This window comes from Capricornis sumatraensis, chromosome 3 (assembly GCF_032405125.1).
Source record: "Capricornis sumatraensis isolate serow.1 chromosome 3, serow.2, whole genome shotgun sequence".
In the NCBI taxonomy this organism is placed as follows: domain Eukaryota; kingdom Metazoa; phylum Chordata; class Mammalia; order Artiodactyla; family Bovidae; genus Capricornis; species Capricornis sumatraensis.
Window position 1 is genome coordinate 68,905,569 of NC_091071.1, and position 72,089 is coordinate 68,977,657.

At 41.4% G+C, this 72,089-nt stretch overlaps 2 protein-coding genes across 3 annotated transcripts; both read right to left on the bottom strand.

Annotated features, from left to right (window-relative positions):
* Positions 1–2,039: 2,039 nt before the first annotated feature.
* DLX1 (distal-less homeobox 1) lies at positions 2,040–4,591 on the bottom strand. 2 transcript variants are annotated; one of them, XM_068969335.1, is made up of 3 exons: positions 4,279–4,591; positions 3,423–3,622; positions 2,040–2,294 (listed from the first exon to the last, which is right to left on the bottom strand). In XM_068969335.1, exons 1-3 carry the CDS (start codon positions 4,589–4,591, stop codon positions 2,040–2,042), a joined length of 768 nt encoding a protein of 255 aa, XP_068825436.1. The 2 variants fall into 2 exon arrangements, with proteins under 2 accessions (XP_068825436.1, XP_068825437.1); XM_068969336.1 differs by lacking the exon at positions 3,423–3,622 and having other exon boundaries at positions 2,218–2,294.
* Positions 4,592–9,482: 4,891 nt separating this feature from the next.
* On the bottom strand, positions 9,483–25,105 carry METAP1D (methionyl aminopeptidase type 1D, mitochondrial). Its single transcript, XM_068968253.1, has 8 exons — positions 24,984–25,105; positions 23,441–23,589; positions 22,847–22,889; positions 19,191–19,354; positions 12,307–12,404; positions 11,005–11,052; positions 10,020–10,098; positions 9,483–9,890 (listed from the first exon to the last, which is right to left on the bottom strand). Exons 2-8 carry the CDS (start codon positions 23,581–23,583, stop codon positions 9,812–9,814), a joined length of 654 nt encoding a protein of 217 aa, XP_068824354.1. The 5' UTR covers positions 23,584–23,589; positions 24,984–25,105; the 3' UTR covers positions 9,483–9,811.
* Positions 25,106–72,089: the final 46,984 nt, after the last annotated feature.

A 72,089-nucleotide genomic window follows, 5' to 3' on the forward strand; every position in this document is an offset into this window, starting at 1 on the left:
AGGGGCCTCTCGTTATGGATGGGCCTGGGTGGGTGGGAGTGGCTCTGGAGGGGCCCAGTGGCGCCTTGGGACTGTCCCCCGGAGCTCACTGATTGATTGGGGGGTAGCATGACAGACGTGTCCTTCCGGCCCCTTTCCGGTGTCTGGTCGAGATCCAGTGCCCTGCAGGCCTGAAAAAGCTGGGAGGTCAGATCCCGGCAGAGGCAAGGGGCAAAGTCGGGTGTCTCCACTTTCAGGTTTCCAGGCCTCACGGGGTGGCTGGGCACAGGGGACACACACGACTCACAGGGTGGCTACCTGTGAGCTCCGCTTCCATCTCACCTCAGACGGCCTTCACAGTCCCTTTGGTTTCTGAGCCCTGGCTCTGGGAGGCCGCACCTCTTCCTGATTCCCCTTCCCAGGGACCCTTGCCACTACCCTCTCACTCAGGCAGGGATCAGACCCTTGATGGGCAGGAGCTCAGCTTGAGGAACGGTCCTAGCAGGGGCTTCACAGGCCTCCACTCTTATCCTGCTATGTCTGGAGCCAGGAGGGGCTGCCCCTGTCTCCTTTCTCCCCAGAGGTGGGAGCCTGCTGGTGCAGCCCCAGCACCCCCTCACACAGCACACCAGACAGCCAACTCTTTCTTGAAACCATAATTTTACTGTCTCAAAGAAACTGTATAACTTATTTACAAAGTTCTTCCCCCCCCATACAAAGCAATAAGTTAACATTCTCAATATAAAACTAAACTTTGACATAGAGAACACAAAACACGGTTGATTTCAATTGATCACATTTTCCAAATTTCACAAGTAAAATGTCAAGATTCTCATTTCACAAAGCATTGGGTTTTACAGCCACACACAACAGAACGGAAAAAAGCTAAGTTTGTGCAACATGTTTACAGAACAATAATAATAACAATAATAATATGTACAGCAAATAGATCCTGCACCAGAGACTGTGCATTCAAGGTGGTGCTCTGTGGCCGAGCCTCTGGGGATTGTTGTAAAGCTGCTTTCGTCTTATTTACCCCTGGCATTGGGGCATTTTTGCCTAATTTTTTTCTCTCCCTGCCCCTCAGTTCGCTAGCTCTCTCCCCACAAGGAAAGAATTAGGATCTTTCTTCTTAACCAGGCAAAGTGATCAAGCGTTTTCCGGAGATAAGGAAACTTGGTTGGCTTCATTTCTCTATTTTCTTCTTTTTTTAAAATAATACGGGACATGTAAAAAATGCAAACCATTCGGCTCCAACCTCTCCATACCAGCGACGTACAAAAGTTACTGTATAAGTTAAAAATCACCAGGTCCTCCTTATTCGTTTTTCCGAGTGCGTTTAAAGGAATGAGTACGTTTGGACCCTGCTCTCCTCGCGCCCCGCAAAATCGCGAATGGGCCGAACCTTCCTTCAGCCTCAGGAGAAGTTCATTTCTCAATAAATAAAAACCCCCTCCCTCGTTTCCCCCAATCCCCGAACGAGCCACGTCGATGGTTAGGCAGGTCCAGGAAAAGGTCCGAAAAGACAAAACGATCCAGTATCCGGAACTGGGTGGCCCGATGGACCAAGCCTCCTCCGACCTGATGACTTTTTTCAGAGGCCGAAGAACTAGACAGCGGACGAACGAGAACCTCGACTTCGTCAGAGCACAGATACAGAGCGAAAGGAGACAAGAGACGGACAGGACAGAAAAGAGCTTTTGCTTTTTCTACATGGTTTTGTTTTCCTGATAGTCCCATACAGCTGAGGGTCGGCGGTCGGGTCCGGCGGGCTCTGGCTGCCTGGCCCGCTGGCTCGGACCGCTGTACCTGCGCTTCCAGGCCGCTTTCTGCTGTCACTGCGCGGCCGAGGTCGGGCGTGGGCACCGGGGAAGTCGCCGGGCCAGAGCGCGCGAGTCTCGGAGGAGGCGGCGGGCGTCCTGCCTTCATTGTTCCTTCTTCCCCACTGGGCCCTTCTTCTCCAGACCCAGGGCACGCGGACGGGGTGGATGGACCGGGAGGCGGGAGGGGCCCGGGCCGTGGGAGACGGGAAGGAGGCGGGCGGGTGCGGGCGCGCAACCTCACATGAGTTGGGGTTGCTGCAGAGCTTCTTGGTGCGCCGAGGGGTACCACGACGTGTAACTGGGGATGTAGGAGCCCGCGCTGCCGCCCGAGCCCTTGCCCGAAGAGGAGTTGGGGTTCCAGCCGGGCGGCACCGGCGGGGAACCGGCAGACAGCGCCCGGCCGTTGGCCAGCGCACTACCCTCCAGAGCCGCCCCGCCCTGCTTCATCAGCTTCTTGAACTTGGAGCGCTTGTTCTGGAACCAGATCTTGACCTGCAAGAGCGGACAACACGGTGACTCGGTCTAGGCCCACTGCGCCTACCTTGGTCCTGGGGAGATAAGGGAGCCCTGGGACAGCGTGAGAGGATACGCGGATACCACCCCCCACACTCACACACCGGCCCCCTGCTCTGCGGAACCCGGCGGCTCCCTGCTTGGAGAAGCATACACGTCGTCCTTCCCGCCTAAGAACCAAAGGCTGGGAGGCCTCATCGCCCGCCCCGGAGGCCGGCTGGAGCCGCTCTCTGAGAGCCAGGGGGCGTGGTGGTGAGCAGCGCCGGGATCCAGGCCTTCAGCCCGAGGCCGGCAATCGTCTGGGTAAGACACAGAGCCCATGAAACACCGAGCCTTCAATTCCAGTGTGAACATCAATAAAAGAGTGGAGAAAAGAAGTGGAGGAAATTTATTTGCAATGTTACCCGCCTTCTCTTTGCTCCATCATCTCTGCCCTTGAGTGAGCTGAGGAGACCACCGGGTTTTGTTAAACTTTTCGTTTGGGCTCAAATCAACCTTTCCTTAGCATCTCCCAGTTCTGCTCCTAAGCCCGGCCTCGACGTTGCAAACCCGCGGCAGTCGTGATCAGAACGTCGAAGGGGTCCCCAGAATCTTAGAGAAAACAGGGAAGGAAGGGTCCGTTTCTCCTCCAGGCTCTGGGATTTGGGAGGTGAGAGGACGGAGGAAAGGATATCCCCCCAACCCCAACCAAACTCAGTGAGAAGGAGGAGGGAGATAGAGGCTTGGGCCCAGGCCCCGAGTGATTAGTCATACACTTTAAAGGCAAAGAAGGGATTAACCCCCGAGTCTATTGTTCCAGTTGTTCGGGCACGTGTGACCTCAGAGTCCCCAAACAAAACGCCTAGGGAAATCCTTCTTGCGCCCCTAATCATATTGTCCAGGGACGGAGGGCCGCGCGGCTGGCAGCCCGGAGTACAGAGTGCAGCGACAGAGCCAGGGCAGAGGAAACTACGGAGGAAGGAGAGATGTTGTGAGAGCGAGGGATAGGACACACAAACACACACGCATACCGACCCCCGAGGCCCAGAGAGCAAGAAATGAAGCTCCTGGGGGCAAGTGGGCCGCGGGAAGCCTGCAGGGCGCCACGGTGGGGCAGCGGCGAGGTACCTGCGTCTGCGTGAGTCCCAAAGAGGCCGCGAGCTCCGCCCTCTCGGGCAGAGCTAGGTACTGAGTTTGCTGGAACCTCCGGTTCAAAGCCTGCAACTGCAAACTGGAATAAATCGTCCTGGGTTTGCGAATCTTTTTCCCCTTGCCATTGAAGCGCACTTCACCGCCTTCCACCACCGTGCTCTTCTCCGAGTCAGCCCCTGGAGGGACAGCAGAAGTGGGGGCCGTTGTTAAGGCGAAGGACTGCCTTGAGTGTAGGGAGCCGAGAGAAAGTAACCACAGAGGGGTGGCAGAGGAAGGAGCAGGAGCGAGGGAGATCACTCAAGAAACTCCGAAAGCCGGGAAGGATCCGGCCAAGTCCAAAGGGCCCGATCCCGGGAGCTGCAGGCGGACTGGGGCAGTTTGCAGGCGCGCGCTCCTGCCTTTGCAGGGAAAGTTTGCTATTTTTGCAGGCGGTAGTTGAGGTTTAATTACCCTTAATTGCATACATTGTTTATAGCGCTACGCAATAAATAATTACCGAGACTAATACGTGCACATGTGGGTTTCTGTTTTCCAGCAGGGCATTGTGTGCTTGGCGCACGGAGCCGCCCAGAGGCCCAGCCAATGCCAGGGGACGCTCTTGGATTTATCCTTTGCTGGATAGTTGCAAATTGGGTGGATATATATTTTTTTAATTTCTTTCCTATGACAGGGATGCAGAGATTGATACCCGAAACCTTTCACTGCTCCGGCGCCCTCCCCACCCCCATCCCACCTCTCTCTCCTCCTCTCGTCTCCCTCCTTTCTCTGTCTCTCTCCCCCTCCCTCTCTCCCTCCCTCCGTACCTCTTCCTTTCCCTGGCAGGCGCACGTACCTGGGTCCTCCAGGCGGCTCTGGGTGAGGCTGGCGCTGCCCGGGTAGGACTGCACCGAACTGATGTAGGGGCTGGACGCGTGGCTGCTGACCGAGTTGACGTAGGGGTAGCCCAGCGGTCGGGAGAAGGACGAGGCCGAGCTGTAAGCGCCGTCGGGCTGCGAATGGCCCGCCGAGTGTAAACAGTGCATGGAGTAGTGCCCGTGGGACATGGGAGAAGGAGACATTTGCTGGTTGGGCGGCCCAAACTCCATGAACACCGCCTTGCCCGACACGGGGCTGTTGAGACTTTCTGGCATGGTGGTCATGGTCATCTCTTCTCGCGGGGTCTGGGTGTGGGTCTCTCTCTCTCTCCTCTGCTTCCCTTTTAGGGGTCTCTGTTTCTCAGGACAAGAAGGAACCCAATTTAAGCGGAACAGGGGTTTTCACTTTCCATTCATAAGAAAATGGAGTTTGTCTCTTTGAAAAGTCTAAGCATGATGCTGCCGAGCTCCCCAAACTCGCTTCAAAGCTTTGACTCAGCCAAGGTCATAAATATTCATGAGCTGGCGGAGCTGATTGGTCCGCTGTCTTGCATAATCACCGGGGATTGGTCCGAGGCGCTCCGGCTCCGCTGGACTAGAGCGGGCGAGGCTGCCGGGCCTCCGGAGAGACGCATCCACGCTTCTAGGCCGTGTCTCCTCTGCAACAGAGCGCGCAGCGTGAGGCGCACAATGGGCTGCGGCGCCCGCGCCGGGCCCTCCGCGGCCCGCGGCTCTTCAGCCTCCCGTCTCTCCGGCGCGCTTTGCTTCCCAGAAACTAACTAGCGGGTTGGCACCGCCGCCCACCACCTCCTACAGTTCCCACCCTCCGCCCGCCCCCAACCCCGGGGCCCAGGGCACCTCTTCTAACCATCGCTACTCGTCCGGTGCAGAACTAGGGCGGCTCTGGAGCCCGGCCACGGCCTCCCGTACGCTGAGTCGCGCAATCCGGGCGCTGGAGGAGGGCAACCGAGCGCTATCCTCCAGAGAGTCTTGTGCCTAACGCAGCGCTCTCCTGGCCGCGCCTCCCTGGCCTGGGTCCCCTCTGCCACATCCCTGGGGGCGGGTTTGGGGCTCTCCGGGCGAACTCACTCACTCGGCCGCCGCGCCGCCGCCGCTCTCTGGGGCCCGGTCGCATTGCTCCAGGCCAAGCTGGCCACTCCAGCTCGAGGCTGCACCGGTCTGATTAAAACAGTGCGAGCAGAGAGCCAGAGAACCCGCGCTTCTCCTCCCAGGAAAGGCTGCCGCACCGCCCCCCTTCCCCCAACACCCACCTCCTCTTTCCCTCCCAACCTTCCTCCGCCTCCCCCTCCCCTCTCCATTCCCTCTGCGCGGAGCGCCCCGGCTCATTCGCCCCAAGGGCGCGGCACAGAGTGAAGCCTAGGAGCTGGCGGGCTCCGTTCGGCTTGAGCCGCGGATGCTAGGTGGTCATTTTCCGGCCTCCTGGGGTCTGGCGATAGTACCCGAGGTGCAGGAGTCCTGAGGGACACCAAAACCCGCGGCAAAACCAAGCCAGTCGCAGGCTCGCGTGTCTCTCTGTGGACACGTCTCTCATGTTCGCCCAGGATTCTCATCTCCAGGGTCAAAGCGGGCGCCACCGAGCCCAGGGCAGGGCTAGTGGGGGCAAAAGCTGCCAAGGCGCCTTCTATCTGCTGGAGCGCTAGGTACAGAAAAGCGCACAAAAGCTCCCCCCCACCCCCCTGGCAGCCACCACCCCCCGTGAGGCGTGGCGCGCACCACGCTGGCTGCGAAGGGGCTGTTGGTTTCCTACCCCGCCAACCCTACGGTGAATCCCAAATTACTTTGTTAGGTAATTAGAAAGTGTTGATAATTATTTCTTTCATAATTTAGCGGTGTGACGGGAACGGGGAAATGATCTTGTGAAAGTTCACACGTGCAGATGTATTAGTTACTGATTCATTTGATTAAATGGTAGTCTCAAGTGCTCGGATCCGCAGCTGAAGGCGCCCCATTAGCATAACACTGATGTTTAATTTTCATACGCATAATTAGCCATATATTTAACACTAATAGCAACATGCAGCCTTTCAGCGTTAAACAGCCCGGGATTTGATCTGGCCTGAGCTGAACCTTCGCCGATGCACCTTCCCCTGTCTAGAGTGCGCAATGATCACAGGACAAACCTCTGTAATCAAGCACATTTTGGCAGAGGGAACACCAATAAAAACGAACATTCAAAACAAATTACATCGGTGCTGTCGTTACAGATATTAGCGGAAGGGGCTTCTCTTTTTTAACTTCTGTAGCAGCAGCTGCTGCCCGCGGAATTCCTCCCCTTTGGTTTAAGTGTGCGATGTTGGGGGTAGAGATATTTCAGGCAGCGTGGTTGGAGCAAAAAGAAAAACAAAACTCAAGCAAAACAAAACAAGCAATCCTCCAAACCAATAAACGGGTTTGCCAGCGTTTAAAAAGATTTTTCTTTCTTTTTTTCTTTTTCTTTCTTACTTTCTCCACCCCCCCCCCTTTTTTTTTTCTCCCTTAATCATCGAAGCACACGGCGAGGCTTTGTAGCAACAACCAGCTAATGACTCCGCCACCAGACAACTCCCGGAGCCGTTACACTCCTCTTGATTTCCGTGTTGCACTTGTGATTTTAATTGCTCTTTCCTAGTGCCTGTTTTGGGGTGTGGAGTAAGGTACGCCCTGCACAGCAGCGGATCCCGCCCTGGCCCCTTGTCTCCTGCGCGCCTCGCGGGCCCTGCCCACGTAAGTGATCTCCGCGGCTGGCGCGAGGTGGGGATTGGGACGGAGGGAAGCAGGGCTTGCGATTCCGGGTACTCTGGGCAACGGGCGAGGAAACCCGACGGCTGGTCTGACTCGGGCCAGCTTCTTCCAGAGAACTGAAGGGTGGGGGAAGGGGAGAGAGGCGGCCGCAGGTTGCGACGGTCTCTAGGGCTCTCTGGTTCACATCTGGAGGAGAGATCCAAGTGTCGCAGCGCAGGGGACCGGGTTGGATCCGGGGAACATAGGACCCCCACGGGAAACGGCTTCAGAGCCTGGCTTATTTTAAAAAATCGATTATGTCTGGGCGAAGGAGTGTCTACACTCCGGAATTATTTCTTAGCCCCAGAGAAGCAGGTTCGGGGAAGGGTGGCTGAACTCGGGCCCTCGGGCTCCGAGACGTCCGGCCTTGACTAGCTTCTCAGTGTGTGATCTTACGCCTAAGAGCCCAGGGTGCCTCCCTTCCAACCCCCACCTCTAAGGCGACACCTGTTCTGAAACGCCGGTTTGCTTAGATCTTCGCCTGTCCCATGTCAGAGAGGAAACAAAACTCTCCCATTTATCCTGAGCGCCCCGGATTCCGAGTAGAACCTATTGGAGACTCCACGGACCGGGCGCCTGGTGGTGTTAGCAGTAGTCACGCATGGCTGGAAACCCTGCAACCAGGGGTGACGTTTGGGGCCAGTTCAGTTGTCCGAGTTGAGGTTGGGGGCTTGGACAAGATATTCTAAAATCTGTTTCTTAACTTCAACTTCAAAGCGTGTTTAATGGAATTCGATCTAATTCAAGTTTGTTTCCTACAGAGCTGCTGACTATTGGCTGGTGCTAGTATATATGCATATATATTTGAACTTTACTCTTTAATAAGTAGGATTATAGATCTGTCTCACAAATACCTCCACCTCGGAAAAATTACTGCATAAGCAGCGAGTTATCCCAGTGGCTGGTAAAATTCTGTATCCTTAATGAAATTATTCTTGGGGAATCTTGGGGTAAACGGACCTGTGGATAAGATATTGGCTACTCATTGCAATCTGCCTAATCTAGGAAAGAAGTGAAATCAATCTCTGGCAAAACTGCTAAGGTGATCTGGGCCTTGTTCCTCTCTAGAAAATTCCGGTTGTACTGGGGACAGCAGCCTCAGTCTCTAGGCCTTTACTTGGCCAAATCTTCAGCACCCCTAAAGTTTTTCCGTGGATCTTGTAAATCTGCAACCCCTCCCTCATCTTTTCCAGCTCTCAGATCAGCTAGAATTGGAATTACCTCTGTCCAAGTTCTGCCTGAATGAGAGGAAGAAAGCCCAAGAGAATTCCGAATTCAGGGAAAGGCTCAAACTAGTCACTTTTCCAAGTTCGCTCTTTGGCCTCAGTTTCCTATGACTTTCCCCACACTCTGAGGGTCACAAAGATGGACTGGCTCTCCAGGCCTATCACAGAGGCCACCTGTCATGGCAGCGGCAGGTGGCCACATTCCCTTGGTACTCTGGAGCTGAGCCCAATCTCTATTTAGTGGATGGCAGCTTTGTATAACCTGTTTCAGTAGAAACAAGAGTTGGCAACCACTGACTGGTGGAACACCCCGAAATCATGGCCAGGGGGTCACTACTTAGTACGTGGCTTGCTAGGAATCCAACCCTCTCCACCTCTGAGCCCAGGTGTGAAGAGGTCCCCAGGAGCTCAGGGAAGGGAAGACAGAGTACCAGGGTGGGGATGAGCCTTGGGAGACTCACAGTGTGGACCCTTGGATTTCCCGCTTCTAAAGCAGGAGGAGCTGCTGGCAGGCTGAATTAAACTCGTCACCTCCAATCCTGACTAATTAGGCCCTTGCCCTAAAAATTACCCGTGTCTCCTCTGTCAGGGATGTGCTGGGTCTCCAGTGCATTAGTGCCGATCTGAAGAAAGCCAGTGTTGGGAGAGATCGATTTAGGGAGGATACCCGCCTGACACTGCTCACATCTGGGCAGGTGGGACTGATCCTCCAACTCCCAGAGCAGAAAAATCCTTAGCTTGCATCTGTATGTTGGTGAGAGGGTCTCTCAGAAGTAACCTTTGGGATGGCCCCGCGGAGCAGTTTGAGGGCGGAGAGAAGGAACCACAGGGGACCAGAAAAGGCAAATTTTTGGACTGATAACCCCAGGCCCAGGGTCTAGAGGCAAGGAAATGTTTGTAACTAGCTCCTCCATTCGCCGGCTAATCTTTTCATCGCAAAGCAGCTATGAAGGGGAAAGAACCGGAAGGGCTGAGGGGCAGCTGGCCCGGCCAGCGCCCTCGGGGCCGGCCCATGTGGAACCCACAAAAGGGGTGGAAAAAGAGACAACAACAACAAAATCGTAATAGCTAGGCTCGGGTTTTCTTCCTGCGCGCGCGCGAGTGAAAAGTTCAGAGACTCAAAAATTAACCGCAAGACACTGTGGTTTTAAGGAGTGAAAGCTTTCTATTCGGGCAGAGTCAAGGCTAGGGAAAGAGAAAAGTATGCATTTCTAAGACTTCCTAGTCTTCCAAATGAGGGCGTCCCCGTTCCTTTCCAGATGCGTTTCCCGCGTTGGGAAACAGACGCGCCAGGATCCGTCTCTCCGAATGCGCACGGCCACTTCGGGGCTTCAGATTTGTGTTCGGAACGGCTCCCAAGCCCTACCGCATTTTCCCTAGCCGGCGCTGCTTGGTGCTAGGTAGGTTACTCTGGGACCTGCCGTTAGCCAATTTCTTCTAAAAGTTCTCCAGCTGGATTTCAGCAATTTAAGAAAAAGGTCTCTTGCGACCTTCGTATTGCTCCTCAGGCCTCGTGGGGCAGTTTGGTCAGGATCTGCGCGCCCCTGGACGTGATGAGAACTGTGTGCTCGAACTGGGCAGACCTAAAAAACACATGACAGGGATCAGCGAGCTCAAGCGCCGGCGGGGCAGGGATCAGCAGCTCGCCCGCGTCGTGGGACGAACCTGCCTTTTCAATACAATTTAAAAGCAACCGGGCAGAAAGCAAACACCTTTGATTGTCCAAGGAGACCACAGTCCACGAGTCCTCCAGCACTTTAAATTCAGGGGATCCCTCGGTTACAATTGGCTCTGTAAGAAGGAAAATATTTACTGCAGTGATCTAATCAAATTCTTGTCAAACATTGTTTCAACTGATTATTAAAAAAAAAAAAAATAAGAAGGTTCTCCCCCCTCCCTCCCAGTGCTTCCCCCCACGAGTTCATGTTGTCATCTCGCAAGCCCTAATTGATGCTGCTTACATAGTATGCTACAAACTAAACAGTAGGAAGAGGAAACGCTATGGCATTCAAAAATGTATGAAGTTGCCTACTTCGTAATTTTTTTAGAGAAAAAAGGGCATTTTAATCAAGACTTAATTAGGACCCTGTGGATAATAACCACCCAAACACCAGTCCCTCTTATAAATATCAGTCGGTTTTTTTAAATATTTGAATTTTTAAAACATGCTCAAAATGTTCATTAATCAGCAAATAACAATTTTCTTATTTCACTCTAATTGCTTCTCCATTAAGCCCCACAGTCAGAAATATGATGCCTTCGGGGCTTTAGGTGATTGGAATTTGGTGGTGACACCAATCACATGATCAGCCAGGAATGGGTCGACAGAGAGTATATGCCACTTGCTGACAGGGAGCAAGGGACTTAATCGCCTCTAGTTAATGAAAAGAAGAAGAAGGTGTTAATGAAAGAAGAAAAAAAAAACCCACAAAAAAGCAACACAAAAAAACAAACACCACATTATGTTGGTAACAGAATTAAAGGTTGGACGGCTGCCGTCTCCTAAATGTGTCGGTAAGTATCTGATTTAGGAAGATGGGGCTCGAGGATATTATTTAATCAGGTTTACTATGCATCTGAATTATTTCATTATACTGATTGGCTTTATTAGTCCTTCACCGGACTGCCTGGCCTAGGCCAGCGCTACTGCGCCAAGCCAGGGAGCCCCTGCTCTCTGAAGAGGAACTTAGCACTAACCTATGGTGAACGCCATGCCCTCCTCCATGAGTAGATCGCTGTCATTCGCTGTAAGACAAAAATACGAGTGTGGGGTGTGGGGATGGGATATGGCGAGAACAGAGAGAAATGGATTAGAAGGGTTAGGCTGCACAAAAAAAGTGGTCATTTTATTTTTCTTTTAGGAAGAGGTTGCTAGAATCTTGAGTGGTGGCTGCCTAGGGGTTAAGCACAGGGCTCCTGGGCCCTCAGCCTTTGCATTTTCTGAGCTTGAGGTCAGGGCTCCTAGGAAGGGTGCACCAAGGCTGAGCAGCCCAGGTACTTGAGACACTTTTAGGGCTCCCCTCTCTTTTGTCCCCTTGCTCTGGCCACTTGCTCTGAGGTTTGCTGGCTTCCACCTCCCAAGGGAAAGGGGAAGACATCTTGGGAACTGAGACAAAGGGAAGGCGGGTTGGTAGGAGGGAAGAACAGGGGTGACCTGAAATATTTCCAGGGTTTGGCACTGGGTGGGCACTCACCTGAGAGGCCCTTTCTGCACTCCAGCCTGGGCCTCTTACAGCTGCCTCAGATGAAGTTCTTTGGCCTAAAGGAAGTTCTGACCTGCTGAGTGTCTAGGATCTTTCAAGGGGTGGATTCCAGCTAGTAGTTCCTCTATGGGGCTGTCCCCACCCCCAAGCACACAGGTCAAAGCCCCAGGATCAACTTTCCTTTGGTGCTTGTCCAGGTATGCTGCTTCTTGGGGACATTCCACAGAACTACTTCATAGTCTAACCCAAATCCCCCAACCCCTTCTGGCCCACCCTTGCCTTCCCATCGTAGGGAGAACATCCAGGCAGTGAAAAACAGGAGACTCTGGGTATAATCTAGGAGTCACTGAAGAGTACATGCTGCTAAATACACTAGCTGTCAACGCTGTGTAAGACGTAATGAAGTTTAACCACAACAGTCAGCAGTTAGAGAAGGGAGTAGAAAAAGAAAAACAGAAAACAGTCCTATGTGCATGCTGCTGGGACATTGATGCAGTGGTGTTTTGTTTTCAGTAACTTTTTCTAGACAAATATCCCTTGTGCCTTCCAGCCATCACCCTTCAGGAGAAGACAAACAGCAAAACAAAGCTTATTTGGGGATTGAAATGGCCGGGCTCTAATTCAGTAACATAGTAACATGCTGGTAAGGATTAAATAGGATCCCCTCCCCACATACACACACACCCTCATAGGGAAGGATGACAATGTGAATTCCACATTGCAGCAAGAGATTCAGGAGCAAAACTGCTTTATCTTGATTCCTTTCAATAAGCAGCTCCCAAACTAACTTTCTTACCATGATGCCAAATTTCTGGATGTCCATGAAAGTAAGATCCTATACCATGTCCCACAAAGTGTGGACAGACTTGCAAACCATTCTGATGAGTTATCTGGCTTTAAAAGTGACCAAACAAAATACTGAATTAAATTGGATCATTTTAAGTGCATATATAGGTAAGACAAAGTCCCTTCAAAGTATTCTCTGAAAAAGAAAAAAAAAAATCAGTTCTATTTAGAGTCATATGGTAACAATTTGTTTTCATTATTCTGGAAAAATTTTATATTTTGTCACAGCTTGCAACAACTCCCTTTGGATACATGAAGAAAAAAGATATGTAGCTAACACAATAGTTTGCTTCAATTACTTTAGTACAGCATTCAAACAAGGTCACTTTTAGACCTGTCTATGCACATATATACAGTACAATATAACCAAGATATATGTTCAGGTAATGGAGGTCACACAAACCTGCCTGATTTGTATGGAGTTTCACTAAAAGACCATACAAATTATTACTGACTTGGGAACCGAACAACAAAAAATTACAATCTGAAATGTGACTTCAATAATTGCTTATTCTGGTCTATTTCAGAACATCAAACATTTTATAGACACATTTATACAAAAGGTCACATCTGCTTTGTCCATATTCTTGAAGCACTTCAAAACTTTGTGATTATTTGAGATTTCTACTCAAGACCTATACCATTAACAGAATTCATAAAATATGCTTTTTAATTGCTATGATGCTTAAGAGAAGCTAGTATTGTGATTCTTAATTCTTAATGCTACATTAGTTACTTCTACATGCAAATCTTTTGCATTCCATTTATTCCATAGAAGTGAAATCTTAGAATCCAACCCTAAAATCTTCACCTACAAGATTAAGGAGGTTTTGTTTTTTTTTTTTTTAGGAGTTGTTTTTGAAATCAGGTGGATACATACCATGAACAATTTATATTTTCATGCGGATGAAGAGCAAAGTGCCTTAACCCTAACCATAATAATGGATTGGGATTTATAGGACTATTTAAATTCTTAACCAAACCAAAGTTCTTGAATCCCAAGCTAGTTTTCAGCAGCCCTTTGGTTTGGTTTACCACCAACTCAAAGGCATTTAGCCAGCATCTTTATGAGCATTCCTGTCAAAATACTTTTCTCTAGACATTTTTAACCTTCATCTCCAGACCTGTAAAATGTCTTCACTTAGGCCAGGATGTCACCATAAATATCAGATGGGCAGTCTCTCATTCAGATTTAATTTCCATGTAACAGAAATAGGTGAGCTATACGTGTGTTGAGGAGAGGAACGGTAAGTGAATGCTTTTCTCTCTTAATTTGTTCTTTATGGTTATAGTTATTTCTGTGTGTCTTTTCACTCTGGACAGGAGGTATAACAACTTTTCCAAGTTGCTTCTATTTGTACTACACAATTCCTGAATAAAAACTCAGGATGGAGAGTAGATAGAGGCTGGAAGAGAGATTATTCAGTAAGATATGCTAATCTAGATTTTTTTTTAAAGTAAGAATAGGTCTTATCTACCCATCTACCCATTATGTTATCTATGTCCCAACAAACCTTAATAATTCTAAGAGGAATCGCTATAAACTGTTCTTCTATTTTCTTTTCTTAAAAAAAAAAAAAGACTCTAACTGATTGGCAAGCATCACAGCTACACTGTGAATGTGGCAATCTTCATTTTAATTTCTGATGAGAGGATAGGAAGAAAGCCCACTATGAAAAAACACTTGGGGTCCCTCCCCCCTCATATCTCTCATTCCTCTTCATAAAAGAAGCTGTGCAATTACTAGGTGGCTAAAGATATCTGAGTGCATTCTACAACAATTTACTGCCTGGATCCTGCTGAAACTTTTGGTTATAGGAAGATCATAGAATGTATATGTCACGGATGCAAAGGTCAGAGGATTTCACAGCCATGTGGAAAGAGGAAAAGATCAGGACAAATTTCCCTCAGTTCCTTGGTGGAGTACCTGTCTCAGTGGTTGATTCTCAGGAACTAAATAAAACCTCCTGTCTGCTTTTTAGGGTCTTTTCCTTTTGGATTGGTAGTTAGCTGTTTTAACACATACTTCCTGGGACTGAATGGAATAAAATCTCATTAATGTTTCTAACTACTGATGAAAAGCACGTCCCTTCTACTATTGTACTGTGTACTGTTCTTCTATTTTGGAATATAAGGGAAGCCCAAGATTAATTTACGTGATTCTAAGATTTACATCTAACTTCGTGGAGACAATCCAAGTGATCTGTAGGAGCAAATGTCTGCTCTAAAGTGAAATCAAGTACTAGAAACTCTAGTTGTGGCACAGGAAAGTGGAGCATGCCGGCTTCTCCTGACTAGTGTGCTGCGGAAAGTGGAAGTGTTGGGTGGGCAGGGGTGCCCACAAAGCATTCGGTTACTCCGTAACACCAGCCATCACGGGCTGTGACCTATTTCTGAGCATGAAGGTCTTCTTGCCTTGGATATTACACAGATGAAATCTGCCTTCTTTTTGTTGAAATCTGCTAAAAGGAACTCTCTGAGGATTAGCTCTTCTGGTCTGATTTTTTCTAACTAAAACCTCTCTAAGACAGCAGCTCACTTATTTAAGTCTGAGCACATTTGGGATTTGAAGCCCTTCATATGGAATATTTGGGGAGGAGGAGAGAGATGTATAAAAGTAGTTTGTGAACTTACTTGAAAATTATTCTGTGTTACAGTTCATGTTTCAGCTGTGGTTTAGAGTTAAGAGAGAGATCTCTCTTAAGGAATTTCATCCTGTGACTGTTCTCTTAATTGAATCCCCTTCCATGAGACAGTTTTCCCAACAAAAGTTTTGTCTAGATAAATTAAAATTCTTGATACATTTAAACTAGATTTCATAACTAAGAATACATTCCCCAAGAGGGCAGAGGAGTACTATTTTTAAGTACACACTCTTCTAAAGGAATAAAAATGCACATGGAAATAGTTTTATTACTATTTCTACATGAATTCTATCAACAGAACTGATTTCCAAATGGTCACATCTCTAATTAAAGGATCTCAAATGGCACCTGATTTTCTAAGTCATGGAATTTACTTAATTTTTTTCAGATTTTTATTTTAAGCAGTAGTCTTTGGATGCTGCTGCTGCTGCTGCTAAGTCGCTTCAGTCGTGTCCGACTCTGTGCGACCCCATAGATGGCAGCCCACCAGGCTCCCCCGTCCCTGGGATTCTCCAGGCAAGAACACTGGAGTGGGTTGCCATTTCCTTCTCCAAGTCTTTGGATGCAGGAATGCACAAATTCAAGGATTCCCTCTAATTGAAAAGGAATGTTTAAGTACAATTAGTAATATTTTTGAAAGCCAACAACTGTTTTCCAAAAGAAGAGTACATTTTTTTTTTGTTTCAAACTGGATTACAAATTACTGTATTTTTCTTACAATAGTGCTGAACTTTTATATGAGGTTTTCTGTTTCTGAAAAGCAGACATGATGGATTGAAATAAAAGATAATTTATTGCAATGCTTACTTTCATGTGCAGAGAGAAGCAGTGTAATTGTAATTTACAGTAGCTGTCAAGAAAAAATCCATCACAGATGACATTAAAATGACTTATTTTGCCTGAGCCACTTATTGTTTAAATGTGCATAATCTAATAGAAAGAGATTATTTTTAAAAATCTGCTTTATATTCTTCTAAATTAATATCAAAACATATACTTATGAATTAAACATTAAAAACCATTCATTGATACTTTCACCATGACATTTACAAGGATAAGTTTAAATTATTTTTGATTAAACTGTCACATATTTGTGATGCATGAATCTACACATTCACAGTATCCTCATATGTATAGCTCATATCATCGAAGGATAATTACAAAAATACAGATTTAGAAATATTTTAACGCAAATGGAGGTACAGTGAGCATAATAACGCTGTAACCTAAAGATCACTAGACATCCCTCATGAAAAAGAAGGGCACAGGGAGAACTCTTTCAGACAACACTTCTTCGGAGATATCATCCTATTCTTTAGGTTTCAGAGAATTTCAAAATTTCCTATAAAGATCACCAGGTTTTAACATGATCCTACTGAAAGATGCTTGAATGTTCTTTCAATGGTGTATCAGTAGAGAGAGGCTATGCAAACGATGGTGAATATCTTAATCGAGGCTGAGTCGAAAGATGTTTGTAAACCTTTGGTCTATAATGATTCCGAGTACTTCTGGCTTAAAGGTGGAGACTGTTTATTTACTCCCTTGAGGGTTTGCCTGAATAGGAAAAGGCGAAATAACAGATGTCCAGAAACACTGCCTTAACACATCAGAACAAATATTTGTTAGACTCGGGGCCAGTTTCCTCCTCAGAGGCAGACACAAACCATCTAAATAATGAAATGCATTAGAGTAACGGAAAAAGTTCATTGTCTATGTTATTTTTCACATAGTTTTGTAAGTGCAGTTGTCGGGACTGATCTGGTTTTCAAAGGAGCTTGTACATGCAAATTCATTCTCTATGAAAACTGACCTTTGCATCCAGATAGCTAAAATTCAATGTCACTTTCAATTTTACTCTTCTTCTTTTTTTTTTTATGTAGCTAGAATTAATGTAGTGAATATGTAATGAAGTGCATTATCCTGCATGGAGATTTATCAGATTTTCCGACTGAATGCTATGCTTCGCTAGTGCTAGCTGGAGTTCACCTGCATGTTGGTGGGGCGTGTGGCTCTTTTTTGTAAAGAGTTAAGTCGTACACAAAAAAAGGGAACAAAGGTCAGCACCCAGCCGCCACTTGAATGTGAGATTTTTCTTTTTATTCCCCTTGATGTATACTAGGCTCTGTGTTATTAGTCTTAATGATGGAAAATTGTAGTGTTGATACAAATCTTTTTTTCAAAGTAGTAGGCGGGAGCTCCATTTGTTAGTAAGTTTTTTTGTGACTAAAAGCCACGGACAGTACATTTATGTAGCAGTAAAAGGCCTAGATGCTCTTTCCATAGCAGAGCTAATTATTCCTACTGTGACCTTACTGATCTAGCCTGTTCCTAGTACGTCTCATCTGCACGCCTGTTCCTCTGTGTAGATGGTGTCAGAGAATATGAAAAACCCTATAATGAAACCATTTTCATGATGGAGAAAGGCTACTGGAGTTGCACTTGCTACAAAGAGGCTCAATTATATGAGTAATTGTGATAATTTTCTACATTCATAGCCTTCAATGGGGAAAAAAGAATGAGAGCCACAAAGGAAAATTACTTTAACAAGAAAGTACAGAGAGTAAAAATGGAAGAAGAGACAAAAAAAAGGGGGGAAAAAAACCAGAAAAAAAAAGTTTAAAAAATAGATCTGGAGGGAGGAATAGCGAGACAGAGAGAGCAACAGAAATGCTCAAAAGCCCATGTGCAGCTGTGTTGCACAATTAAATTGAATTTTTTTTTTCTGCAGTTGATGAATGTGACTACTGCAAATGTGCCTCTGTAGTTAGCTATCATTTGTTGTTCCGTGACAGGAAAAGGATAATTACCTCTCAGAGAGAATCAAAGGCTGACATGCCCTTTAGACACAGCCATGAATGCAGAGCGCGATAGAATGCTTGAATAAGAATCTAGTGTTCTCTGCCCCCTTCTACTGAAGAATAAATTTTGTTAAAATGCAAGAGCACCACCAGTAAATTTGTTGAACCCTAGGTGTTCAAAAATATGAGGTACATCTATCGACTCATCCCATTTGCAAAAATAAAACTGCATTTTGAATTCATTTCTATTATATTCATGGACAGTAAGATAGTGAGATATGCATTAAATTTCTTTTCCCAGTAGGGGTCTGATTCAACATTTCCTATGAAAGAACAGAGAGACACTATCCTTTTTTCCCAGGCTAGTTAGCCTATAATTTAAAACTGTCAAAAACACAATTTTGTTCAAAGTCTTCAATAAAAGCTTCTCCGATATAACCCAAAGAGATTTTACTAAAGTTTGATTCAGACACTGTTACAATATTTTTAAAGCCATAAATACATTTAACTGATATTTTACTGCCTTTTTTCTTAGAGTATTCGAAGGCTTACGAAGAAAAAAGGCAGTATCTTTTCAAGGTGACTAAGCCTTCCACCCTTCAGACAAATGGGAAGTAGTCAATGGTTCATATTAATGAGAGCAGTGCTGTAAAAGGTACTCATGTAACCATCTTTAAGAAAATATGTTACTTTTAAATGAAAACACATATTCTGCACATCTACTTCAAAACAGTTAGGGGAAAAAAAAGAGATCTAAAATAGGTAACAGATTACAAAGAAAAGTCTTGAATTCAGTAAATACACATACTCTCAAAAAGCAAGCAGAGAAGGCTGTGTGGAAAGTAAACAGTGGTTTACGGGAAAAATGAACCAGGCCAAAAAAAAAAAAAAAACAAGATCACCCTTTCAGGCTGTTTGCTAGCCCACTAATTTGAAAGGTAAGCCTTGCTTGAGCTAATGCTTTTTATCTTTCTGTCACAGGAATAATTTCACTTCGTGCCTTTATAAAATCTAGCTTTTCTCCTGTCTCCTATTCAAGATTTGAGATACTCACTGTTTCTTAGCTACTCTTCCATGTTTGGTATGAGTTTGAATACAGGAACACTACAGACCAACACATCAAGCTAAAACTAAAGCAGTCATATGAATATTGCTTCTATACTGCTGCTTCTATAAGTTTCTTTGTTGACCTGATATCATTCACTTTTTTGAAGTCGTTTACTTTTTTTTTAAACTCAGGGAACAGCACTGCACGCTGGCAGTTCACATACCGATATCAGACTGAAATGATGGTTCTGAATCATAAAACATGTCATCAACTTTACTCCAAGCCACCAATAACCTTTGTACCATCTGCCAACCCCCCCTTTATTTGTCACTGCAAGGCTTACCTGATTGTGTTTCCAATGACAGAGAAGGGAGCCCCCGCTCTGCAAGCTGCAATTGCTTCATCTCTACACCTCCTGGCAACCTCCACTAACTTTTTACCACATTCATCCACATTGCCCACCAAAAATGTTTCAGAGGTGTCTCCGTGGTAGCCATTGTAGTAAACCTAAACACAGGCAGAAATGTACAAATATGTCCTTGTTTAAAAATCTATTCTCCTACAGTCTACATTGCATTCCTTTATATATTTAGTAAATTCATGTGTTTCACCCTTCCAGAATTATTAAGTTCACCTACAAAAAAAGGAGAAATGATCCTACAGAAACATGAAAAAGACACACAATGATATTACAAAAGTTTAAATAAATACATGACTAGCACGGGTCTTTCAGCACTATGATTATCAACATTCTTTAACATTTTGAGTTCTCATTTTATTTTTGAGGCAAAATTATTTATGTGAAAATAGTGATCAAAGACACTGACCCATGATTACTACAAGAGGGTTAGAGAATTCAGAAGTATTTAACACAGTGAAGAGTTTCCTAAAGTGTCATAAAGATACTTATCTTTTGTTTACCAGTCCCACCCTTGGAAGTGATAGATAATGACAAGAAGAAATAAGATAGATATGTCAGTGTTATAACAGACAGAAGAAGAATTCAGTTCCAAGAACTGAAGTGGCTCAATATCGGAATGACGTAAGTTATAGAAAAATCCTGTCTGGAAGTGAAATCTTAATCAAATATTCCAGATAGCAGAATGTTAACAGAAAACACTATACATGGATTTTTAAAGAATCAGAATATAACAAAACAGGTTTAAGAATAAAATTACAGAAAATAGCATTTTATCTGTCTTCAATGACTCAGAAGGCCCTGCAGGATCTTGAAAGACACCATATTCACCATAAAAATCAATAATCAGCAAACACTGTAATAAATACAGAAGGTAGAGGAGACTGGTTGAATATTGATCCTTTGATATAGCATGGAATTTGCTATTTTGCATAAATTTGTCCTATATAATTATCTTTCACATTTCTCTTTCTCATGAAGTAGAATGCAGGAACTGTAATAAAAAAGATGTTTATCTGAGCTTTCTGTTTTAATATGGAATTAATCTGTATACTCATCTTCAATAAGGATACTCTTGTATGCTCTGTAAGGGAGGCAGGAGAAATCTTTATCTTCGCTTTTCAAGTCAGGAAACGGAAGCACAGACAAGTGACTTGTCTAAAGTTAGTGGCAGAAAACAAGAGGCAGATCCAGGTCAATATGATGGATTCTTGACTTCTAATCAAGTGTTTTTACTACTATATCAAGTCACCTTGCAATACAACAGTGTTTTATATATTTATTCCCATTTGTAACCCAAGAGAGTACAAATTTTTACTTTATACATGGGAATATAACATTTATTAATAAGAGTAATTATTAACACAAAATTGTAACTCTGTTTCTATAGTTGCTATTTAAGTAAAAATGTATTTAAAAAATCATTATTTGCCTTTTCATATTACTTTTCACTAGTCTGAAAATGACTACTTGAAAGATTCAATATATATGGAAATAATACTTTTGAAAGTCTGTGGCAGTTAGCTATAATTACTGGTTTTATCCATGAACTATTCTTGTTTTATACTTCATTTATTTAATTCTTCATTTATCATTTATTAATAATTTAATAACATTTAAAATGTTTATTGAGCAACTATTATGGGATATCACATCATCTTTTTTTTTAAACATTCAACTTTCAAGGGGACGTCTATTTTCTTGTGATATATACTAGATGTAAACAATTATAAAATGTAATGAGTATTTTCTGGTAAGTGATGAAGCCTTTCATTTAATAAAATATTTCATAAGAAATATAATTTCAGTTACTGACCTGTATGTTTCCTTGGTCCCTTTACATTGCTCTGTGCGTGTGTTTAGTTGTGTCCAGCTCTTTGCAACCCCATGGACTGTAGCCTGCCAGGCTCCTCTGTCCATGGAATTTCCCAGGCAAGAACACTGGAGTGGGCTGTCACTCCCTTCTCCAGGGGATCTTCCTGACCCGGGATTGAACCCACATCTCTTGTGTCTCATGCATTGGCAGGCAGATTCTTTACCACTGTGCCATGTGAAAAGTCCTCACATTTCGAGACACTCAAAAACATTTCACTTTGATCATTTGAATGTTAAAAATGAAATTGTTTACTGAAAGTCTTCAGGAAACTTAGGAAAGGCAGAGACTATTCTCTCTGGGCACATTGGAAACAGGTGGGAAGGGCATGCTGATTTCATTGAAAGCAGCAATATTTTATTAGGGATGATTAGGTGAGGTAATGAATGGACAGCCTCTAAGTCAGGTATAATCTAAAAGAAAAGTGCATAATGAAAAATACTTTATTTCATGTATACTTTATAAAATACCTCCTACATATTCTGAGCTGGAGAGAGAGCCACAATATATGTGGAGCAATTGTTGAAGTATTCTAAGCAACTAGGACAAAATGATATATAGAGTATCCACCATAAAAGAATTTTTGGCTATGTACTAAGACAAATTGATATGAAGAGAAAAGGTTGAATTAATTTAAACAACTAAAAATCAGACTGAACTAAACTACTGGATGCCAACGTCTACTACATTCCCACTCCCATCCAAGTTTCATGACCTGGATATGAAATCATATTATTAAGCATATTTTCTTACTAACAGAGAAAATACTCCTTGAATGCTGTCTATCTCAACTAGTTCTCAGCAGATGTTTACTTTATATTTATTTATTTAGAATATACTTATTAATCATCAGATGTATAGAATTTATTTACAATCTCCATTATCCTAAGGTATCATTACATAATTTTTTAGTAAAACGAACTGCCAAAGCACAAATAACCTAAGTCTGAGAACTGTGAAAGGCTAAGAAAATTAGAAAAGGTTAGAGCTTGTACAGTTTGAAGTTCCTGTGTTAAATTACCTGGGGCTGTTATTTGAAAGAAAGGCTGTTAACCATTTGGTGAAAACTTAAGTTCAAGAGAGAAAAGCACTCTGCGTGTATGCTTCGAGTTCAAGGCTGTCTATACCAGAAATGGAACACAACGTTACCTTCAGGGATTTTAATAAATCTAAGGAACACTGCTAGCAAAAGAGTTTCTGTCCAAATAGACTGACACACACAGGCCAATGTAGCCCCTAATGACAGAGTAAGATAATGACAGGCCCCACTCAAAATCAGCAGGAAGAGGAAGATCAATCTTGGCAGAGTGAAGGAAAAATGCTGGCTTTCTTCGCCTTAGCTCATCTCATATATATCTAGCTTCAGCAGCTGCCCAGTGCTGTAGGGCTCTGCATTAACTACACAGTGGATCAATAACAATTACACCTTCTCAAAAACATGACACATAGCAGGATTGGGTTGACATTTCACTTAGGCCAACATTGATCTCAGTGCATCTGATTCCAGCCCTAAATTCAAGTCAGGCCTGGGTTTACTTGGAATAAACACAGTGTTAAAGACAAAAAAGGAAACCAGCTGCTTGCGTCTGGGTCTAGAAGTAAACAGCGCTTCCATGGGCGCAGTTCACATTTTCAATCCAGTCTTCTTCCTGTTGCTACCAGCAATTCTGAAGTTGATCAAAGACTGTTTTTTATATGATTTACTCACCGTGACATCAATGTTGATAATATCTCCATCCTGAAGAGGTCGACTGAAACATAAACAGAAAAAAAAAAAAATGGTGATAGATCCCAATAAAAGGAATATAAAAATAAATACCTAATGACTGCAATCAGAAGCCCAATGAGTAGTGATGCTAATTCAGAGTGGAGGAGGATTGAGTGGAATACCTGTATCTAATCTTTCATTTATATTAGCCATATCATTTTTACTAGAAATACATAGTATAACATGCAGCATCACTGTTTAAAAATCTACTTATTCTCAACAAAATATACTTATCGTTACCTTAATTCTGCAAAGAGCCAAAACAATAGTAGATGGTTAAAAATTTGAGATGGTAAAAGAAATATTTAATGTACAACCACTTTTTCAGATTACATATTGCTTTAACAAACATTAAATGGTGGTATTATGTCCATTTAGAAACAAAATACTTAAAAATTGTTGCTTTACCATAATCGGTTTCAAAAGTTTGCAGGCAGGTTTCAATTAAACTATAGTGTCTTTCAACATATATTATAGATCTTAGTTTCACGTTTCAGTTTCCAAAGGAACAATATGTTATTAAGCAATGAATACCTGTCAGGGATACCATGACAAAGCACGTTGTTTACAGAGGTACAAACAGATTTTGGAAAACCTCCATAGCCTAGAGGTGAGGGGTAGGCATCATGACTGATTATTTCCTGATGAACAAGAGCATCTATCTCTTCAGTTGTCATGTCAACCTGAAATATTAAATAAAGAGACTGTGAAGTGACAGTTGGAGAGATCTCCTGTATTTATTGACTATGCCTATAGCTATAGCCCTTCCAGATGAGACTGTACAAATTTACTGTGATAAACCTGATACATTTTAATTATGATTAACACTAAAATCCTAAACTGTGCCTTTCTGACAATTGTTTGGGTATATGGTGGTGTAAGGGGCTATTAGGAAATGGCCATTTTAAACTCTAAGATCCTTTCAATCATTTGTGAATCATTAAATGACAGGATTCCTTTTTAGCTTGGAGATTTCAAAAACACGTTCTGAGGCAATTCCTTCCTCTTCCTCAATGGTTAGTGGCCTCGGCTGATCAAAGCGTTTGAATTCTCAAAAGGATCTTCAGTTCAGGTGACAAAGCTTGAAAAGTAGGTCAACCCATGCCTTTTTATCCCAGCAAAACATTACATGGGTTTTGCAGTGATGGCATGGAGGTTATGGATCATCATCTGAAAAGATTAGCTTGATACATTTTGTAGAGATTCTGGTTCACTAATCTTGATTTCTTTCATACCAAAACAAATCAGTGTGTTTTTAAAAATATTTTTCCCTTACTAGAAGATATCCAATTGCTCTCAAACTAAAAGAAAACTAAAATCAAGTTTTGTGGGCACAAAAAGACTGTCTCCATAAACTCAAATATCACAAGTAAAAGTCTAAAACAAGATCGTTTACTGAAAATTAACATTCCTTCAACTGTTTTCTTTATGTTATTTTATATTCACATTATGGTTCATTGATAACAAGTCTATCACACAGATGTTACACTAAGTGTTTCATATTTGCGTCTCATTTCCTAAATGCTGCCCACCTTTTGGAAACTATAGGCCGGTATTTCCTTTTATGATCCTTACATAGCAGGATTCAGATTCAGTTTCAGATTATTCTGAAAGACCTAAATCTTATAGTAAGATAGTTGCATACAATTACATTGCTGAATTACCTACAGCTTGGTTTGTCTGGTCTGATCTTTCTTTGCAGAACCAATGCAAGAAAATAGGAGACAAAGTATGAGGCAAAGCAACTCTTCAGGCACATGAAATAATGTGGGGAATAAAAGCAGAAATTACAGGCAGGAATAAGAGGGCAGACGTCAAAGCTGGCTGTCATGGAGCAACTTGGATAGGCTGCCTGAGCCCAAGCTATCTTCAGAATTCTGCTACTCAACACTGACTTTGGATTTTAAATTATCTTTTGAATAAACAGAAAATACACAATTCCTGTCCCCTATCCCAAGGTTTTACTTAATTTTTAACAAATTAGATGTGTACAAAAGAAGAGTTAGAGGAAATAGGGAAAAGCAGGGAAGGTCTGCTGCCCTTTATGCAAGTCTTGCGAGGCTTCATGAGACGCCACCTTTAAACTCTTCCCGGCCAAGAGGAGGACATGTCGGGCCAGCTGACAAGCCTGGCGAAGCCCTTGAATCTGATCTTCATTCTTAACTTCTATGCTGTCTCCCCAGTCGGGTACAATTCCTGTCGTCACATAGTCTGGCTTCTTTATGTGCTTGAGGAAAAAGGATTGAAAACGAAGATCAGAACCCAGCGCACGACAATGGGATCATTTTTCCGCACACAGCCTCCTGCTTCATGGAGCTCTGCCCTTCCTGCCGGAGCACCGACCTCCGAAGCCAGCACAACAGACCCTCCAGGCTGCCCCCGGTTCCTTCCCCTGCCCTTTTGAACTTAACGTGGCCTGTTAGTGCTGCCTCTGGATGGTCTGTTAACCTTACTGGTGCTTTGACTCACACTGGACTGAAGGAGACTTCTGGTCAAAACAAACAGGAGTTTTCTTTTCTTCCTCCTCCAACCCTGTTAGAATTGCTATTGATGACAAATAGCACCCAGTTCCCCAACCGCCAAATGGTTAATGAAGAGTGCTTTCATCTCCTCGACACAAAGATAAAATTTATGCAAAGGGTAGCCCACAACACCCTCTCCCAAGGAATGTATGTAAAAGGCAGACTGTCAAGTTCATGGATGCCTGTCAAATACACACTTCCCCTACATGTTGCCATTGTACCCAAACTAAGAAGGGACTAGAGGACAAAACAAAACAGCTCTTTTGCCTTTTCCGTTCTTTTCCCCCAAGTACATGAAAAATACTTTTGGACACTTTCATAATTTGTCAAAAACAAACTCCTCCCTCCTCTGAAACTCAAAATGTTCAACTCTGACCACCCTTGGAGAACCTTCTCCCCCACTAACTTAAATCCATGGGCAGCATTCAGCAAATAAATACTGTCTCACACATAGAGCTCCTTTCAGACCCAGGTTTTGCACAGCTCTTTACCAACTATTTATGGCAACTGCTACATGAGTTTTGCTGAACAGCACCCAGTAAGGCTACACAGACTTTGGGGACAGGAAGCTGAGGGAGATAACACTATTCAGTGAACATCACAGCAACTCTGGAAGGGCTAAGGTTAGGACACCGTGCTTTGTGAACTGCATCACACAGGCTTTAAGGACCGTCACTTATTCCTGTGTTCAGATGGGCCTTTCTGACACAGGTGACACCACCGCTTGGGCCGCCACAGCCAAGCGTGGAGTGAGCATCTTCCCTCCTACGGCTTTGGTGCCAGTGCCCACGAAGCATCCCGTCTCCACGGCCCCGCCTCCTCCCGGCTTTGCAATCTGGCCAGGTTACAACCACAGGCAGAAGGGCTGTTGGCTTGTCACTGAAATTCTAAAACAATACATTCACCTCTCTGGAGACTTCTTTTTTGTTTTCCACTAAGGAAATACGAGAAACATACTCTGGGCTCTGGTGGCCTGTCTTGTCAGCCCTTGTCACAAAAATGGGCCACTCGCCTTCAGGGAGTATGATATACTTAATGTGGATTTGCAACCCCGCAAAAAAAGTCATAGAAAGAGGGAAAGCAGGTGATTTTCGTGGCAAATCTTTGTTTCTTTCAGCTATTCTCGCTCTTCCTAAATGATCCCCACACTTCCTTTACATTGCATCTGGAAAAATGGATAGATTGTCTTTCACAGAATTATACTCTCTGAAAAAAATCAAGAATGCTTTGAGACAAGATGTTTTATTTAATTTACTCTAAAGGGCAATTGAAAGACAGCATTAATAGTAACACAGAAAATGTAACAGCAAGCTTTAGGGAAAAAACGCCTAGTGTATTGGTTTCAAGGAATCTTTCTTAAGTGATTCCAACTGTTGTCAAAAAAAATTTTTTTTAAGTTAAGAAACTACATACATAGAATCTTATCTTCATGGTAGAAATTTAATATGGAAAATTTCATGATAGAAATTTAAATTCTAAAGAATTAAGCAGTTAGAAGCTCAGTGCCTTATTTTAAAAAGTGAATATTATAGAACTGCAGGATGTTAACACTTCCCAAATCACAGTTTTATATCACAGACCAAGTTTAAAAATTATAATTCAGACGGCTCAGAAATCAAAGGTACAAAAACACTCCTTCGCTTCTGCAGTTAACCTTTATCTTGGCTGGAAAAAGCAACAGATAATAGGCAATGCAGTACCTTAGGGACTGGATGAGCTGAAGAAACTGCAGCCGGCAAAACTATACTGTGGGAAATCTCTCTTTGTCTCTGGAAAAAGAAATTTCTTCTTTGTTGACTGGTTGACTGCGTGTGTAAGTAGATATGATTGAGTGGTGACGAGAAAATCCTATGACAACCTGGGAGCAGAAATAGACGTATGTTAAGTCAAAAAAAAAAAAAAAAAACCTACTTAGTGCTACATTTTCAGTTGTTGCGTCGTTGTCTATTAAATCATTATAATAATCCTTTATTGGTTCAAAAACGGAAAAGCTCCAAACAGAAAGGAAAGCAGTGACATTCTGAGTTCTACTACAATAGTAGTACAGCATATTTATTAGCTAATGCTATGTTTACTTAAATGTTTGACAATGGAAAACTCTATCCTAGTGGGAAACAAACATATAGAAACATCTGCTAAACACAAGGTCTATAAAAAGAGCAATTTGTGCTGTGGTACCTTAAATGCAGCCATGTCCAGGATGACCCTAGATTCAGGGCACTGTTTGGGTGGCTTTATATTCTTTAAGGTCGTTTTCCTTTCACGAATCCTGGACAAATTGCCAGCTGTACTTTTTTGCCCTCAATAGGATTACTACTCTGTGTTAAGTTCATGTGCAGCGAGGCATTATACTGAAATTCATTGTAATGAATGCTCAAGTCAGATAAAGACTAAATAGTAAAAATGTAGGGTGCAACCCTGAAAGAAAATGAATGTAGGCTCCAAAAGTACCCACGATAGGAATTTAGAAACATCTATCAAAATTTCAAACGCACATATCCTCTGACACGTGTCTCCTCTCCTAGGACTCTGCCGTATGCAGTGATGGAAGTGTGGCGATGAACTGCAGCCCTGTTTGTGGTAGAAAAAAAATGAGCAATAATCCAGATGTCCATCCACAGGGGACTGGTTAAATATATTATGGTAAATCTACACAACAGAAGACAGAAAAGTAGAGAGGTATTAAAGAGAAAACGCTAACTCATCTCTGCATATTGATATGGGAAGAGGTCACAATATATTGCTCAGAAATGCTGAGCAGTACGTATGAAAAACTCATTCAGGTAAAAAGAGCTTATGCATTTATATAAGTTTGTATATGCCTATAAAATTTCTGAAGATTGATATTCATCAATAGTGGTTATTTCTGGGGCATCTGATTGGGGCTGGGGTGGGAAGGAAGACTTCCTGATTCATTCTATTTTCTCTAAACCAATAGACTTTCAGGAACATTCACTTGCATTATTTTTATAATTTAAACAGTTGTTTAAATCTCCCTTACATGCCATAATTGCATGTCAGGTGCTGGCAAACTACAACCCAAAGGGCGAATCCAGCCTGCTTCCTGTTTTCATAGAGCCAACAACTTGAAAATGATTTTTATGTTTATGAATGGTTGAAAAAAATCATAAGAAAAATCCCATTTTATAACATGAAGTTATGCAAAATTCAAACTTCAGTGTCCATAAATCCATAAATAAAGATTTATTGGAACATAGTTATACTCATTCGCTTATAATTAGTCATGACTGCTTTTGCACAACAGCAGCAGAGTTGAATAGCTGTGACACAGAACAAGTGGTTCACAAAGCCTAACATATTTACTACCTGCCCCTTAGAGAAGAAGTTTGTCAACTCCTGATCTAGAGAACTGGTTCTCAAAATGTGATACCCAGACCAGCATCTGAGTATCACATGGGGAAAAGATGCAAATTCTTGGGCCCCTCCTCAATTTACTGACCCAAACTGTGGGATGAATTCAGCAACCTGTGTTTAACAAACCCTCACCCAGGGTGATTCTGATGCACACTAAAGTTTCAGAATTACTGGCCTAGAGTAATGGAAACACAAATTGCAGGTGAGTATTGGCCCCAAAACTCAAGATCTCTAAGTGAATTGGAAAAAAAGGCACAGATGCAAACAGACTCCAATGGTCATTGATTCAGTATCAGAGTAGAAAGTTAGTCACTCAGTGATGTCTCACTCTTTTGTGACCCCTTGAACTGCAGCCCACCAGGCTCCTCTGTCCATGGAGTTCTCTAGGGAAGATTACTGGAATGGGTAGCCATTTCCTTCTCTAGGGGGTCTACCCCACCCAGGGATTGAACCCAGGTCTCCTGTATTGCAGGAAGATTCTCTACCATCATCTGAGCCACCAGGCAAGACTGTCAGTGTCGTAAGTTTCACTCAATTATGTTCTTCCAGAAAGCTGAATAAAATATTGTTGAATAAAACTTACAGAGCTGTTTCAGGTATTATATTTTAAACAATTCCAAATACCAGACAAAATACTGCCAGGAATATCACCTTTGTTTGATAGAGGCAGATACATATTCCCTGAAGTTTGTAAAGTACAATATTTCCCTCAAGACACCACATCATCCCCAGAGGTGTTAACTGGTCTAAGAGTGGGCAGGGCAGTTTCCTAGTAAAAGCAGATAGCTAGAAATCAGAAGCCTGGACTTGTCTCAGCTCTACTACTTCTCAGCTGTGTGGGCCTTGAGCAAGAATCTTGTTTTCAGTCTCAAGTGAGAATTAATTGGAATAAAGTATGTGAAAGTGCCTTTAGTAGATGCTCAAAAAACAACAGTTCCCCCAAGAATACTTAAAAAGCAAAATGAGAAAGAAACTATGGGCTTCACTATAGCTTCCGGTACTGAGAACTTAATGGTTGTTGTTCAGTTGCTAAGTGGTGTCTGAGATGAGTGTTTGCGACCCCACGAACCACAGCATGCCAGGCTGCCCTGTACTTCACTATTCCCAGAGTTGGCTCAAATTCATATCCATTGAGTCAGCGATGCCATCCAACTATCTCACCCTCTGCCACCCTCATATGCTTCCGCCCTCAATCATTCCCAGCATTGGGGTCCCCTCCAATGCTCTTCACATCAGGTGGCCAAAGTATTGGAGCTTCAGCTTCACTATCAGTCTTTCCAAAGAATATTCAGGGTTGATTTCCTTTAGGATGGACTGGTTTGATCTCTTTGCTGTAAGAGTCTTCTCCAACACCACAGTTCAAAAGTATCAATTCTTTGGTGCTCAGCTTTCTTTATGGTCCAACTCTTACATCCATACATGACTACTGGAAAAACCATAGCTTTGACTGGACGGACCTTTGAGAGCAAAGAGATGTCTGTGCTTTTTAACATGCCGTCTAGGTTTGTCATAGCTTTCTCACTGAGAACTTCTTATCCATCAACTACTGCACTAGGCCCTTTACATATGTCAGCTCATTAACCTTCATGAGAACCATGTAAGTTGTGACCTGTTATCACTGCGCTCCCCAGTTGAAGATGCGGAGGTACACAAAGGCAAATAACTCCCCCCAGAGTGCAAAGCTGAGGGGACCCAGGTCAATTTGCCTTCATAAAGTATATTCCTCTTCCACGCATAAGAAACATGAGCTAACAACACACAAGGAAACACTCTGAAAATGTAAAAGTCATCTGAAAACTATTAAAAGTTACTATTTTTTTTTCCAAAAGTGGCGATGGGTTGGTCTAATCCATTGTCTTTCTCAAGCCAAACTCCCTTTGTTGACCAGATACATGCTGCAGGGAGGTGACAGACAGAGGTTTGGCTGGACAGTCTGTGAATTGTTGTTGTTGTTCAATTGCTCAATCATGTCTGATTTTTGCAACCCCATGGACTGCAGCATCCCAGGCTTCCCTGTCCTTTGCCATCTCCCAGCACTTACTCAAACTCATGTGCATTGAGTCAGTGATGCCATCCAACCATCTCATCCTCTGTCATCCGCTTCTCCTCCTGCCTTCAATCTTTCCCAGCATCAAGGTCTTTTCCAGTGAGTCAGCTCTTCCCATCAGGTGGCCAAAGTATTGCAGCTTCAGCTTCAGCATCAGTCCTTCTAATCAATATTCAGGGTTGATTTCTTTTAGGATTGACTGGTTGGATCTCCTTGCAGTCCAATGGACTCTCAAGAGTCTTCTCCGACACCACAGTTCAAAAGCATCAGTTCTTCAGCACTCGGCCTTCTTTATGGTCCAACTCTCACATCAATACATGACTACTGAAAAAAACATAGTTTGACTACACTGATCTTTGCCAGCAAAGTAATGTCTCTGCTTTTTAATATGCTGTCTAGGTTGGTCATAGCTTTTCTTCCAAGGAGCAAGCGTCTTAATTTCATGGCTGCAGTCACCATCTGCAGTGATTCTGGAGCCCAAGAAAACAAAGTCTGTCACTATTTCTATTGTTTCCCCATCTATTTGCCATGAAGTGATGGGACCAGATGCCATGATCTTTGTTTTTTGATGTTGAGCTTTAAGCCATTTTTGTCACTCTCTTCTTTCACTTTCATCAAGAGGCTTTTTAGTCTGTGGATACAGAATGGAAAATCTGGATCCCAGCTATCACCAAGGAAAGGCTCAGGTGGAATCGATCCATGATTCTGGGCTCCCTAACTGCATCCCTAGGTAGGACCAAAGTTAAGCTCCCAAACGTTTCCCTTCTGAGAAAAGCATGTATTATGATGTCTATTAATGGTGGTAAGACTAATAAAAATAGTAACAGTGATAGTGGTTAACACTTCATAGCCAGTTTCTGTAATTAAGCAGAGTTCTGAGAAGGAAATGGCAACCCACTCCAGTGTTGTTGCCTGGAGAATCCCAGGGACAGGGGAGCCTGGTGGGCTGCCGTCTATGCGGTTGCACAGAGTCGGACACGACTGAAGTGACTTAGCTGGGTGCTCCACACACACTAGGTCTTGCCAATGCTGTTAGGGAGGGGGACAGCTGTTGATGTCACTACTTTATGGATGAGGAACCAAGACACACCTCTGGCACCCCCAGCTAGAGTCCTGGAAGTCCCAATCCAGGGCTGGCTCTGCTGCTCCAAGCTGCCTTTCAACAGTGTGCACAGGTTCTAGTAGCTGGCATGCTTGGCTAGAAAGTGTGTTTTTTCAGGGATTCAATTTCAAAGAAATATTTTTTTTAATCATGAAAAAAATAAACATCATGAGACCAGCCAACATTCAGAAAGAATGTATTTTTCATGAAAAGTCTTAGAATTAATCTAACCGGGAGGCACTGCAGGAGTGAGAATAATACGAGCTTTGAAGTCAGACAGATCTTGAGTTACCAAAACTTCTAAGCCTCACTTTCTTCACCACTAAATGGGAATAGTAGTGCTTTCCTCACCACAAGGCTGTTGTGAGAATTAGCATAAATAACATTATCCTCAAACCATCTTTAAAAAGTAGGTGCTCTGTGGGGGAATTCCCTGATGATCTAGTAGTTAGAATTCTAGGCTTTCACTGCTGTGGCCTGGGTTCAACCCCTGGTCAGGGAACTGAGATCCCACAAGCCATATAGTATGGCCAAAAAAAAAGAGGAGGTGCTCCATAAATGTTTATGTCTCTTCCTTTCCCCTCTCAACACTCAACATGTTTACCTCGGGCCTCAAAATGTGTTTATTCTTTTATTTGACAATTACTTATTGAGCTTCTCCTGAGCTTCCCTGGTGGCTCAGCTGGTAAAGAATCTGCCTATAGTGAAAGAGACTTGGCTTCCATCCCTGGGTTGGGAAGATCCCCTGGAGAAGGGAAAGGCTTCCCACTCCAGTATTCTGGCCTGGAGAATTCCATGGACTCTATAGTCCATGGGGGTCGCAAAGGGTCAGACACGACTAAGCGACTTTCACTACTGAGCTCCTCCTATATGTCATGCTTTAGACATGAGGTTAAACGAAGTGACAATGTCCCTCTCTGGGTGCTCACATTCCGTGGTGAGACACAGGCAAGACGTTCAATTGTATCAGATGGTGATATTCTTGATGAAAAATCGGCCCAAGTGACACAGCATTGGAGCTAGAGATTCTGCTCCTGGACCTGCCAGGAAGTAAGTGTGTGACCTTGAGCAGCAACCACAGGGGACACTGGCTGAGAGCTTACTCATGCCAAGCTCTGTGCTGAGCACTTCACAGACACTACCCACTGCTACAGAAGACTTGAGCTTCCCAGATAGCTCATCGGTAAAGAATCTGCCTGCCAATGCAGGAGATGTCAGAGACGCAGTTTGATCTCTGGGTGGACAAGATCCCCTGGAGAAAGAAATGGCAACCCACTCCAGTACTCTTGCTTGGGAAATCCCATGGATAGAGGAGCCTGGCGGGCTACAGTCCACGCAGTCGCAAAAAGGCGAACATGACTGAGCATTGAGCATGCATGCGCAGAAGACATTACAGGGAGGGAGCTGAACTTCATAATCTTTGCAGTTTCTTTCAGCTCTGACAGTCGTGCCTTCATTCGGCGGCTACTGACTTCTGTCATGCTACACCCCAGGCCGTGGGATGATGTGGAATCTGATCAATTTTGTGACTCATGAAGGTTTTTTTCAATGCAGGTGATAACACGAAAGAGAGAGCACCTTTATCAGTATTATCAAGTTCAAGTAGACAGTCATTATAGGGGGAATCTTTCCTGTGTCCTTAAACTGAAGGCATGAAGTCATCAGGCCTCTACTAGGATATCTGAATGAGGCTTTTGAGACATTCATTTCTAAAATGAACAGCGTTGCCAACATACCTGGTCTGCTAAATAATGAGCTCGCTGCCAAAAAGAGGCAGGTACCCCCCCACACACATACACAAATGACTTAAACATTGGGAACATAGCCTGAACATATCCAATCTGTTGACAATTATGGTTTTGCAAAGTACTCAGCAACTCTACTTTCATAAGATATTTTTTATTGGAAGCAAAATCTCTTCTTTCAATCTGATAAAAGATACCCTATAAATGTTGTCACAAAGTAACAGGATAATAAGGTACCATACTGTGTTTATTCCACTAACTACTCATTACAAACCAGAAAAAATACCAATTTAGTGTTTTTACAGGTGAAATGAAGAAATGGTCTTACATCAATATGTGCCTTTAGAAGATAATGGCTCTCCAATTAATGTGGCATAAAAATGAGGTGGGGGGGAGATCCTTAACTTTGCTTATTATAGTGTAATTAATAAATAGCAACTGGGCTTCCCTGGTGACTCAGCGGAAAAGAATCCACCTGCTAATGCAGGAGGCACAGGTTCAATCCCTGATCCGGGAAGATCCCACAGGCCGGGGAGCGACGAAGCCCTTGGGCCACAACTGCTGAAGCCTGCTTGCCCTCGAGTCTGTGCTCTGCTGCAGGGGAAGCCACCACAACGAAAAGCCCTGGCCGCCACAACTAGAGAGTAACCCCCACTCGCCGCATCTGGAGAAAACCCCGCACTGCAACAAAGATACAGTGCAGCCATAAATTTGAAAAAATACATAAACAGCAATTAGCCAGTTTTCTAAATGCAGAGTGACCAACATTAAAATCTCCTATCCAAATTACATTCAGGGTCACAAACTACACTATCTATTAGAGATTACTCTAGAAAAGGTTTGTCGAATTTCCTATATATTTCCTTCTTTCTTTGTAAAAGCACTGCTTCGTACATCCAAAATGAATACATATGAGACACGTCAGCTATATGTCAATTTTAAAAGATAATTAAATAGAAGAACAGCTAATACAGTTATAAGAAGAACAATGTAAGAATAATGCAATATTGGAAGAACAATACAATACAAGAAGAACAGATACAGTTATAAGAAGAACTTTTTATAACTATATCTAATTTCCAACTTGCTACTGTCAATGTTACAGTCAATTTGATGCATGGAGGTCCATCAACAGAGGCAGGGACACCAGGTAGGTTTCCATCAGCCGCAGCACTGGCCCCTTGGTCTTCTGGAAACCATCATTCACCCAAGACACACAGCAAATCCTCTTTTGTTAAAAGTTATTTTCAGGAAAGAAGAGGCACATTGACTAATCTGAAGTTTAGGACACGCTAGTAGGAAATCATCAGAAACCGCAGGAGAAGAGAGCCCTGATCAGCAAGGAGCTGCTTTGGACTAATTTGATCTTAAAACACATGATCATAGTGAGTGTTGTCACTATCAATTATGGAACAGAAACTCTATATAGTTTCCTCAGGCAGTAAATCTATACGTTATTTGTTATGAATACTAGAATATTTAGTTATCACAGGTAATAATAAGAATTTATTTTCAGTGTCATAAAAACTCTATTGGCTCCGAGTTTAAGCTGAACGTTGAAAACAACAGGCTTCTTTCCCTCCACAGAGGAGCATACAGTGTGGCCTGAATGTCTCCTGAAATTGCTGTATGTCCTTTGGATCCTGTGGCACATTTTTCATATCCTAAATTTGCATTTGCAATGTAAATCTACATTATGGTTTTAAATATTTTCATGTTCAGTAATAACATCAATTTCTAAAAGCTGCATTTTATTTCCCTTTACCAATTAAGTCTGAAAGGTGAGACCGCTGAATTCAAGTATGATGGGGGAGGAATGCATTCAAAATAACTAATATTGCTGCACACTACATGCCCTATATTCACTGGCCTCTTACTCAGGGTCTGTTTTAATTGTTATCTGCGCATGCATTCTGTACCACATAATGAAATGCTTCCATTTCACCCACTGAGCCCTGGGTTTTTATCTGCACCTCTACTAATGACCCTTAATTAAACCGATTTTACTCTTGGAAATGCAAGTTTTCTTTTGGTCAACAAGTATTTTAAGGGAGCATTCTGAATGAACTTTCAAAGAGACATTTAAAATGCTTATTATCTTAAGCGGTTATAAAACTTACATTGTACTCAAGTGTGGGCTACCAATACCTCTGTTTCATTGTACATTTCCAGGACAGCACTTTTACCCTGCATAGTGCCATCAATTCGAAGTTATGGGATATTTCAGAGGCTTCAAGTATCTGGGCAGAAAACAACACAATAAAGTGGCCTGTGTAACTTTACACTAGCCAACAATGTCAACCAGAGATAATATGCAATTTAAAAGACACCCTGTAAAATGTCTTGCTGAATGTATTTGTTCATAATGATGAGCAAATGCCAAAGTCTAGTAACAAAACTATTATTTATAGCGTATCAACATCTAATTGATTTTACAAATGGAGGCAATTATTTTGGATGGAGGGAGGAATGCCTGCCAGATTTAAATGATTTATGATTACTAAGAGAAAAAAACACCAATGTTTCACTAATTCATTTTCAAATATGGCTCTTACACTCACTGATGATTTTAATTTTAAATCAAATTATTTCCTAAAATAATATATTAATGTTAAAAAAAAAAGCAACTTTGTGACAGCAATCTGAGATATTTTGAACTGTTTAGAAATGTTGGTTACTACAGTAGGCTCAGGAGGGAATGTCCCACAGAAAGACATTTTCAAGGTGCTGATTTAGAACCACAGAAAGATCGCACTTCATGAACGCCAACCAATTACCCAGGGAAGAAGCGCAGGCTCTCATAGCACAGGGAACTCAGTCATGCATATTTCCTGACCTAAAACACTGATTGTCCACTTGATGGGTTTGATAACTTGCACAAAAATCGTGAAAGGAAAATTAAATAGTCTGTCTCACTCACTGTAGCTCCCATTGATTTTTATAATCCAGTACTAAGAGGTACATGTTTCAAAAGTAAATGAGAAAGATTGAAAGTTTCTTCCCATTTCAAGGAGACTACAGAGGAGAGAAGCTCACATTTCACAAGAAATAACCTGTGCATCTGTTGAAGAAGAAGAAGCTGGTGGCGGGGTGGAGGGGGGGAGCGGGAATCCAAACAGCTAGGGGAATGCCCCAGGCTGAAGCAGATACTGATTGGGCAAAGCTAAAGGACAAGGGCCCTTGGAACTAAACAAAAGCAAATTCATTCTGTTGACAGATGTTGATTACATCAAAGCAACAAGGAACTCCCCCCAACTCATAATTTTTTTTTAAAACAATTAATACCTCTCTACAATCTACACAATAAGGATAAAGTACAGTTTTAACCCAATCATAGCAAACATTATTAAACTTGTTTTTTAAAAGTTTCAGTTGAGTTCTAGTGTGTTTTTAGCCATGGGCTTCTCCAAACAGTGCTTTATTCATTCCCATGGACATGTCTGGAGAGCTAAGCTGGCCATACTATCAGCCCCTTCCTTCCAGGGGTTAACTGCTCTGGCTGCCAAATAAAATACAGAGCAAGCCATGTAATTATGGAGACAGTCAAAGGGCAGGCTCTATTTTGAAATCTATTTGCACAGACAAGGTCTTCCAATTGAGCTTACAGGAAACAAGCTGGTAAAGAGCCTCCTTTTCCCCAGATGCGTTCCACACTTTTCTTCAACTCAGGAAATCATGGATATGGACACCATACACCATTACTTCCTGGATTTCAACCTAAGATGCCATTACAAGAAGAGTGGATCTGTTTCACAAACCTGTAAAAAAAAACTTTTTTTTTTTGTTTTTGCTTAATTAACAGCATTTGGCAATAGCCTCTGGACGATAAAGCTCCAGTGTTTATTAAACAACATTTCTCAAGAGGATGCAGGCCAATTGTTATGCAGGTACTGGAAAACAGATCACTTTCTTTAATGCTCAAAATAAAGCACACAGTCTAGAGTATACTAGCATAAATACTTGTCTGAAATAAAGGTTCTACTTGACATCCAACAGTGTTGTCCTTGAAGTTATTTATAGCTAAGACTGCTAAAACAGCAACAAAGATTCCATGGAAATAAAAAAAGGAATATGCAAAGTATTTCAAGTGATGGAAAAAAAAGTCACAAGTCACTTTTATGCTAAAACATAAAAATTTGTCCTAGTTGCTTAAAGGTCTAAGTTGGCAAATTTTATGAGACTTTATCATTCTCATATTAAAATAGAATTGAGCCACTACAACAAATAAAACTAACTAGCCAGGGCTTCCCTGGTGGCTCAGTGGTAAAGAACCTGCCTGTCTATGCAGGAGACATAGGTTCGATCCCTGACTCAGGAAGACCCCACATGCTGGGGAGCAACTAAGCCCGTGTACCACAACTATTGAGTCTGTGCTCTAGAGCCCCGGAGCCACAACTACTGACCCCACGTGCTGCAACTGCTGAAGCCCTCACACCCGAGAGCCCAAACTGCACAACAAGAGAGGTGACTGCAATTAGAAGCCCACATGCTGCAATGAAGAGTAGCCCCCGCTGGCCACAACTAGAGCAAAGCCTGCGCAGCCACGAAGACTCAGAGCAGCTATACACAAATAAATATAATAGCAATAAAAAACCAATGAAATAGTCAAATGAAGGTGAGGTAGTAGTCCTCATCGCACATACGAGGCTATGGATGTCAGAACTCATCATCAAGCCCCCAAACCAAAGCCTGGGAATCCTGGTTCTAGAGAAGATGAGCTGGAAAGTCAGCCACAGAGCACTTCTGGGAAGAGGAACGGGCAGCGCCTAAGGGCCACCCTCCACCAATAACAAAAACATTCAGGAAAGATGCCTGGGTCAAGGCAAAACGTGACCTTCCCGACGGCTCCATCAGGAAGTTGGCTTCGTGCTACACCCCTTTTCCTTTTAAAAAATGTATCAGTACTAACTGATAAGAGTATAATGTCAATGACAAGTTCAGAAATGCATAGAGGAAAAATATTTTTTGTTTCTTGACAAGAGCGAACTGGATAACATGTGATTATTCATTAATTTACACCACCAGCAACTAGGGATCTGTTATTTAAACAAAAAGCATTCCTCTCTTTTTGGGCCACAAAAACAACCCAACCTATTCTGGAAACACAGATCAATAAGTACACCTATTTAATAAAGTAGAGTCATATTTGTGAAACTAGAAAAAAGTTCCTTTAGGCCGGCCCAACTCTAGCCTGGGGAAGAATGTCAAAGATTATAGTAAAACACAAAATCTAAAACTAAAATCAGATCATTTAAGTGGATAAGTTGAAGTTACATAGAAATGATTGATCTGTAAAAGGAACTAAGGCTATTATATGAAATTTCTCCATTTAAGGTGAAAAACGTTTAGTTTAAAATTTGAATTTAAATTCATTTTTATAATCATAAAACATTGAGTCACACTGAAATAGTATATGCTTAGAAAATCCCATTGTGTCTCAGCTAAAGTTTAGAGAAAAGCAGCTTTTTAACACTTCAACAATACATATACTCAGGCAACTTCTTGGACAAAGAAATATTGTATCCTTTCATGGGAAATAAAGGAGCTGTTTATTAGGGCTGTGGTTAAAATGTAATAATTCATTCTAGTTGAGCCCTGTGAAAAATGTCATCAAAATATCATTTTCTTTGCCAGATTTTCTGCATGCCGTGGTATCATTTAAATACAGAATAAAAGACAAGCTCTGATCAGAGTAGAAGTACGACACCAAAATGACCCAAAAGCAAACATTCATTCTGTCAAAGTAACAGGAAAGAATTTCACACAGTCCTGAGACCCAGAAAATGCACACTTCTAGGTTAGCACAGAACATCTGGCAAGCTTCAACTTTCCAACGTCTCTCAAAAAAAAAAAATTCCTGTTACCTCACATACTTGGGTTAAAGCAGAGGAAAAAATAGAAAAAAATTATATTAGAGAACACAAGAAAGCATTAGAAAGAGCAATTTCACAGAAATGACACATGGAATTCAATTTTAGAGAAAGTCTATATAAAAATATAATCAGCTTAAGAATTCACATACTAAGCAAGTTCTTTAATTCTTTAAAAAAGACTGTTCTTAAGTACTACTGTCATGTAAAATACTGCTCAAAATATTAGCTATTTGGATAAAAATATCAAGTAACAGAAGACACTGGAACTTTTATGATCAAAAGTACAGCTTTAGTATGAATATTTTCAATTGTATTAAAGCATTGAAAAGTACAATTTTAGTCTCTCACAACAAGGTCAACTGAATTCTACATGCAACATGATATAGTTATATTGTTGGATGCATTTCTTTTCCTCTTTTCCTTTCTTTCTTCCTATGAGCCCTTTAAAGTTATTTATGCAAGCAACTGATATAAAATAGTTCAGAGCTTTCACCCAGACTTCAGTATCATTAGCTTCCCTGGTGGCACAGACAGTAAAGAATCTGCCTGCAATGCAGGAGACCTGGGTTTGAACCCTGGGTTGGGAAGATCCCCTGGAGGAGGGCATGGCAATCCACTCCAGTATTCTTGCCTGGAGAATCCCCATGGACAGAAGAACCCGGCAGGCTACAGTCCACAGGGTCACAAAGAGTTGGACACGACTGAGTGACTGAGCGTGTAGCATTTCCCCCCCCAAAACCCATAAAACTACATCTTAATATTTTCCTGAGAATGTTTTCAATGTACAACTACAAGTGAAAGGCATGAAATAAAAAGAAACCATTTGAATACAGATACTACAGCGGTATTTTGACAATTATGGGAGCTTTGTCTCTGCCCTGTAACCAGGCAATAGAAGTGGTAGGTAGTTAGGTAGGTAGGTCAATAATCACAACTGAAAATGAGAAAGCTAAACTCTAGGAAAACAATGTATTTCCAGCCTTCTGCAGTTGAGACTGCACAGATTCAAGACAATAGAGGCCAAGATCACTCATCAAGGAGTCCTTTTCACAAAAAAAAAAAAAAAAAGAGAGAGAGAGAGAGAGAAAATACACAGTCACCCTTTTAGCAAAAGAAAAGGTTCCAAATTATCTGAAGGCAGCTTTTTGAAGTTATATAGTTATGTTGCCACAAATAACTTTATATTCAATTCAACTGTGTAGCTTTAGTTGACCATATGACTAAATAACCACTCCATTGCTTTCAGAATTAATGCAAAAAGTACAATGTATTTAACTACAACACGTTTAAAAGACTGCTTATAAACTGTCTCATTTTTTTTTCTTTTTCAGATATAGATGCTCAGCTATAAAATCATTATTTTCTGTACAGAAAGATTAAAAATGAAAACCATCACCACTACGCAAATGTGTTCTCTTTATCTGTATAAAGCAGATTGCCTCTCATGTTTGAAAATATAATATTACTTAAAAACCTTAGCTGACAGAGGTCATTCACACTTGATAGAATGACAAACTCATCTCATTTTTAGATTAAAGTCTTCAATAGAGCCACAGTTCTGAAATATTTGATGGATACAATATTTGAAGCATGCTATTGTCTAATGTGAACATTTTTTGAACTATATTTCCATGAGAGTGTTACAAAAGAAAAAGATACCAACCCTCAAAATGCCTCAATAAAATATAGTCCAATTGGAGGTAAAAAGAAAGAAACAATGGAATTTCAAACACTTTACATTTTGTTTGTGAGTGCGACACAGATTTCCCCCCACAAAGGTGTGCCTTCCTAATTATACTTACTTGAGTCGCTGTTTAAGTTGGTTTCTCTTCTCCAAGCATTAGCTGGTTTACTTCGGCAAGTTCTCCTAAGCCTTAGTTTGCTCAAATGTTAACAGGAATAGTAACACCTTCCTCACAGGGTTGCTTTGACAACTGTATGCCCCAAGGTGTGGAAGGCGCACAAGATAAGCACATAAAAGGTCATCATGATCACTGGCTCCCTGGCTGAGGGAGAAGGCCACTCTATAATGAACTAATCAGTAGGCAGAAACCAGACTGAATGCTGAAATGTGTTTTGGATAACTATAAAGCAAGTGACTCACAAAACAGTCAGGAGATCCTAGGTTGGGTTCCAGAACTGCCACTTAAAAACCACTCTACCCAAAGCACTGGTCCTCTCCTGCCTTTATCACAGGAATACTCTGACCATCAAATGAGACTGCAGATGTATAAATACAAACTGGACAGCCTCTGATTGCAGCATATTAAGAGAACGCTTAAACTCAGGAGGATGAATTATGCACAGCCTAGTTTTCCTAATTTTGATGTTTTTCTGAGAGTTCTTGGTGGGGCCTTGCTAGAAAGCTGATAGTAAAGTCTAAGGAAAATATCTTCTTCCATTTAGAAGCATTAAAGATTCTAGCTTTTTCAAGAATCATATCCTTCCAAACACATGAGCATATTGAATAGACTTTATATTTGTGCAAGGGGTGGACTGAAAGATATTGTGTTCTAGAAATATTCTACTCAGTTATGAAGACATTTTCTGTAAAGTTGCCTATCACAAATAATTTTGAGATATCAGAATGTTGCTATTTTTAGTCTGTTACTAAATGATGTTTAGTCAATGTTTTGCTTACCCATAAACTGTTACGTTGTCCTTGGTAACTTTAGTACCTCAAAGTCTGTAAGAGCTTAAACACATTTTTTTTGGCGTGAGACTATTTAATAGAAATATTCTAGAGCTCACTGAACCTTATTGTTTAAATGTACTAAAAAAGTCTTCTTTGCATAAAAATTCCTGTTTATTAAACAGTAATACAAGAAGAACTTATTTACATTTCAAGCACTACCAACATACATCATTTACGACAAAAAAGGCAAGCACTCCATAAGAAATGCTCAATCACTGTCAATCACAAACACTAAAATATACATAAACCAAAGCAAGCTGTGTGAACTGTATTAAATTCAGCTAAACACAGAATTACCAACAGAACAAACAAAAAAACAAATAATTATCAGTGACTCACAGATCTATTTACACGAGATACACAAAATAACATGGAAAGGTGTAACCATGGTAACCTGATAGCCTAAATTGAGTGCCTTTAACATTTGCATTTATTTAAATACTATGCCAATGGATGTCTTTATAAAATTTAAATATTTCAAAAGTAGTCAAAGCTTATCCTTGTTAACTGATCACAGATCAAAATAGTTTCAACTATAAATCAGCTGTCTTTAAAGGTATTCAGGGACCAATTTAATGAAACCATGATAAAAATGTCTAACAATTTTTTCTAATTTTTCAGTGAACTGTTATTTTCACAACCACTGATTAACAACTGAAAAAAATTCAACTATATACAATAAATCCCATAATAGTCAAGTAATATTAAAACATGCTTTGACATAAAGATTTATCTAAAACTCACCCTGTTGCATGTAACCACCCCACTTCTTCTAATTAGCAACTAAAGCAGAAATGGCATTAGCTGTTTCAGTTTACAGGTGATTTTCACTGACAATTACCATTTGAATGGTTTAATATTTAATGCTACAGTTAGCCCTAATGTCTTTTATTTTATTTCATAAGCTACAGGAGTAAAACATTATTTTGTAGTTCACTGGTTCCCACACTTAAGATGTAATGTTCAGTGTGTATTTCATTATGTAGATGAGCAATAGATGTTGTTTGACATGATTTAAATGGGTCAACAGTATTTTCCTAGTCACATTAATCATCCAGACAGCTAGAATAAAAAAAGAAGGCCTTGAAAACTAAAACTAGAGAATCTATTCACACAAATGACACTTACCATGGCAGGTTATCTAGGATGTGGTTAAGGAGAAGGAAGAAGTACAGACTTTGAACACATGTTTCATTATTTGTTCAGAAACCATTTCAAGACCCTAGCTCTACTTTCAGAATACAAGTGAACACCCACAGGGACAGATTTCTGAGATACCAAACTGTAGTTTAAAAAAAAAAAAAGCATCAGATGGAAATCTATTAAAACTTTTCCATTAGAGAAGAAAGAAAAAAATTTGCGGAAGCCAGCTGCAAAGAGGCCGAGGCCCCAAGGACACAATCAGACCCATATTATACAGATATACAGCAGTATAGATGAGGACACAGGCTTCCCAGGTTGTGCTAGTGGTAAAAGAACCCGCCTGCCAATGCAGGACACAAAAGAGACGCGGGTTTGACCCTAGGTTGGGAAGATTCCGTAGAGGAGGGCATGGCAATCCACTCTAGTATTCTCACTTGGAGATTCCCGTGGACAGAGGAGCCTGGTGGGCTACAGTCCACAAGGCTGCCAAGAGTTAGACATGACTAAAACGACAGCACCCATCGATGAGGATACAGCATTATGTCCTCACACACTGAAGGCTCCTAAGAAGGGAAAGGAAGAACAAGGGAAAGCAGAACTGGCCTTTAGATACAGCTACGAATCACCTCACTCCAGCTCTGCGTAAAAAGATCTGGTAAGGAGCATGGAGATCGACAGATGTGACGCTCTGAACAGCAACTCCACCTTCCTCCTCCCTTCCTCGTCATGACTGACCTCCGCACCGAGCCTGACCAAGAAATGCAGCTCTGGCCTACACGGCTGGGCACCATGCTGGAAGACGATCCTGCAGAACCATCCCACCACTTTGTTCTACATGAATTAGGCCCTTTCTAATAAATGGATGGATGCCACACGCATCGCTTTCCGCCCACCGGAAACTCCTGAGCATTGGCAGCTGTGAAGAAGCCAGTGTCTGACATTAACTTTTTCTTTCTGAATCCACTTCTCAAGGGTCATTTTCCTGAGTAGATGCACTCTGTCCTCACCTGAAACTACATAGAACGAGCCAGAGTTCATAGGAAACTTAGTTTTTTTCCCCCTGATTATGAAATGGTATATGGATGATATTAAACACTTTAATGACAATACTGGGGCCTTCCCAATGGCTCAGCAGGTAATAATCTGCCTGCAATGCAGAAGATGAGAGTTTGATCCTTGGATCGGGAAGATCCCCTGGAGGAGGAAATGGCAACCCACTCCAGTAATATTGCAGGGAAAATCCCATGGACAGAGGAGCCTATTGGGCTACAGTCCATGGGATCGCAGAGTCAGACATGATTGAAGCGATTTAGCATGCACACACACATAACAACATTGAGAAAGCATAAACAGTATAAAGAAAAAACGGGTAAAGAGCTTCCTCAAATGACCACTGTTAACATTCAGCAGTGGCACCCCACTCCAGTACTCTTCCCTGGAAAATCCCATGGATGGAGGAGCCTGGTGGGCTGCAGTCCATGGGGTCGCTGAGAGTTGGACATGACTCAGTGACTTCACTTTCACTTTTCACTTTCATGCATTGGAGAAGGAAAGGGCAACCCACTCCAGTGTTCTTGCCTGGAGAATACCAGGGACGGGGGAGCCTGGTGGGCTGCCGTCTGTGGGGTCGCACAGAGTCAGACACGACTGAAGCGACTTAGCAGTAGCAGCAGCAACATTCAGCAAGCATACTTTAGACCATTTCTCTATGTGTGTGTCTGTTAAGTTGCTTCAGTCTACATGAAACTTTTTATCCTCCTGGGTTACTGGTTTCACAGTATTCCTTTATATGGATGAGTAAAATAGCCCTTTATTGAACCAGTGATGAGCATTTAGGTGAGCTCTTTTGTTTTTTGCCCTGCAAAATACACTTTATACAAATATATGTATCTGTAATTATTCTCTTTAGCTTAAATTCCCAGAAGTAGAATTCTTGAGCTAAAAAATATACAAAATTCTGACATATCTGCACAACTGCTCTCCACAAAAGAGAAATTTATATTCCCAAAGGTGTCAACTTCCCTACACCCTCACCAATATTATCAGTGATGAAATCTTTGTCAGTCTGATAAATGAAAAATGGCATATCGCTTTTACTTATTTTTTTCAGATACTCCTGAGATTGAAGATTTCTTTATGTACTGATATACTTTTATGAATTCCCCATTTAGGCCTCTTATAGGTTGATTTTTATTGGATTTACTTTTAAGTGTGCTCTGTAAAATAGGAACATTAAATGTTTGTGTAGTATATTGTTTCAATTTTTTTTTTCAGTTTTCCATTTGCATTTCAACCTTGTTTTAAAGTGTGTTCAGCCATACAACTAGGTTTATATTGAATTTATAGATTAATCTAGGGAGACTATGGATCTTCCCTGGTGGCTTAGATGGTAAAGCGTCTGCCTACAATGCAGGAGACCTGGGTTCAATCCCTGGGTCAGGAAGATCTCCTGGAGAAGGAAATGGCACCCCACTCCAGTATTCTTGCCTGGAAAATCCCACGAACAGAGGAAACTGGTTAGGCTACAGTCCATGGCGTCGCAAAGAGTCGGACATGCCTGAATGACTTTACTCGCTCACTCACTTCACTCACTCAGGGAGACTATGACTCTCTAAAATATTCAGTTGTTTTATTTAAGAGTTGTCCTTGTATTTATTGCATGCACGCGTGCTAAGTTGCTTCAGTGATGTCCGACTCTTTGCGACCCTATGGAATGTAGCCCACCAGGCTCCTCTGTCCATGGGATTCTCCGGGCAAAAATACTGGAGTAGGTTGCCATGTCCCTCTCCAGGGGATCTTCCCAACCCAGGGACTGAACCCACATCTCTTATATCTCCTACACTGGCAGGTGGGTTCTTTACTGCAGTCTTCTTTAATATATCTCGGTAGACATCTAATGTCTTCACACAGACCTGTGTATTCTTTATTATTTGTTTACTCCAGGATATTTGATACTTTGGGTTGCTATTATAAATGGAATTTTTCCATTATATCTTCTGCCTAAATAGTCGGTCATGACTGAGTGACTAAGCACAGCACAGTACACAGGACAATAACTTAAAAAAAAAAAAAAAAACCTTAAGTTTAAAAGTTGATTTAATACTCCAGTGTCATACATTTATGTGCCTTAATATCAGACTCGCATACTTTTTCCAATGGAAAGAAGTGTGTTGGGGCTAAGTGGGGTTCATTGGACTTTGCTTTCCATCACTGCCAACTTACCCCCTTACCTCGTCTTTCCCGTGTTATCCTCCTTCTTCTCATATATGAAGTGTTGAACCCAATAGATTTAACAGGTGCTAAAAGTGCCGGTAAATTAAAAGCACCAAAAAAGGACAGATTTTTTGGAAAGGTTTGATATTTAAAATATTTTCCCTTGGGACTTTCCTGGTGGCCCAGTGGCTAAGACTCTGTGGTCTCAATGCAGGGGGCCTGGGTTTGATCCCTGGTCAGAGAACTAGATCACACATCACAACTAAGAGTTTGCCTGCTGCAACTAGAAACTGATCAGACCACTAAGTAAATTAGAATATTTTTAAAAAATAAAAATACTTTAAAAGATTATTAGCCCTCAAAAGCAATGACCTAATAATGAGGGGTTGGGGGGGAACATTAAAACTTCTAAACACTTATTATTGTTCTACAGTTACCTACGCTGTGAAAGTGCTACACTCAATATGCCAGCAAATTTGGAAAACTCAGCAGTGGCCACAGGAATGGAAAAGGTCAGTTTTCATTCCAATCCCAAAGAAAGGCAATGCAAAAGAATGCTCAAACTATCGCACAACTGCACTCATCTCACATCCTAGTAAAGTAATGCTCAAAATTCTCCAAGCCAGGCTTCAGCAATACGTGAACCGTGAACTCCCTGATGTTCAAGCTGGTTTTAGAAAAGGCAGAGGAACCAGAGATCAAATTGCCAACATCCGCTGGATCGTGGAAAAAGCAAGAGAGTTCCAGAAAAACTTCTATTTCTGCTTTATTGACTATGCCAAAGCCTTTGACTGTGTGGATCACAATACACTGTGGAAAATTCTGAAAGAGATGGGAATACCAGACCATCTGACCTGCCTCTTGAGAAATCTGTACGCAGGTCAGGAAGCAACAGTTAGAATTGGACATGGAACAACAGACTGGTTCCAAATAGGAAAAGGAGTACGTCAAGGCTGTATATTGTCACCCTGCTTATTTAACTTCTATGCAGAGTACATCATGAGAAAGGCTGGGCTGGGATAAACACAAGCTGGAATCAAGATTGCCAGGAGAAATATCAATAACCTCAGATATGCAGATGACACCACCCTTATGGCAGAAAGTGAAGAGGAGCTAAAAAGCCTCTTGATGAAAGTGAAAGTGGAGAGTGAAAAAGTTGCCCTAAAGCTCAACATTCAGAAAACGAAGATCATGGCATCTGGTCCCATCACTTCATGGGAAATAGATGGGGAAACAGTGGAAACAGTGTCAGACTTTATTTTTGGGGGCTCCAAAATCACTGCAGATGGTGACTGCACCCATGAAATTAAAAGACGCTCACTCCTTGGAAGAAAGGTTATGACCAACCTAGATAGCATATTGAAAAGCAGAGACATTACTTTGCGGACTAAGGTCCGTCTAGTCAAGGCTATGGTTTTTCCTGTGGTCATGTATGGATGTGAGAGTTGGACTGTGAAGAAGGCTGAGCGCTGAAGAATTGATGCTTTTGAACTGTGCTGTTGGAGAAGACTCTTGAGAGTCCCTTGGACTGCAAGGAGATCCAACCAGTCCATTCTGAAGGAGATCAACTCTGGGATTTCTTTGGAGGGAATGATGCTAAAGCTGAAACTCCAGTACTTTGGCCACCTCATGTGAAGAGTTGACTCATTGGAAAAGACTCTGATGCTGGGAGGGATTGTGGGCTGGAGGAGAAGGGGACGACAGAGGATGAGATGGCTGCATGGCATCACGGACTCGATGGACATGAGTCTGAGTGAACTCCGGGAGATGGTGATGGACAGGGAGGCCCGGTGTGCTGCGATTCATGGGGTCTCAAAGCATCAGACACGACTGAGCGACTAAACTGAACTGAACCTAATTTTATACCTTAGTCTTGCTTTTGTGTTGAGTTATGTGTCTGGGGTAGGTTGGGACAACTCTAATCTTTTCAGTGGTTGGGTTCCTGTCTCTATTGAGCCCTTCTGCATTCTGCAGCTGTAACTACGGCTCACGGGATCTTTAGTTTTGGAATGCAAACTCTTAGCTGCGGTGGGATCTTGTTCCCCGACCAGGGACCTGGGCATTGGGAGCATGGAGTCTTAGCCACTGGAACACCAGGGAAGTTGCAGATCCAGAACTTTAATTAAAAATAAATTTAAAGTAATCTGCCAGATTTCTGAACAAGGTCGCTGCATAGCTTTAGTTTCCAGGAACCTTTTGTATTCAGTTTGACTTTCCCCTGGGAAGACAAATATGTCTTGAAGTTGTAAAAAAGGGAGCCAGGGTGTGTGGGGCCAAATCCTCTCTTTTGAGGAGAGCAAATGCCTTCCTGATGTATTCTCTTTCATGCATTTTAGAATTCTAATTCCAACTCCACCTGCAAGTATGTGAAATCCCTATGACATACTCTTGGCAGGAAAAAAAAAGACTAATTTCTTCCATTATAAATATCTTATCCACAGGTAATAGCATGGGGGCTTACACCCTTTTCTCTTTTACCTACATTTGAAATTTCCAATAATAAAACATTCAAAGAGCATTTGATTTAGCACTGAAAAGCATAATTTTTTTTATGAATTCAAAGAAGTATAGGAAATCAAAAGATTACTTTAAATCTAGGATGCTGTTTACACATGAGAAAACAAAGCATTTAAAATGAGCATCAACTTGCAGTTGCTCCTGTTAGGAACAGCCCCAGGGCTGATTGCTTCTTGATGGCAGAAAGTGTACAGTTATCCACACATTTTGAATCTTCAGTTCACAACGACATGTGCTTCTTGGGAGTCATCCTGGGGTTGAGTTTTAGCTGCTTACTTACATATACGATGAGTATATGAGTTACTTACATATACTATGTAAGTAACAGATTTGGACATCAAACTGTTTCTGAGCACAGGATGATATAAGGTGCTGGCTGGGCCTTGACCACTCTGATGATGTACAGAGAGGCAGGAAGTCTTCACAGAAGTTCAACACTGGAAGTGCTGCAGAAATAATACTGCAGCGAGGAAGGTTCTACTTCCACCTTTGTGTCATAAAACCTTAGGCAGCAAGCAGATTTTTTGCACAAACGTATGGGGCCCCTCAGGAAAGTATCTTGGGGATAATATATAAAATTGGAAGGCTATAAATCCTATGAAGGAGATAGCGGTGGACTGACATAGACAGAATTTATACTTAGAAGTAATGTTTCATCATTCCCAAATCTACTCAGCTCTGAACTACATTGCCATGACTAGATGATACTGACCTCACTGACCAATCTGAAAGCTGGCAATATTTGGGTTTGATGACTGCTAACTTCAGACCTCATAAATATTATGTAACTCTAGTCTTTTTGCCTCTAGCCAACCAGCCTGACTCCAATTTTCAACCACAAGTGGCAAACTGACACTGAAATTTTATGAGCTCTGCCATATTAGTAATGCACATTTCCTTTTGAATTATTCTAGCCTGAAGCAGATTATAATTATTGTTCCTTTTCCCACACAGATCTGAAGATCTATAAGTGCTTCAGGTGGCGACATCAATGTTTCAATATCCCACATAGACTGGTAAATAAAAGCCCGTATATGACAAATGAAAAGCAGATGGATTTTTGTATTGCTAAAATTTTAAATATCTTAGCTAATTAAAGCTCGGTCCCTGTCAGAGTGTGTCCACAGAAAATGATTCCCTATCTTATTAGAGATGTTTTTCATCTTACTATCAAATAAATGTATCCTGTACAGTTTGCTTGGAGCAGAATACTCAGGTAGTCAGTGATCCATACTATAGAAAAAGTTAGTTCTACACCAAGATAAATATGTGGTCTTAGCTGCTGGAAAACATTTTTTGACATAAACAATGTGGCTACGTTCTAGGCTAACCTATTTGCCCAAAATGTAACTAAAATACTACATGTTTGCAATGAAAACAAAAAGCTAGGAAACAATTCAGCTGCAAACACCTAATATTTCAGCTACATTATGGGTTTTCTGGGCTAGCCTGGGAATGTTGCTCCCATTTACAGTGTGATTTCTAGAGGAAAAGATGTTCTATCTGGACAGTGAGGGAAAGTGAAATGTCCACTCTATGGCCTCTTCCTCTCCAGCTCCCACTCGAAAGGGGATGCAGGCTGAGTGGTCCTGAAAACACTACAGAGGAGAGAAAGCCAAGTCTCATTCCTTTTCCTAAGAGCTGTACCAGCCCCAGAGGCAGGATCCTCATGTTGCTTCAGCTTATTCCAACTTGTAGAACAAGTGAAAAAGAAGCAAGTCCGCTTTGAAGTTCAAGCAATACCCCCTCCCCGACCCTTAGCACTGGAATGAACATTTCAAGCCCCAGTACAGCCACCCGGACAGGAAACATGGTGGTTCTCCCCGACTACTGTCACTCTGCCCAGAGTTCACCAATACAGGCCGGAGGTCCATTCATAACTTAGGTGGAGCCAGTGGGGCTGGAGCGTCTATCTTCAGTTCTGACTCTAAGATTTACTAGCTACCAACCTTCAGCAAGTTATATAAACATTTTGTGCCTCAGTTTCTTCATCTGTTAAAAAAGGGGAAATAAAAAAATTATGAGGATTAAAATAAGTTCATATGTATTAAGTACTTATCAGTATGGCACCTGGCACTCAGAGATCAAGAAGCTGAGCATGGCAGCTGGCACTCAGATACTGCTGGAGAGAGTGCTGATTGGTTCAACCACATTGCAAAATTGTCAGAATGAAGTCACTAGTTCACTCCTAGAAATACAGATAACAAACATGCATAGAGGTTACAGAGAAGCACCAAAAGCCATCTACAAGAATGTCTGTAATAGAAAACAGTGGACATAACCCAAATGCCGATCAACAATAGCATGGGTAAATTATGGTAAATTCATAAAATGGAAGACTGGTTTTTCCAGTAGTCATGTGTGGATGTGAGAGTTGGACTGTGAAGAAGGCTGAGCGCTGAAGAATTGATGCTTTTGAACTGTGCTGTTGGAGAAGACTCTTGAGAGTCCCTTGGACTGCAAGGAGATCCAACCAGTCCATTCTGAAGGAGATCAGCCCTGGGATTTCTTTGGAAGGAATGATGCTGAAGCTTAAACTCCAGTACTTTGGCCACCTCATGAGAAGAGTTGACTCATTGGAAAAGACCCTGATGCTGGGAGGGATTGGGGGCAGGAGGAGAAGGGGACGACAGAGGATGAGATGGCTGGATGGCATCACCGACTCAAAGGACCTGAGTTTGAGTGAACTCCGGGAGCTGGTGATGAACAGGGAGGCCTGGTGTGCTGCGATTCATGGGGTCGCAAAGAGTTGGACACGACTGAGCGTCTGAACTTAACTGACTGATACAGGAATAAAAACAAATGTAGCTACGGACAATAATATGGATGGATCTTCAAAATATAAAACATCAGTCAGAAACAGAAAAAGAGAATCTGTGATTTTATTTATAAAAAGAAAAAAAAAACAAGCAAAATTGCATCATACTCTTTAGGAATCTATACATGAGAATAAAACTATAGACAATAGCAAGAAAGTGAATACTATTAAAGTCAAGACTGATTAGCTGGAAGATGATAAAGAGATGTAGACTGGGAAAGACAATGAGCGCTCTTCTGAGGTGCAGGCAATGTTCTGATTTTTTTTTAAACTGGCACAGTAGCAATATACGTGTTTTATAATCACTCATTAAATTACTCATTTGAAAAAAATATAAATTACTCATTTATTTTGCATCTGGTTCTCTTTGTATATTATACATCACAATAAAGTGCTAGAGGGAAAGACAAGGCAGGAAAAGAAGAAAGGACAGAAGGAGGGAGGGAGGGATAAAGCCAGAACTAGAAAACAAAATAAGCCAAAACAATATGAGAAAGAGTCTAACAACTTGGTTTCTGTGTACTATAATGAGCAAATAATTCAAAATATTTCTTAATATGTTAAATTCAAGCAATTTTTAAAAATCAAGGAAAATAGGAAATCAAATAATTCACAATTCTTACTATACAGTGAAAATATTACTAGCATAGTTATCTATATTATGCTTCCCTGATGGTTCAGATGGTAAAGAATCTGCCTGCAATGAGGGATTCCTGGGTTCTATCCCTGGGCTGGGAAGATCCCCTGGAGAAGGGAACAGCTACCCACTCCAGTATTCTGGCCTGGAGAATTGCAAGGACAGAGGAGCCTGGCGGGCTACAGTCAATGGGGATGCAAAGAGTTGGACATGACTGAGGGACCTTCATACAGTCTATGTTATAATTAATCAACTAAGCTATGAGAAATTTGTATTAGAAAAAAATTAAAATGAATTCTCATAATTACTCTATTACTACAAACTAGTTAATAAATATATTTGATGGCCATGTAACTATTCTTATTCTAGGACTTTTTGGCTACTGTAATATACATAGAACAACAATATTGCTTGAGGAAGCAGAAAAAGCTACCAAACTTTCTTAGCGGGAAAACCGTATTCTTTCAGAAACTTTATAGTAACTATGGTAAAACAACTGACATGTTTGTAGAAATTTTAAAAACAGTTTCATACAGATTATTTAACTTGGTCCAACAACCTGTGTAAAGTAAACTGCAAAGATATTCCTGCATGTGTTTTACAAGCAAAAAACCCCTGAGACTCAAGGGGGTTAAGGGATTTCCACAAGATCACAAAAGTTACAAGTGACAGATCTGAGTTTCCAACCTAAACCTATTTTTTTTTTAACTTTTAAAAAATAGAAAATTAGAAACATATGCAAGGATAGACAGATTACTATAACAAACTCCCATGTACCCGTCATCTAGCTTTAACAATTATCCACTCATGCTGATCTTGTTTAACCTACAACCATCTTCCCTTCCCACTGAACTATTTGGAAACCAATCCTAGACACCATATCTGTAAATATTTCAGTATGTATATCTAAAAGATAAGGACACTTTATAAAGAATAAACAATCTAACCTTATTATATCTAAAAAATAGTAATTCCTTAACATATCAAATAGCTGTAGTCTTTAGGTACTCTCCTTTTGTTAAATATATATATGACAATTGTATATATAATTATATAAATTATTTATTAAACAAATGGTTTTTAAAAACAGGATCCAAAGAAGAGCTACACATTGCATTTGATTGACATGTCTCTTATGCCTATTTAATCAATGCTTCTCCTTTTTTCTTCCATGTAATTTATTTGTTAAAGAAATGCATTTCTTTGTCCTTAGCATCTCCCTTATACTGGAATTCACTAGTTATATCTAGTGGTGTCTCCTTTCCGTATATTTCCTATGGACTAATATTAAACCCAGTGACTTGTTCTGATTCAAGTTCTTTTTCTTTTATTTTATTGGCAAGAATATTTAAGGGGTGGTGGTGCTCTGACAGTTGTCTCTCTTATTGAGATACTAGCAGCCCCTGACAGTGCCTAGATCCATTGATTCCTTAGGGGTTTGCCAAGTGGTAATATTTCATTAGTCCTTCTTAATTGATGGCAGGAATATTTCTGTAAAGAAATTCTTTCTTTTCCCAGATTACTGTCTGGTCGGCCTGAAGTTCAGTTCACACAGAGAATCAAGCTAAAGCCTTGATCCTTTCTCCCTACTTCACCAGTTTTCAGGATACCTAGTTAAAAACGCAGAGCTTTGAACAATAAATTTAGTGTTCCTAATTAGAGAGTAGATAAAACTTGTATCTAAAAGATGCTAATCTAAAATATCATTTATTTCTATGTAAATGATTTCTATATGAAAGACTGAGTCAGTGAAATTTAATTGCACTTGGGAAGTAAAAATACTGGTCAGACTCAGAAACATTTCATTAATTTTTATCATAAAGTAAAAACATTAGTCACTTGGGCTTAATATATCATTTATCTTCTCCATCCTTTTCTTCTCACACTTTCACTTGTGGGGGAGGTGGGTGGGGCTAGAAGATTAGACGTAAAAAGACAAGACTGCAATTTAAAGGAGGGGGGAACCCAGCTCCAAATGGATTTTTCTTTAAGAAAGAAATCCAAAACCAAAAGAAAACAGGTAAAATTAGCTATTGGAAATTATGGCCATGTGAATCAACCCTTTCTCCCCACATCTGGCAGCACTTAGCTCCCCGAGGGCACACTTGGTGCCCTAGGGCACCGTTACATATGTTTGACCAGCCAGGCAACAACAAAGGACACGGAGGCTATAAAAAGAGGCAGCAGGTAACCATCAGGCTGGCCAAATGGCCCAGGCACTTTGACAAAACACACAATGAAGCAACTGGTTATTCCCATGGCTGAAAAGTCAACGAGGGAGGGCTGTATTTTAGGATTCAAATTCCACAGCGCGCCTCTCTAAGTCACTGGGTTACTTCCTTGTTTTAATCAGGTCCACAAATCCTCCCTTTTCTTTCAGACACTTGGGGAAAAACATCGGAGACAGGCTGTATAAAGCAACCTTGTGTGCTTGCCAAAAGCCCATCTAAGAATTCAACTAGACTGTTTTCTGGACTCTCCCCCAGATTCTCCCCCAACCAGTGTAGGTGCCAAGTTATTCTGCACACCCTGTGGCATTCTGCTCAAAAATGAGACAGAAGTGTTTGTGAGTGACACGGTCCATCTGCTTATACCCATTCTACAACTCAGATGAGTACAGTACAATCAGTTTTAAACACAGCTCCAGCATGAGCAGTCATTTCATAATTAGCAAGTAGAGGCTCTGCCTTTCCCACACCCTGAAGGCCTCTTTTGGAGCCCTTGGTACTGGAGTATCTCCCTTCTCTCCCTCCAAGAATGCCCATCCTCCTCTCTACCTCTTCGCTAAGACTATTAAAAACACACCAACTCATTTCTTCTAATCCAGTCTTAGCCAAACCCAGGAATGATAACACCTATTAAACAAAGGTTTTGTGTGGATATTCCCTTAACCCAAAGGAATGATTTTAACTGTTGGAAAGTTTTGGTTTTACAGGCTGTAGAGTGGAGATGTTTGGAAGCCAGCAGACCCTTCCAATGTTTTCAGTTAACAATTGTTAATAAGCTGTTTCATAAACATGAAGCTGTGAGGGGAAAAAAAAACTATAAATGTCTTTAGCCTCCCTTTACAGTGAAATATTTCTGAATTATGAGTTTTTAAAAAAGAGAAGCTCTTCCAATGAAATACTTCTAAATTATATTTAGTATTTACTACATAAAACAAATTCTTAAAACTAAGCAACAGAAATATTTCTTGATGTATCATTCATACATATATACATGCGTAGGAGTGTTAAATTATAGAATTAAGACATCTTTTAGAAAATGCATCACATTCAATTAAATATTTGGAGAAGTTAAATATATTTCCATTTTTAAGTAGAGAAGAAAATTACATGAAAGATTTTATTAAGAAACTAATTGATGTTGTTCCAGGGTCTCCAACTTGACATAAAAGGCAGAAAGGTAACAGATGATTGCATTACTATTGCTTGTGACTTTAGCATACCAAGACTTTGAATTTTAAAAGATACTTTCATATACTGAAGGTTGGGGCCAGGGTTCATGGGTTAAGAATGCAGACAGAGGTCTGTCCAGGATATCTCTCCTGTAATGTGACAGCAATATTGCATCACACATCCTCAGCCCCCTTATTTCTTGCCTGCTTCAGTTCATTTCCACCTCTGCAATATGGTTTGCTGTTTTTTGTTTTGTAATGTAGGCTTAAAAATGAGCTAAGTCAGGTTGCATGAGTTTGAGGCAGTTACTTTTGTAGACTATAATTGTTCATCCACCTGCTATTTTGGAAAATGTTTGCCATAAAGCTCATACTACCATGGACTCGAAGACCAGGAAACATAGTCCCTGTCTTTGCTTCACTGTAATATAGACAGTTTCCTCTATTCAAGCTTTTGCTTAGATTTTACAAATGGGCAAGAACTAAACAATGCTGGAGTTTCTACAGTTCAAGGAGTTTTAGGTCTATTTTTCACAAAAATGAGATATTCTAAAAGTGAATAAATAAGTACATTTATAATTATTGACAAAAGTAAACTGTACTTTGAAAGGTGACACATTCTCTGCAGAGTTTATTGACCATTTCTTCGTTTGTTATGGTTTTACCTCATACTTCTTGCTGAATTCTTATTCTTCTGTTTTCCTTCTTTATTCAAATTGTGTTGTATCAAGAAGACTAAAAACGGCCTATAAGCCTATAACATTTACATAGACTATAATGTAAGGTTGGGCTTCCCTTGTGGCTCAGCTGGTAAAGAATCCGCCTGCAATGTGGGAGACCTGGGTTCGATCCCTGGGTTGGAAAGATTCCCTGGAGAAGGGAAAGGCTACCCACTCCAGTATTCTGGCCTGGAGAATTCCATGAATTGTATAGTGCATGAGGTTGCAAAGAGTTGGACACGACTGAGTGACTTTCACTAGTATAAGGCTGCTTTAACAATAAATACATGGTTAAAGTAGCATACTAATCATGATAAGCTGATGAGAAAACCAAGGACCAAGTTAGAACATGTTTCTAATGTTCTTAAATTATTTAAGTGAATTTGTATCTATAATGGACACTAAAAACAAGCACTGTCCTTCATTTATTACCCCTAAGAAACTGATTTTTAGTCATAGCTTCAAGTTCTTACATATCTATATATATTTGTCATGTTGATCATAGCAAATTAAACTTATTTTTCCTTATAAATCTTCCTTTCATAATGCCAATGATGTTACTAGTAAACGAAAAACTAAGTTGAAGATCACGTACAGCATGCTACCAGTAGAAACACACATGCATAGAGGTTTGCACATGCATAGAAAAACAAAGCCTAGGTGAAGATAATGACTAAGTTTTCCTGCTTAAAATTCTTCAATGTTCATCAACTGCTTTTAGAACAGAATTCGTTTCTCAGAGTTGATGAGGCCCTGCGTGGTTTGGCCCTGCCTGCTTCTCTCCCTGTCACTCACAGCCAGCCAGCCACCAGGCCCCCTTTCCGCTTCTCAGACACACTAAGTCCTTTCTCGTCTCTGCATCTGCTCTTTCACCAGCTCCTCACGTCACTGGCTCATTCACATCCTTCAGGCCTCAGCTCAAATGTCGCTTCATCAGAGAGGCCTTCTGGGACCACTCTCTCTAAAGTGGTCTCCCCGGTTACTCACTCCCTCTTAACTTTGTTTATTTCCTTCCAAGCACTTTCCCATTGCAGAGTTATCGTGTCTAATTGTGTCTTCTCGCCTCCCCTCGCAGGATACCAGCTCCACCAGGCCTAACCCACAGCACCTACCCTCTCCTGCTGTGGGAAATCTTTAGTACTCGGCACTGGAATTTTCTTCTCAGAGTCTAATTTTCACAATTTGGATTTCACTTTTTTATCAAAAGAACTAGTCACATGAGCAAACTCTGCAGTGGGTATAAAGTAACTTGCTACCTGAAAAGCTAGAGATGAGAAAACTTCATGCAAATGTCAGTGCAAATGACATTCGTAGATAAATTAAAAGTGAGGAAAATTATTATTTTTTTTGCAACTTCAAGTGAGTTGGTTTAATTCCAGGTAGTACACAATTCAGGATAGAACAAAGACTTAAGAACACAATTTAGAAAGATTCTGGGCTGGATTATGTGGCTCTCATAGCTCAAGCAGAAATGGCTGAGAACTAAAGGCAAGTTGAGCTACCATATAATTTAAGAAAATGACTTTTGAAATTACAATGCAAATCAGAGGGGAAAATCAAATAACACCTCTATATGTGCTTATATGTGTATAAAATTATATACACACATATAAAAGTAAATACACACATATGTGCCTATACATATACATATAAAATTATACACACATGTATAAAATCGAATACACACACATAAATATATAAACATATACATTTGATTACCTATAAGATGACACAATGGCTAATTCAAGACAGAGAGGTCCACGGTTTGCTGTGTTAGGTTGGGAGTACTCTAGTATTTATCATCCTCCCCAGTGTGGACTCACTGTCCACATACATGTAACCAGCAGTATGTGGCTGTTGAATGAAGAAATGAACCCATTCATTCCTGGTAACTAGAGCGATCTTGGCATATCCAGCATCATTCTTCTAGACCCCTTCACACAGCACTGAAGGAGAAAACTGGGGTCTAGAGAACCAATGTGGTTATTGCTATAAGTAAGAATTGTCTGCCCCCGATTCAGAAACCGCCTATTTGCTTTTAGGAGAAAATAAATTAATACAGGTATTAAAAACTCATCATCTTCCCCTCAGGATGGGATGTTCTGACTCACTAGTACTTCTGCCAGGTCACTTTGCCTGCAACTGCGGTTTCATTATAGGGCCCCCGATTTCTGCCCAGTTGTGTGGTCATTCATTCATCTTAAGGTGTTTCAGAAATTGAAAAAAATGTTGAAGGCACTAGGAAAAATTTTACTATATTGTGAAAATGAGACTAAGCATAAAAGCAAGAAAGCTTTTCTGGTTTCTGTAGCAAACACAATGTCTAAGTAGGCAGCTATGGATTCACTGTGAAAGCTTTAAAAGCCTAACCTAGAAAAGGAAAAATCCATGATGAGAAGGAGAAAGTTCTTCCATGAACTACGTACTAAGTCAAAATACAGGGCTCTCCCTAGGTAAGAATAGCTCTCAGCTGCTAACATGACATAAAGAGAGATAAACAGACATGTGCCTTCTGATGGAAGGATATGACATTACCAATGGTGCATTTTAGTCCCCAAATTGAACTTTAATCTGATCAAACTTCAGGATGGAAGTGGTGGAATTTATAGGATATACAGGGGAAAGAAAAATGATAAATGACATCATGGGGATAAAATCAGAAAATCTAGACTGAGAAAACCTACGGAATAAATGACCTAGTTTCTTCAACAAATAAATCACAAGGGGGGAAAAAAAAGGAAGGGAAGGGAAACCTCTAGATTAAAAGATTAAAGGGATACATCAATCAAATGCAATGTGGAAACTGTGTTTAGTTCCTGATTCCAACAAATCAACCTTGGAAAATAGAGAGAGAGAATCAAAGAAATCTAGACACAAGATATATTTGATACTAGGGAATTATGCTCAAATTTTATAATGTTTAATATGGTATTTTGTTTACAGTACTTTCAACATTTAAAGTTGCATACTAAATATGTCCAAGATTTGTTTTGCAAATAATCTGTGGAAGAAGGGTATAGGGAGTAGACAGGGGTAGAGGTGACTGAACCAAGATTGTTCAGGTTGGGTGATAGTCCATGGAATGACTATTGTGCCATTCTCTCTACATTAGTATATGTTTAAAATTTTCCCTAAGAAAAAGCTAAAATAATCTATCAGTTAACATAGTACCATCAAAACACACCTACACCAGTTCTCATGTGGTCCAATAATTACATCCATATCACACCAGCCATTTATTAAAATGCAGATTTCTGAGCTCTGCCCCAGACCTACTAATTCAGAAAACTCCAGTGTTGGAAGCTGGGATCTCTACTTTAACAAACTAAATGATTTTTATACACACTGAAGTTTCTTACAGAAACGATTCTTATAAACAATAAAGTCAGATGGTCATTTTGTGTCAGGCTTCACTTCTCATTTTCCAAGTGAGAAAATCAAGGAAGAGAGATAAATTAACTGGCCAGAGTTCACTTTGAGACGCTGAAGGAGTTGAGATCTTTGAGGCTTTCAAATCTTGACTTTTCAGTTTATTGTTTAAGCTCCGAGCAACATGGCCTCATTTAAAACACATTATCATTTGCTTTTAAAAGTTTGGTTCAAATTCCACCACAAGCAATTTACCCTTTTAACCCTTGGAGATTAAAACACATACAACATAAGTACCACAGGGGTCCCATATATCTTTAAAAAGAGACCTCTATCAGGATATAAGAGATAGCTTGCCATTCTGATAAAAGTAGAGGTGTTTGTGGCCAAACCCCTGAGATACGGCTGAAAACTGAAAGCCCCTTTTCATTTGATAGGGCCTTAGTGTAAGGTATACAGCAGGCAGTTTACCTGCTTACCATTAGTGAAGACTGTGTGTCAGGGGGTCACGTCCTTTTCCATGGGTAGGGGTGTAGAGGCAACTTTTATCTGCCCAGAGAGGTCATTGGTTGAGGGCATGATGTGGGTTTCTTGGAGCTCTTCTTGTTTGTAAAGACACTCTTGGCTTCCATGCTTGGTAATGGCCTTTCAAAAGATACTAGAGTATGAGGTGGGTACATTTTTCTATTTACCCAAAGGGCTCACATTCACATTACTCCCCACTTCTGATATTAATCCAAGTGGCTTAATTTCAAATTAACAGGGGATAGAATAAAAAATGGAGGTACACAAATCCTCTAATAAGCATAATCAGTACCTTCATCTTTTCTCCAACATTTTATGAACATTTTCAAACATACAAAAGATGTTCAAAGAATTTTACAGTAAACATATTACCTAGATTCTACAATGAACACTCTATTTGCTCTTTGTCATATTTCTAAATATTCCACTACCCACTTTCAAAGTAAAGTTTCAAAGACAGTCACCTTCTCCCCCATATTTCAACATGTATAAAATCAAACTGGAGTATGTATTTAGAGTTCCTTTTTCTCTGGATTTTGAGGTAAAGCATACATATGCACGAAACTTCGAATCTTAAGTAGATCATTTGATGAGTTCTGACAAATGTATACACCTGTGTAACCAAATACCTATTAAGATACAGACTATCTCCAACATTGTAGAAGCTCTTTCTCTCCTCTTTCCAGCAAACCCCACGCCTACCCAGTACCTATAGAAATCCACACCATCAGGGACTGAAATTATTATCAACACTTCTCAAACAGAATAACAGCCCAGGGCTAATCTTTTCTCAGATCACATGAACATGACATGAGAACCAAACCCTCAAACCCTGAAGAGTTTTATGCTTTTCGTACTTGATTATATCTCCAAATTTCACTTTAAAAATTCTAAATTGAATTAAAATCTGATTTGTGACTTCTGACTATTTCCAAGAAAATAGACAATTTGTCTATAATGTTTTATCAGGGCAAACCTCCAGGAATAGTTAGTATAGAGGAAAAGAATCATAAATGCATTTCAAAAAGAGACTAAAAATAATTCACATAGGAAATGCAATTAAGTTTAATTACATTGAGTGCTAATACTCCCCCTGCAATCATAAAAACAAATGTTTGAAATATACTCTAAGGAAAGGAAAAGCCCCTCATATATTACACAGCTAAAAATAATACATTTCCTTAATATTTGAATTTTTATTATTATTCTAAATCTCATACAACCCAGATCGCAAAAATTAATGATTCTGTTCATTCTACTATTTTCTACTCATGCAAGCAAAAGCAGTAATGTTCCAAGGATATTCTTAGGGTATCTGCAAACGACCCATAAACAGCAGCTTTTTTCTTATTTGTTTAATAACTGCTGTCATTCTTTTTGTAAGCAGCAATCACAAGATGTCAAACAAATTCTGCCTTGACTGTGGGTACTGATAGATGTCTCTGCTTGTTTTTATTAAAAACAAAAAATTTTTCCCTGCATTAATTACCAACACTGGAGAAGCAGAGGCACGGCTGGGATGTTCACCAGCCTCTGGGCAAGCAGAGATGCAGCACAGAAAACCACAGAGCAAGCTCACTACCCGAGCAGAATACCGGAACACATTTTTCTTTAACTCCCTTGGGGACCCTGGGACTCAGTCTTAGATTCCCTTAAAGGGAAAAGCAAGAGCCTGAATGGGGGCAGGGCATATCATGTTTATCAGTCGCAAACAGTTCCTTTGGGCCTGGATCCAGGTAGTCTGTACTTCTAAATTCAGTGAAATACAGGCACCACCAGGTAACAGTAGTGGTCAGAGAGCTTGCCAGAAACCTGTAACTCAAAACTGAAAAATGAAATTAAAAGGCTACTTTGGCCAGGCAATTTCTTTCTGCAGGATGCAATAACTGCAAACTACAAAGCTGAAGGGACAGATGATTCTTTGTATGTTTTAAAATTTCTTTCTTCCTAATGTGACACAATGTCTGCCAGAAAAAACAGAAACGAATGTTTTCAAATTTGTATCTCACGACTGACCTGTACTGTTTCGGCAGAACTTCGCCCATTCTTCCTCCTTTCTTCTTTCCTCCCCGCATTGTATGGGGTTGGGGGGTGGGGGTGGGGGGGTGCTTATGGCAGGGAGCCCAGGCCGGCTGGCTGGCTGGCTGAGGTCTTGGGTGTATCCGGAGGGCAGGTACCAGGGGCAGGAGCGGCGGAGCAGACGCCTGACCCTGTCCTGTCAATAAACCTTAACCCCGACCTGCCAGGCCCGGAGCTGGGCTAGTCTCTGTCTAGCCTCTGTCTCTAATTGCTCTAAAAATGACTCTTCATTTAAAAGTATCTTTGTGTAAATACCCCACAGGAACTGACAGTCATCAGAATTGCCACAGAGTTGTAGTTTTTTAAGGAGTGGGAGAAAAGTCATTTTCTACCTTATTGTGGAAGGACTTGGAAAACAATTTCAACTGCTGTGCAAAACAAAACTCATCACTCTTTTAGCTGACTCTGCAGGCAACATCAGTTTGACTTTTAAGACTGTTTATAGTGAAATATTTGATCTTTTGATGAAGTTATTTGAAAGTAAAGATGGATACGGGATTTTCTCCACAAAACCAGCTTACTCCTGAGCACCCAAAGAGGTAAAGCTCAAGTCCCGTGCTTCTCATCCATACAATGAGGCTTCCTTATAAATTCTAAAAGGACCCAAACTTTCTACCTAAACATGAAAATCCAAACTAAAAATTAAAAAGGGGAAGTGGAGAGATAAGGAAAGAGGCTTTGGAATGAAGTGTTTTTTTTTTTTTTTTTAATTAATAAATCAGCCTTTGCAGATCAGTATAAAACACAAACTTCTTTTTACTGCTTTGTGGCTTAATTCTGTTTCCTTTTTCTTTATAGTGGTAAAAAATTTATATCATATAATTTACTAGGACTCCTTGAGAGCAATTCCTTAAATTATTTCTCTACTAACATGTAATAACATAATGGGAAAGACAGTTATTGTCAATTCTATAAAAGGAAACCAGACTTGAATTTTGCAGATCCCAGGTTCTCTTCCAACTAGGTGCAGGTTAAATTCTGCCTTTTAAAGTATGGCTTATTTAAACAACTCAAATTAAATACGCTATTCTTTCCAGTAATTTATTATTAAGTCTTGACAAAATAAAAGAAACTTATCCCTCTCTGTTCCATTATCCCCTCAATTTTTATCACCTTCTAAAATACTCTTTAATTTATTTAATATATTTATTGCCTATCAGAGTAAGCTCCTTTAGTGTAGGGATTTTTGTTTGTTTTGTTCATTGATGTCCTTCAAATGACCAGAAAAGCAGTTCATAGCAAGCCCTCAATAAACAGTCTTGGAATTAATAAAAAGTTGAACAGATTAAGCAAAGGAAAGGTGGGCATGGAAGAAGACTGCCAATGCTTTTCTTTGTCTTTAATCATCTACCCAAAGGCCTTTCCCCCCTCTGCAATGCCAGTTAAAATGCAAGGAGGAAAAGTCTTGACATTTGAATTGAAAGATCTTAGAAACCAACTAAAACTGAGGTCTGAGTCTTCAGAATTCTCCAAGAAGCTTGTTGAATGTACAAAGTTCCAGGCCCTGCTCCATATCTATTACAGAATCCCAATGTTCAGGCAATTTATTGCCCAGAAGGGAAAAAAAGATAAATCCATTAACCCATGGTGGTGGTTGTTTAGTTGCTCAGTGTCAGATTCTTTGAGATCCTAAGGACTGTAGCCCACCAGGCTCCTCTGTCCATGGGATTTTCTGGGCAAGAACACTGGAGTGGGTTGCCATTTCCTTCGCCAGGGGATCTTCCTGTCCAGACCCAGGGATGGAACATGCGGTTCCAAACCCGAGTCTCCTGCATTGCAGGCAGATTCTCTACCACTGAGCCGCTGCGGTCACAAAGAGTCCAGCACGACTGAGCGACTGAGCAACTGAGCACACACACGTGCCTGCAACCCACAGTTACAAGAGAGCACTAGAGGTACTGAAAGCAGGCTGCTGGGACCAAGAAATGGTGCACTCTCAATCAAAATGCATTTGCACCGAGTTGTAAAAGATGAGCATAAACATAATACCTGATGAAAACTAGCGGTGATATATGCATTTCACACAGAGAATAGTCTTTGTAAAACCTCTAGGTGTCATGGTTTGCAAGAAGAGTGCCCATCACAAGAACAGAGATGCAGGCTGAGGGTCAAAATACGGAGAGCTTTGTGTTCTAAAAGAAGGAGCGTAAAAAACTGTGGGAGACATTAAAGACATGTGATTCTAAATGCATAATACAGTTTAGAACTGGGATAGCCTATATCTAACTCTAGAGGACAGTTAGCGCTGGAGAATGAATAGATAGATGGGTCAGCAAAGGAGTGGCAGCTGAAGCCACAGGCTGCCAACTAAGGGACCTGCCTGAGGTCACATGGCAAGTTACACCCAGAGCTGAAGTTACCACTCCTCCTTCAGTCTTGTGTTTCAACTTCTGTACTACTTATGGAAATATCTCTTAAGTAAGTCTCTTATCACAGATAAAGAAACCATTTCTAATTATGTTTTATCTTATTTGTTATATCCCACAGAATAAGTTATCCTTCAAATCTTGACTGCAATTTATTAGAGTCCTTACTTTTTCATTAACTTGTCAATGACCATGAAGTCAAGTTGATCACCTTAGTGACCCATGGCAGGAAAGTCCTCTTTATTTTCCAGATGCATCTAGTTTCTAGTAACTTTTTTTTTTTAACTTCTCTGCTTTTTTATTTTAATCATTACAGTAAGTTATCTATCTCTGTTCTTAATAAGCAGACACAAGTTTACAGGACTCAATTCCATCGACTACCCTGAGTTTTCTCATTTCAAACATCAATGGCAGTTGCACCTCTCTGATGGGGCTGTTCTTATTCAATGACGTTAGCATTATTTAGATGCTCCTTTCAACATTAGAAAAAAGAAGTTATTTGTAGCTACAATCTCAATTAAACTTCCATTTTTCACATAAACAAACTGAAATTTTCCCTGAAGTTTTAAAGACTTTCTTTTAATTACTACCTTGTCTCATTTTGGGTTAAAAGGTTTTCCCTTATATCCAAATAATGATGCTACTCTTGGCACGATGACTACATTTCACTCATATAAGTATTTAGTTCTTACCTTCTACAGAATCTTGCGTATTTACTGTGGCAGGGTATAGGAATTACTCATACTCCTGCCTTAGAAGACTTGGTAATCCACTGACGTGACAAGGTTAGTGTGAAAACTATTACCAAGGTAACAGCCCACGGCTCACAGTAAGTGATCGTGGAAAAAATGACCGTCTCGGCATCCATTCCAACCTCCTCCTCACTCATCTTCTGTACAGCAGAAACTCAAGAACTAAGAACTCTGTTTCCCAGACTCCCCTGCATGGAGGTTCTGCATCTGAATCTCACCCTACCAATTGGAAACATTCGCGGGAGATGTGAAGCAGGGAATGGACTGAGGCGTCATTTCGGCTGAGTCTGTCTTTCTTTCTTTGGCTAGTGAGCACGATGTGGAAATGTTAGGGTTTTCTGAGCAGCGTCCTCCATTGGCTTCCTGCATTGGCTTTGTGAGTGTCCAGAAGCAGTTGGAGGTGGTGACAGCTTAACTCCCCTGGGGGCCAGTACACAGGAACTGTCCTGGATATTGTCCCTGCATGCTCAGGGGTAGTAGAGAGGGTCAGTAAATCCCTTTGATGAAGCTAAGGCCTCAAGTACAAGCAGGACTTAGCCAGATAAGAACTGGGAAGGAGCAGTTCCTGTGCAAAGGTCCTGAGGAGGAAAGGGCTGAGGGAATGAGAGTCCCTGAAAGACAGGCCAGTAGACAGGAGTGGAAGGACTGGAGAGTTGGGTACTAAGCCTTGGAGGTTAGGATTTTCATGGTTAGTGCAATGGAAAGCCAAGGAAAGGTTTTAAGGGGGAGTGAACTGATGCGATGTGCTATTTAAAATGCCACCTGAGTATAGCGTGGAGATAAATTGGAAGAAGTAATTTAGTGACTATATAATAGTCTCTCTCATCTTATGGATGTATAATTTAATCATCTATTTTATTAGACATTTAAGGAATTTCTAGTACTTTGCTAATATAGGTTAACACCGCACTAGATATCCCTGAAACAAAATCTTTGCCAACATCTCTAGTTATTTTCTGAACACAGACTTCTCAAAGTGGAATTGAATAATTGAGTTCAAAGGTATGAAATTTGAGGGACTTCCCTGGTGGACCAGTGGTTAAGACCGTGTGCTTCTGGTTTAATCCCTGGTCGGGGAACTAAGATTCCACGTGCTACATGGCACAGTCAAAAAATGTTTTTTAATCTTTTTTTAATTTTTAAAAATAGGTATGAAAATTTCTGACTATTTTTAAAAAGTTTTTTTAAGGGATAAAGATTTTGATCATTAAATATGAAAACCTACTTCACAAAAAGGATATCTTCCTACTTATCCAGTTAAATGATATCAACAGTAGATTATTTAAAAAGATGAAAAACTTACATTTGTATGTAAAAAGTACTCCAATTATTTGTTTCTAAAAAATGGTAAGCACATCATCAAAATCGATACTGTTCAACTTCTCGGTTGGGGTGAGCCACATTTAAAACAATCATCACAGCCAGAATTTGGGACATCCTATAAGAACCTCAATGTAATCTAAGCTTCTAAGGGTCCATCTATTTGTGATTTAACTTTTTTATAACAGTATTTTTGTTATAAATATATTCACAAAGCTGAAAAAAAATGCTTTGTCAGACTGTTTCCCAGTGATGCGGCTGGTCAGGTTCAACGGAGCAGAGCTGTTTGGCTCTCTCCATTTTCTCTTCCAACCTCTCACAGGTGGCCTCTTTCACACGCAAATTTACCTCTTTTGTTCCTCATCTCAGCGACTGGCGTGGAGACACTCAAGCTTTCACCTCCTTACCTACTCCTTCCTGCTCATTGTCACATATACAGACCCACCTCACGCTCTAGGTCTGGCATATTTACTTTGTCTTCGGTTGATCTGATCCTCTCTCCCTCTCTCCCACACCCCTCTGCTCACTTGCATCTCTCCCCAGAATCCTCAGCCCTCCCCTCTCTCACAAGCTCCTGTCCTGGGTCCTTGTTCAGGGAAGGACTGTTGGTCAGAAAATCTGCCAAGGTGGCTGGGGGGATAATTGGGGCGAGGGTGGGGGTGCAGACGCACGGATGCTGGGCGTGAGGAGACCAGGTGGCCAGCCAGGGTTTCCCAGGCCCCCGTGGCAGGAGGGGGTGGGCCTGAACTAAAGGCTGGGGCCGCCAGAACAGGGGACAAAGGCTGGGTCCTGCTGCTCGCCAGCCGGAGCACACACACTTCAGACACCCAGAAACGCTCTGTGGCCTGGATGGGGTCTGAGAGTTGCCAGTTGGACATCCTGACCTAGACAACCAATTAAGGCATGTTCAAGGTCTGCTGAACAGAACAGTCTTCTAAACTAGGCTAAATCCCCTGTTCAGAGTTGCTGATTTTTCTGCCCCTAAATTTTCCAGATTTATCATCATATTAATAGTAAGAATTAGAAGACAAAGCAGACAAGGGCACTGAAAAAATCTGATGTACACTGAACATCAGAGTTAACGTACTTTTGGAAACAAACCAGGTGTCTGGTGAACACTGTGGGATCCACTAGGTATGTTTGATGAGAATCTGTGCTGGGAAGGAATTGAAGATCAAGGTCAGCAATGATTAATATGGATGCAGGAAGTCATCAACATTTAAGGACAAGCAATATGAATCTCATTAAATCTTCAATCACTTCCTATTGCCTGAAGGAATTGGTGGTAGTCTAATGATTAAAGCAATAACATTAAAGAAGAAGACAATATTAGAAAGTTAATCTGACCCTAAAAGAAGCTAGCACAAGGTACCAATCCACCTAAGAGACTTTACAAGACTCTCCTCGGCAGCTGTGATTCTTCTCTACTGGTGAAAGAGACTTCCTTTTTTTTAAATCGAGGTAACTGATCATCCTTCACATGCTTCCCCATGGGCCATCGTACTGCTGTCTGTCTGTCGTGTCTCCCACTTACTCGCTGTATCAGCAGATCGCACCTCCCTCCGCCCTAGCCTTCTCCTGCTGTGTCCCTCACTCACATTTCTGATTGCAGCACCCCTGCGCTCGTCTGGCAATGCCCTGAACAGCTGCTATTCACAGAGCATAAAGTCAGGGAGAAATGGCAGAAGACGACAGAGAGGAGCTGCCTTTTGTAACATCAATTCTTAGAGGGGCTGGTTTTCAGCTGCATGCACCAGCCAGTTGGCGGGGAGTGCAGCGAGGGTGTTCTTTTCATCTGTGACCTACTTCTACTTGGTCTTATAGGAAAATCATAATCTTACTGATGACAGAGACAGAGTATGTGATGCTGCTAATTCAGAATCATCACAAGGCTGAGCAGAAGGATAAGCAAGTGTAATAAATAGAATCCAAATGTGAGAGACAAAAGGACCTCAAAAGTTAATTTTCCTAAATTAATATTTCAGTAATTAATAAGCTTTCTCTTGGATGTGGAAGGAATTTTTAGAAATCATGGTTCTATTACTAGTCACCCTCCTTAGTGGGGAAAAACACTTTAGAAATGCCAATTCTAACTAAACAGTGGACTGGATTGACTTTTCACTTTCTTCTTTATACTTTTTGGGTTTTGGCCATGCCACATAGCTTGTGAGATCTTTCCCCAACCAGGGATTGACTCCAGGCCACTGAGGTGAAAAAACTGAGTCCTCACCACTGAACTGCCAGGGAATTCCCTCTTCTTTATATATTTTTATAGTAGCTTAATACTTCCACTATGAATACAGTTGACCATTGAACAACCAGGTTTCAAGGGTGCTGATCCTCCTCGCAGGAGAACATCTATGAATAAATATTATCTGCGGACTGTGTAGCTCTGCGGCACCTACTATAAAAACAAAATTCATGTATAAGTGGACTTGTGCAGTTCAAATCTGTGTGGTTCAAGAGCCAACTGTAGTTATGAAGGGCTTATTATCAAGAACTGTGTGGTAGCCAAGATGGTTGCTAACTAGTAAATAGCAGCAGCAGGATTCGAACCTAAGGAGCCTGATTTGACACCCCACGTTCTTAGCCTCTGTTTATACAGCCTTCTTTGTATTACTTTTATAATCAGAAAGTATATTTTCAAAGTCTTTTTATTCCTAGAAAAAGCACTCCCCATGTGTTCCTCAGTCCTGTTGTGGAAATAGAGACACTCTCGCCACTTCCAAGGGGACATTTCCCCCTTCTCTTATTTCCATTCCTTTCCACCTCTTTCAGGTCCTCTCTCTCTCTAGGAAGTGCCCTGCTCTCCAGGATTTCCAGTGGTCCTTATTCCTTACCATTTGATGCCCTTACCTCTGCTTCTAAACATAGCCAGGGCTTCTATGTCAAAAACAAAATGTATGTCCACACAAAACTTGCACACCGATGTCCACAGCAGCATTATTTGCAAGAGTCAAAAAATGGATGTAACTCAGATGTCCAGCAAGTAAAGGAAATGTGATACCCTACTCAATGGGATATTATTTGGCAATAAAAAAGGGATGAAGTACTGATACATACTTTAACATGGATAAACCTTGAAAACATCACCCTAAGTGAAAGAAGCCAGTCATAGAAGACCATACATTGTGTGGTTCCACTTATGTGAAACGTCCAGAATAGAAAATCTATAGAGCTAGAAAGCAGATGAGTCATTACCTAGGGCTGGTGAAGACAGGGGGCCTGGGGAGTAACTGTTCATGGGTAAGAGGTTTGTTTCATGGCTGTCCAGGTGGTTGCTAGTGGAAAAGAACTTGTCTCCCAATGCAGGAGATGTCAGAGACATCCCGGATCCCTTGGGTCAGGAAGATCCCCTGGAGGAGGGCAAGGCAACCCACTCTGGTATTCTTGCCTGGAGAATCCCAGATAGAGGAGCCTGGTGGGCTATAGCCTGCAGGGTCACAGAGTTGGACACAACTGAAGCGACTTAGCAGGCATGCAAAAGGTTTGTTTCAGGGGTGATGAAAAGGTAAAATTGATGGTGGTAGTGGCTGCACAACTCTTTGAGTACACTAAATACCACTGAATTGTACACTTTAAGTAGGTGTGAACTGTATAATCTGTGAATTCAGTTCAGTTCAGTTCAGTTGCTCAGTTGTATCTGACTCTTTGCGACCCCATGGACTGCAGCATGCCAGGCCTCCCTGTCCATCATCAACTCTCAGAGTTTACTCAAACTCATGTCCATTGAGTCGGTGATGCCATCCAACCATCTCATCCTCTGTCATCCCCTTCTCCTGCCTTCAATCTTTCCCAGCATCAGGGTCTTTTCCAATGAGTCAGTTCTTTGCATCAGGTGGCCAGAGTATTGGAGTTTCAGCTTCAGCATCAGTCCTTCCAATGAATATTCAGGACTTATCTCCTTTAGGATAGACTGGTTGGATCTCCTTGCAGTCCAAGGGACTCTCAAGAGTCTTCTCCAACACCACAGTTCAAAAGCATCAATTCTTCAGTGCTCAGCTTTCCTTATAGTCCAACTCTCACATCTATACATGACTACTGGAAGAATCATAGCTTTGACTAGACAGACCTTTGTTGGCAAAGTAATGTCTCTGCTTTTGAATATGCTGTCTAGGTTGGTCATAACTTTCCTTCCAAGGAGCAAGTGTCTTTTAATTTCAAAATCTGTGAATTATACCTTGATAAAGATGTTATTTTAAAAAAGAGCCCAAGAATCCCCACCTTTCTCTGCAGCCACTTTCATCACTTTTCATCTGTCTTTCCACTGCTAAAATTTTGGTCTAAGTCACTATGACTTCCAAGTGGTCAATTTCACTGATGCTTACTGAATCATCCTGAAATTTGCTCCTGAGCCTTTTTCCCTCACTAGGTTCTCTGCGCCAGCTCCTTTAATGCTTTGACAGCTCCTCTCCTTCAGGTCCCCTTTCCAACCACCAGGTCCTGATTCCTCCTTCTCTGTACCATTTCCCTGGCATCCATCTCTTCCTTTCCATCCTGCAGTCAACACACTAATTCAGGCCCCATCACTTTGTTTCTGCCAATATCTCCCAACTGATGTGATAGTTTTCACTCATCAGTGCATTCAGGGCACCACCTGAATTAAACAGGTCAGTTTAAATTAAACAGTGTTAAGCAGGATTAAACAGTGTCAGGTTAAAACAGAGACACCATTTCAGTTATTTGTCAAAACCTTTCATCAGTCTCTGCTGCCTGTAAGATAAACCCTAAGCTGGCCTTCAGACGGAGAAGGCAATGGCAACCCACTCCAGTGTTCTTGCCTGAAGAATCCCAGGGATGGTGGAGCCTGGTGGGCTGCCATCTGTGGGGTCGCACAGAGTTGGACACGACTGAAGTGACTTAGCAGCAGCAGCAGCAAGCTGGCCTTCAGGCTCTCCATCATCTGGCCCTAACTTCATTATTAATCTGCCTCTCCTATAACTCTCTTACGCAAATTCTCAGCTCCAGC

Bases quoted from the DNA above. Each gene is read 5' to 3' on its own strand.
- DLX1 (XM_068969335.1), bottom strand. From the start codon at position 4,591: ATGACCATGACCACCATGCCAGAAAGTCTCAACAGCCCCGTGTCGGGC. The intron at 3,623-4,278 runs GTACGTGCGCCT...CTGTCCCTCCAG, and splicing joins GAGCCGCCTGGAGGACCCAG to GGGCTGACTCGGAGAAGAGC. The intron at 2,295-3,422 runs GTACCTCGCCGC...CCGCTCTTGCAG, and splicing joins TGGGACTCACGCAGACGCAG to GTCAAGATCTGGTTCCAGAA.
- METAP1D (XM_068968253.1), bottom strand. From the start codon at position 23,583: ATGACAACTGAAGAGATAGATGCTCTTGTTCATCAGGAAATAATCAGT. The intron at 22,890-23,440 runs GTATTCATTGCT...TTTATGTTTCAG, and splicing joins TGTCATGGTATCCCTGACAG to TCGACCTCTTCAGGATGGAG. The intron at 12,405-19,190 runs GTAAGCCTTGCA...TCACTTTTAAAG, and splicing joins GTCATTGGAAACACAATCAG to CCAGATAACTCATCAGAATG.